This window comes from Colossoma macropomum, unplaced genomic scaffold, assembly GCF_904425465.1.
Source record: "Colossoma macropomum unplaced genomic scaffold, Colossoma_macropomum, whole genome shotgun sequence".
In the NCBI taxonomy this organism is placed as follows: domain Eukaryota; kingdom Metazoa; phylum Chordata; class Actinopteri; order Characiformes; family Serrasalmidae; genus Colossoma; species Colossoma macropomum.
The window spans coordinates 7,623,487-7,695,575 of NW_023494786.1; the positions used below are offsets into that span (position 1 = coordinate 7,623,487).

Here is a 72,089-nt window from a genome sequence, read left to right on the forward strand (position 1 = left end):
CTGATACCTCTTGTACAAACTCAAATAGATCCACATGGAAGGCATTTTCACTGTTGATCTGCTCCTGCTCAAACTGTTTGAATGTTTCTGTGCTGACCAGCGCAGGAGAGTGAAGAAAAAACCCAGCAGTTTCTCTTTTCTTACTAATAAATGTAATTGTAATGTCTAAATTTTAACACTTCGCTGTAGGCCTATTGAATCGTTTATTTTCAGTCAAAATACCTGCATTTTTTGCTATTAAAAAAAAACAAAACAAAAATGTCATTTTTATTACCAATTTCAGCTGACGGTTTTCTTTGGTTGACATTTTGGCTCAATTCCATTTACATTTTTCATTAAAATGCATTCCCAGTGTGACCAGATGAGATCTGAGTGCATGAAGGCTCTTGGTTTGGGGCACTTCAGCCTCTCATGTACTCCATGTTTCAATTCATAGGTTATACTCTGATGCATATCCACTCACATAATTGACTACAAATAATGAAAACACAGTCAGTTTACACTTATGTTAAATGTGGTCAGGATCTGTCTCTGACCACCTCTGAATGTGGTTTGAATGATTCGATTACGATGTGACCTTCGGGTGTTTACATCTGGCTTTTCAAATGAAATCCGAACGTGATCTGATCACCGAAATTGCATGTTGAGGCAAGGTGTAAACAGGCTCTTCGTCCCTTCACTGGATCTGAATAACATTCTGCTTGCATCACATTGTACACAAGGACAGACAGGGTAGGAGGTGAGTGTTTGCAATATTATACGCTACTTTATAAACACTATACACACCCAGGGACAGTTCTTTACACACAGTATTTTAATCCAGGCAGTAGTAGGCTACATCATCATGTTTAGAATCATGTTATGAACACTCAAAGTGCCTAGGTAAACTAATTTATCATCACAGCTGAAACTGGATTGAGACCAAAGAACTTCAATCTGAAGAAACAACGATTAGTTAAGTCGTGCGCTGCCACTTTTCAAGTACATTGTCAATGTTCAAGAAGTCACAAAATAGGAAAAGACATTCAATAGCGCCATCACACACAATTCAAAATGGTAAATATCACCATTTTAAGCAGTCTGCCGAGACTGAGATGTTTTATCAAAGATCCTCAAAAAAATGCAATTTAATCACAGAGCGCCACACACCATTTCAAGACCCAGCCATTAAAGACATCGATTTCCAGCAAAATGATAGATAGCACAGCCCTGCTGAAAAGAAATGAGGCATATAAAGAGAACACTTTTCTGAACATGTACATAATGTCTGAATATAACCTTGATCTATACATCTATACTGCATCATTTAATACAGTTATGAGACAAGTGGCTAATACAAATGCAAGAGTGTAAGTTTCACATTGTGCAATTTACTCAAAACTGTATATTACATTTCTTGATGTCCAGTGGATCATCCCTCACGAAAAGACCTCTGATATTTTTGCTATTTTATGGATGGCTGTCAAACCTACAAAACCATTTTCTACAGTAGAGACTGCACAAAAACTTAAAAGCCAGCCAGATGTTTCTGCTCCCCTTCAGAAGGCCAGACACAGAAAGAAAAAACAAAGACAACTTTCAGTCCATGTACATTACAGACCCATATAAATTACACCAGTAGATTTTTTCTGTTCCCCTTTCCAGTCTTCTACAAATGTTGTGAGCTTCACAGCCCAAATTCAAGAACTAAGAGGCCCAGCCATTGGTTGGCAATGAAAAAGGGAAAAAGACAGCAATAAATAAATACGAGACGACTCCCCAGGAACTTTCCCAGGTTCTCCCAGCAGCAGCGTTTGGCTGAAGATGGAGCTCAAAGCAGATCAGGCAGGATGAGGCCTGGAGGCTTGGGCTCCACGCAGTTAATCCAGAAATTAGCGCAGCTGGCGTGGTACTGGTGACCGCCGTACGTCAGCTTGAAGTTATCTGTCTCGGAGTTGAAAGCCTGCCCGCCACGTACGAGCCAGCAGAGAGGAGATAACAGAGAGAGAGAGAGAGTGTTTAGGCTGCCTAAAGACAACTTCACAATCAGAAGAAATGGCGCTTGCAACCTAGCTTGAGCTACAGTAAACTGGCAGTGAGGCAAAAAAGACATAAGACATACACATCTCCAACACCCAAAGCAGTCCACCAGCCAAGACATGCTTGGTGTCTATGGTATGCTTCTCTGCTCTTGCAGTGGAGCTATGAAGCTAAATGTAGCTAACACGTCACGGATGTTTAAGACCACCAATTAGCATAGGATCATCACATACTTACAAAAAACTGTTGTTAAGTAATGTCAATTAGACTTACTTGCTGATGTACAGGGTTGAGCGTAAACTTTGAGCAGGTAGCATTGGTTGTAGCATAAATTAAAATATGGTAAAACTGAAATAAAAGCCTAATAACAACAATTCAAGAAGTATTCATCCCAATAGGTCTAATAATTATAACATCTCAGACGAAAAAAACTAAATTGAATTGTAATGTTCATTTTGTGAAATGCTATGAAACGTGCAGTTTAAAATGTAAAGTGTAGCATTTTATTAGCACTCAAGTAGCTTTTTGGGCATCACTGAGAAAGAGGAAACCCACACCAGCAGGAGCTCACAAATACATGTATCGTTGCAATGGCAATTTTCACAACTAGATGCAAAAAGGTTTATCTAAGACGTCACCTTATCCACAGAGGACCGGTGTGGCTGCAGGTTTTCACTCAAAACAAGCTGGAGCCCATCTGATTCTCCTGATCCTGACTTGTTTAATCAATTGGTTTCAGTCTTTAAACTGCTGATCAGGTGATCTCCTGCTTTGCTGGAATGAAAACCTGCAGCCAGACCAGCCTTTCGTGGCTAAGACTGGACACGCCTGCTCTAAATGCAGCTAAGGCAGCAGGCACAGCAGGGGGTTCTTCAGCTTCCAAAACCAGAAGTCTTTAGTTTGTCTTTGGGACCAAACTAAACAAATTTTGTACTTCATGGTCTTCGGTTTACACACATTTGGATTTGTTCTATAGAGTTCGAATTACCTGATGGGCTACAACTACTATAAACACAACCGGCATTGCGGCTTGCACCACTACGCTCGAGCAGATGGCTTGGGCAGTACTGTCGCAGTGTACGCAGTTGTACAGATTTGTTTGAATTTTGTCTGTGTTTTAGCCATACTTAACAACACGACAGTGTGCATGTGTAACAATTTAGTTATGTAGCTAAATGGTGCACATAACTGGTGCACATAAGCTGCACTGCTACTTAAGCCTCAAACTAAATAGGCAAACTTTAAACCTGAAACAATTGGTTTAAAGGCAAAATTGTGTAAATTAGATTTTTCGCTGAACTATCATTTGAATCATTTACAGTACTATGGCTGGCGCACTACAAGCAGGCATCCAGGTGCGACCAATTTAGATTCAAACACTATTAAGTAAGGATTTTAATTTGGTGAAGACATCTTACTTCAGGTTAGAACACTGCCATGCATTATGAGTGGTTAATGAGGCTCAGTGCTCTGTCCTCCTGACACAGTTTGCAGGATTTATAGACTTGCGCTTTCCACCCACGGTGTCTATATATGGAGGTAGGAAATCGAGAAGCCTATGAAGTTCGCTCGATACGCTGATTCGGAGCGCTCCCTTTGAAAAGCACAGCTGCAGCACTATGCTTGCAAAAAAGGATGATAATGTGTGTGCGAGTGTGTATATGTAGCTTAGATCAAGGCTTTGCATCCCTGATGAAATAGCTGTGCTGCAGCCCGAGAGAAATGACTCATGTGTGGTGAATCATGCCCTCCCACACAGCGAGAGACTGTACACACACATGCGCATGGACCTGAATTACGCTTCATTTAGCGTTTTTTTCAACAATGATAACCAATAATAAATCCACTACACTTCCAAAGTTTGAAGTCACTTATTAACAATTGTTTTAATCAATAATAATTTGCTGGGCAATACTAATAAAATTCAGTATCCGATTATATGTAAGTCTGTATTAAAAACATTAATGAGCCCATGCTTTCTGAGGACTGCTACTCTATTCTAAAAGTTTTACAAACCTGACAAAGCTTGTTTCAACTGGCTTGTTTTGTTCTATTCTGCTTAAAATTACACCAAAAGAAACCTTCAAATGTTATCTAGACAGAAACCTAATTTCTAAAAAGAGTATTTTCAAGCACCCGACAAATGATCACTGCAGTTACAGTGCTGTTCAAAAATCAGAGACCACCCTTCATTTATTTAATTTCTAGTCAAAACATCCATTAAGTATTTTCCATACAGTATATAGTATTAAGTTAATCAATTTTCAGTATCAGGAAAAACAACTGAACTTTGACAACTAAAAAAAAACTAATTTTCCACACCTCCAAATTTCAGTCTTAAAAGTTGGTTGCATTTTTCTGCTTCTCACAATCCAAGTAATCACAAATATCTGGGTTCTTTGCTTGATTTGCAAATTTTCCTCTTTTGTGTTCATTTCCTTTTCTCAGTGAGGCTTCTTGACATCTACACAACCTTTCAGACTTATAGTGTCACAGTGGAAGGACGGACAGAAACACCTGTGGATTTTTTTTAGATCTAAAGTAAGAGTGGAGCTTGATTTTTTCCTCTTTCTCAAAGATGAAAGCTGTAAGTACTGTTTATCTGATGGGGAGAGTTTTGGGGGTCTACAAGTTTTTTTCATTTTTAGGAGTCCCGTTTCCTCTGTATATGAAGGGTGGTCTCATATTTGCAAAGTACTACAGTTTATTATCTATCAATACCACTAAAAGTAAATTCCAATTTTACTGTGTGACACTAATATCTGTTTACTCTTATAGACGCCTAGTACTGTAACTTCTACAGTCTGACTGGACTACTAAAGATACCTAAAGTTATTTTCTACATTTCATTCAATATTTTTATGAACAACAAGAAGTTACTACAATATATAAATAGTATATTGTGATTATCTATTTATAGAGATTTCTTGTGAACTTTTCTGCCTTATAATTTGATCACCACTTTTCGAAAACAAGGCATGGATGTTAGTTTCATTCTAACTTAATTCGAGATGTTATACCACCACAGGACCCAGAAGTTCCGCAGAGCTGAGCGGTCACTCTGTTCAAAAACTTACAAAAAACAACCAAGACTGCTATGCCAGTGATCCTATCTCCTTTCCTCATTCATTTGCTTTCTCGTTCACTCTGCATATTCATTCGCATTTTGCCCGTCCAGCAGCTCTGGAGTGGACATTTTCATGACAGCGTGGGATGAAAAGGCTAATTCCACGGTGGTTATCGCTGTGTCGCCATCTTCCCCTGCTCAGGCCGCTGAAGAGAGAGCAGGTGGCTGAAAAGGTCAGCTGAACTGGTTTGACCTCTGTTCGCTTTGCTAAAAGGTTAATTAACATCTCATTGCAAGCTCAAAGTGCTCCACATTTGCATAGCTGGAAGGACCATGAGAGTTAATACAGGGTTTGAAGGAGTTTAGAGTTTAGACTTTAGACTTTACAGATATCAGCTTGCCAAAGTTTTTTTAGGAATAACAGAACAAAAGCAAAATATTTACCCTTAACTTCGTGCCAGGGTCTTTTGTCAGTGCCTGGAAATAGCATAAATATGGTCAGGGTTGTCTGAACCAAAGCAAGCTAGAGGCTAGATTGCTGGGACTGTGAGCAAATAGAGCACCAAGAAGCCCAAGGTGTTAATATCAATGTGCCGTAGCCTCTAAACCTCACAGGAATGGGCAACGTATCACCAGGACAGGAGGGGAAAAATAAAAATAAAAAAATAAAAAATTGTACATAAAAAATGAGAAGAGAAAAAAAAATATCTAATTTACTCCAGATGCAGTCAATCAGCCAAGATTCTTTAGGTTTGCACTGAAGCTACCAAACTTATAACCTACCAATTAGCATTGTGCAAACTGCATGCCTAAATAATTCATCATAATAATTATACAGTGAACCTGCAGTTTGAAAGAGTGCAATTTTCACATTGCAAGAGATAGAATTTGTATTATATGCTCTATTATTCACAGCTACCTTGAGTTTAAAGTGGAGAAATTTAGCCTAATAACACAGAGCTAGTGAATGTGAACTGGCAGTCTGGCACACTACATTGTGTTCAAGCCTCAAGTCTGAAAAATGGATGTGCTCGTCATCTTGCCATTGAAAAACGGGCAAAGATTGATAGAAATAAACGCATTTAAATCGCGATCGCAATATTGGTGAGAAAAATAATGATTAGGCATTTTCCCCAAATCGTTCAGACCTACTAGCAGCCTAATCTAAATTACTTGGGCAAAAATACATGGCAAGGCTAAAAACAGCAATAACAGCCATCTTGAAGCCTCAATTTTGTCTCTGTTCTAAATGTCATACACTAGTGTTCAAAAGTTTAGAATCACTTGTCATGCTGATCTTGACAAGTTCTTGGTATCTTAATTACTATAATAACTTATAACAATGTGGATTTAAATATTACAAACTATTCTCCAAAAGGTATTTTGAGATATTTTACAAGACTTATGTGAACAAGAAGTGTATAAAATAATAAATAACATATTGCATTTACCTACATACATACATTTTTGTCAAGTTATCTGCCTTGAGATTTGATGATGAATCTGGATATTATGATTTTAAAGCTGCACTATGTCAGACTTGGGGATTTGGAGACCTCTCTTGTGGAAATGTGGAATTGCATGCAACATGCAGAAGAACATTCTGTATCATCAGCTGTGCTTCAGACCCCCACAAGCAGATGTTTGCGAGTGCCTCAAACAATATTTAAAGGGAATTCTTCTGAGAATTATCTGCTATTGTTATATCTTCATCAGTATAATATTTTCATAATGATTTTGTGTATGAGAACTAAACATCAAGCCGGACCTTCTTTTTGACTCTGTGCATGTTACATTAATGCGTAAAGATGCATGAGGTGGTCTGAAAAATGCAAAATCCGACCCAAACTCAAACTCAAAGACTTTTAAATGATTATTTCAGGCTTTACAGGGTGACTCACAGCAGCACACACACCCACCATATTTTAGCACGTTTTTTTTTTCTCATCAGTAATGCAGTGGTGCTGCTTTAATTCTCAATTTTATACAGCTCTGTCAGTCTTTTTAGAATCTTCCATAGCTCTGTTCATCCTTCTGGACATATTAAAAATGTATTTACAGCTATTTACAGTCTATTTAAGATTACTATCTCGGCATGGTTTGAGGCGAGTGTGTGATGCTTTAAGTCTGTAGTTAACACAGTGCTAACTGGTGGCCATTACTTGTTAGTTACTTTAGCATCTTAGGTCCAGTGCAATGATGGACCACATTTTGGGAGGGGAAAACCTGTTTTAATTATTTAAAAAAAAATTAACATCAACATGGATTTGCATCCTCTGTTAGGAAAATTATCTTACATTCTCAACTGCTAAAAACTAAATTGCTGGCAGTTGCCCATTCCTGATGACACATCCTGTAAAGCAGATTCAGCAGGATGATGTCGCAGAGCCTCTCCACAACCAGCAGCCAATCCTGAGCCCAAAAGAGTTGTTCCAACTGCGGTGAGCCCCTCGCCCTGTAACCCCACAAAGAGCCTCCCTCACCCACCATTCACTGCCCCCCAGCCATGCCCCCCATTCTCAGCTCATCTAATACAACAATCAACACTAATCCCATGATGCCGACTCGCCATTGGACTTCCTTCAAAAAGGGGTGTGTTTCAAACTGCTTTGATTTCATTATCATCTGAAGCGCTGCCAGTCTCATTCCCAAATATGTAATTAAAAATGGGGGAATCATTAATCAGGTGTCAGGAGCGGGCAGAAAGGACTCTATCAATCAGCAGCTGGTTGGATGCGTTCAGCTGCTCGCTTAGCACCTGGGTTTTGCGACTAGTGACGGATGGTTAGGTCGCATCTGCTCTTCATACTCCCCCCTCCACAGCTCTTGCTCATTCTGTGTGTTTCCCATACATTCACTGCAGTCTGATTGCCCTCCAAAGAACATCTAACATAGCCTAATGCACTTTAGACTATGCGTCTCCTACATTCTGGCTGGGGTGGTGTAGTAGTTATTAGGAGAAAGGATTGAGGGTGGCAGGAAGAACAGGAATGGAAGAGGATTTTTAAGAGTTTGTTTGTGTGCAAGTACGTGACGAACAGGTGGCACAGCATCTGAACTACAAGTGGTGATTGTATGAAGAGTGGTGGATGCAAAATTGTCAACCAAGCATTGCTAATGTGCTAAAAATGAAAATTAAAATGAGCATGAACAGTTAGCATGCCAAAAGCATTACCTGCCACTTACTGTAAGCAGTTAGCACTGCTCGACTGAAGCAACAGTTGATAACACTTGATAAGAACCCAGTTGCATAATATTGACATAATCATGCCATTAAGATGTCATGGCAGATGCCATATGCTGTCATGGCAGATTGTATTCAGTGATTTAACAATGTCATGTAGGTATGGGCAAGGATATCATGACAATTCTTAAATACATTCATGATATGTATCGCAATATTTCGCCTTTCTTTCCCTTCAGCACCAGACCTCTGAACTTGAGTCACTTGAGTTAGCCAGAATCGTACATGTTCTGTGTTGAGCTGTTATCAAGTTAACTAAGCTAATGCTAACCAGCTCATCCCTCCTAGTAAGTCACACTGTTTAACATTAACAAATGTTATACAGATAGTTTGACATTTATTTAATGGCTGTGCATTGCATTCACCTATAACATCACTACGATGCTCTCAGCCTCAGTAGGGAGATGTATAGGGAGACCATCTGGAGATGGTGTGAAACAAGGTAAAGCTGTTCAGAGTTATAGACAATATCCACAATATGCTCAGAAAAGCATACCGCCTGTCTTGATAAAATAAAGTTTCATGATAATGATGGAATATTGTCATACTGCCCACCTCTAGTGTAATGTCACCATTACCTTTAATTTTTGAGATTGATGCCATAATATTTGATATCACGACAGCATATGTCGCATGCAGTTTTTTGCTGTGTACTCCAGTTAGCCGTCATCAACCATTATGACACCTATCGTGACAATTACAACTGATGGTAATGCAACACTGTTATATTACTGGACATAATCTGTCATGACAGCATATGACGTCTGCCGTGACAGCTTTATGACATGGTTATGTTGAAATTATCTTGCAGGGTTCAAGTAAAATGCTTCAGCAATAATTCGGCAAAAAAACAAACAATATTCCCCTTGCTTTAAATGTGGTCAATCAGCCAAGACATGTTTAGTGTCCAAAGTAAGCTTCTTTAGTTTTGGACTGGAGCTACAAGGCTAATATAGCTAACGTAATGGAAAGCTAATATCCACCAGTCAGCATTTTGCTATACATGCCTAAATCATAGCATAAATCAAATCGTTTGTTAAATATTATTAAATAGAATTATGTGGTTTCTGAAACTGTATGACACACTGTTGTCTATAAAAAAGTACAAATGTAGAGAACCTAGCGAAACTTAGCTTATATCTGTCCGTTAATTGTTAGCCACATTAGCCTTGTGGCTAATGCAAAACTAAAGAAGCCGGCTTTAGAAGCCAAACACAGTTTTGGAAAACTGTGTACATTTGATTTTTTGGCAAATTATTGCTTTAAACTAGGCCTTAGACTAGCTGTGCCCTTTTCGCCACGAACCTTTCCAGAACATCTTTCCCACCAACCTGAGGTGCCAAAATAATGAGTCAGTATGCCGGCTGCCATCAACCCTCCCCTGTCCAGCCTTCCTAATAAAAAAAGGCATAGCCCAGCAGCCTTAAGCTGCCTGTTCGAATGACCATCAGCATGGCTAGTCAAGCTTTTTACTGTTTAATGCTATAGGCTGGGGGAGTGTGGAGGTGCAGGCAGGTGCGGATCATTTTGGCACCACAGCGTCAGCCTCACTAAAACAGCTCTGGATGGGGTTTAGAGTCAGAGATTGATGCATCATACTCTTTTAAACAGACGTCCGAAAGTGTTCTCTTCTTTCTTCTGCAAAATGCCCAAAGCCAAAGAAAACGTCAGTCATACAGCTTTTTTTGGTGTGCATATGGTGAAATGAGCTTTGTGCACTTGCTATCATGCTTCCAGGTACAGTACTGTGCAAAAAAAGATTACTCTTTATTTATGTAAGTTATTCATTTGTCAGGTGACATTTCTGAGATGATTACAGATATAAGATAATCCACTTGCATAAGGAGCAGGAAAGTCTAGAGAAAAAACTGGGGTTCAAAAAATTATTACAAGATACAGAGAAAAAGGGACTCCTAACAACCATGCAAGATCTGGTAGACCACCAAACCTGTCACCATCAGATCATCAGTGCTCCTGATCTGAAAAAATCCACAGATGTTTCTGTCCATCCTTGCTCTGTGAGAAGACAACTCAACACTATGGATGTGAACAAATGTGCAGCTGTCAAATAAGCCCTTACTGAGAAGCTCAAAACAAAGAAGCTGCTGGTGTTCTAAGAACCGTCACCGAATATGTCTTGGATTACTTGGATCAAAAGAAGCAGAAAATGTAAAACAACTTTTAAAACTAAACTTTGGTGGTATGAAAAACTGAAAGCAAGTGAAAAGAATGGAAACTGTAGTAAAAGATGATGAACACACTACATACTGAAAAACGTGATATTATATTTTAGTTGCTGAAGCTGTGGAATTTTTTTTTCCCTGACACCAAAAAATGAATAACTTACTGTCCTTAATGGCTGTTTTGGCTGGCAATAAAATAAATGAACGTTTGACTTTTGCACAGTACTGTATACAATATAACATGATGATTGAATCGATATAGGAATATATGAATACTTTATCTGGTCTGTTTATGTGACTATGTTTATGTATGGTGCGGTGCAGACCTTGCTGCGCGAGTCCACGTTGAGCAGACACACTCCACAGGCCAGCTCCTTCGCATTCTTAATGCCGTGCCTCAGGATACAAGAGGAGAAGTCCAGAGAGCTCTCATCAGGCTGGAAAAGACACGCACATACACACGCATGAATGCCTATGCTTTATGAAAAGAAATGAAAACTTTACCATGCATTCTCCTCTACACAAAGCCCCAGGTGTCACGGAAACTAAAGCTGCTCATCAGCTCCATGGCTTATGACTGCATCAGCCCTGCCGATCAATACACCTGCATGGAAAAAAGCCTCAGACTAGAAAAGGCTCAGAATAGAAAGCGACACCTTTCTCTTTTTCCACATTCGCCTTCATTATGTTCCTGAGCACTTGTGGCGTCAGGTGCTTTCTGACAGTGTGTAGAGACAGCTCCTAAGACTGCCTTCCAACTCCCACTCGCTCTCGCCCAGAGCGCTCACACACACATACGCACACACACCCCCACACGCACCTCAAATATTATCAGCTGGCATTTGAAAAGCAATATTCTCCCAGGAGCAAGCAGCAGACAGCACAAATCCATCCCTTTTTCCTGGCTCTACTCAGCACTGACCAGCAATCTGCCTTTCACAGCTTCTTTCTCTGGAGCACCAAACAGCCTCAGAGAAGACATGACCATACTAGAAAACTGTGATGAATTACACTGTTGGTAGACACCTGTTCATCCAGTGTTTCTTCCAATATCAAGGCTATTATAAGGGAGTTGGTTCCCTCTTTGCTCAGTAACAGTTTCTACTCTTCTGGGAAGGCTTTACACTAGATGTTGGAACATTGCTGTGAGAATCTGATTGGATTCAGCCACAACAGGATTAGCCAGGTCAAGTACTGATGTTGGATGATCACTTCTGGATCACTTCAGCTCATCCCAAAGGTATTTGGTGCAACAGTTCCATTGCTCCACAGCCCAATTCTGCAGGGCTTTATACCCTTGAAACTAGGCCTGTCACAATTATTACATAAACAGCTTATCACAATAATTTAAGCTGATTCCTATTATTTAAAACTGACCTCAATTATTTTCCATAAAAAACACTGAGTTCCATGTGAGGTGGGTATTAACCTTTAAATTCAAATTAAACAACATAATAAAGCAGTAAAAATTCTATACAGTAATATAAAGTCATCTTTAATTTGGCTACGAAACTGTAGTCCATCTAGTAAGATTAAGAAAAAACCAAATTGCAAATGTCACAAGAACTTTATCGTATGTAGCAACTTAGTCTTCTCTAAGCCATTTAGCCGTTTGAAATGACCCATTTTGCCTGGCATACGAGAGCTGAGACATGAAACCTGTGGTGTGAAGACATCCTAAAATGTACACTGTATCACACAGGTGGCTTTTCTTACAGGCTTTATATCTACCTGCAGCACAGAGCGTGTTCAGAACAATCTCATCTATGTCAGGTAAATAAATGTGGTACTAATGCAGGATATCACCACCCAACATATTTATAAGTTTGTTTTTTACTGGCAGTAAGTGAGTTCTTACAGTCATTGGAGGCTGTTACCGCGGTAACGCGATTAACCATCACCAGGCACAAGCCTACGTCATACAAAAACAACAAAAGCTCTAACCTCTGACTGGTGTTATAACACCTTTAGAGGGCAGCGGGGCATAGTGTTTGTTATTTGAGCTCAAGCTGTCTGTCATCAGTTTTCAGTATTGACAACACGGAAGCAAGTCGGTGCATATTTCATTTGGCCACTTACAATTAAATTATTAATCATAATTAATCGTCAGCTAAAATTTCTTGATCGTGACCTGGCCTACCTCTAGGTGATCCTTGGCATTGGGCATGGTTACATAGAGGTATCCTACTCCATGCTTTTCTAGAATTGTGCATGCTTGAACACCGGTACTAGTAATGGGTGACCCTTAAAGAAGCTGACTTTATTAATTAGAAGGGATCTGGACACTTTTTAGACATGAAATATACTTTGCACCTAATTAGAAAAAGCACACAGTAAGATGCATAAGCCAAAAGGCTGCAGTGAGGACAAAGTGTTTTGGTTGTATGACATTCTGGTGGAAAACTCACAGAGAGGTTGGCCAGAGACATGAAACCCATCAGATTGTTCCACACACGGCTGATGTCCTTCAGCAGCTCCTGCAGCTTCTCTGAACAAACGGCAGTGGCCTTGATGCCCAGCTCCACACGCCTGGCTACGCGGTACACCTCCACAACACCTAACACACATACAATGTATTATAATTTCAGCCCATAAAAACTTAAACAAGAAAGTATCAGCACTTTTATTACTTTAATACTTTGCAAATAATTTCAATGGCAATGAATATTAGAAGCATTGCCTAAAAAGGCCTTGGTTTCTTTGCTCTCCTGCACTACGCACTGCTGATGCACTCAAACAGTGGAAGCTATTCATTGTAGGCAATATTCAGTAACTCAATGCTTGATACTTCTTAACTTTGTCTAATTTAATTGCATAGTTTCTATTTATTTGTCAGTTTAACATACTAGAAAAAATAAAATAGAAAATGTGCCATAACTTTTGCACAACATAACATGTTTTATTTTTTCCAATACATGTATTAAATTGTGCATTTAATATGCCAAATGTGCTCTCTGTGGCAGATGTGTTACCTTATTTTCACTTAGAAAATCAACAAAACATATAACCAAACGTTTGCATATGACTGTACATAAAAAGTAAAATAAATGAAAATTATTTATTCATCATTTAATAAGTTATGAAGAAGAAACAAAAATATTTAATAAACAACAAAAGCAGTGATCCCTTTGAAGGTGTAGTGCTTTATATCATGCATAAGCACTCTAGAGTTGCTGTAACAGTAAATATTAACAGGTGAGATGTGTCTTGGAAAATCTATAAAATGATAAATCTCCACCGCAGGCTTATACTATAGCACTGGATGAAAAATGGCAACAAATATGAGAAGAACAAAGGTGTTGTTTCTCCAAGACATGTTGAGAAATGACAAGAGCAAAACTATTTGCTGCTTGGAGCTCATCTGATCAGAGACATCAGATTAGTCTGCTATCCTCCTCTGTGGAACACCGCTCCCAGAGGTAAACACTGTACTATCTGCCCTATTTACGCAGGGTCGTTTTAGGTTGATCAAAGAACTCAGAGTGTTTCGGTGAAGGTGCAACTTCTAGAGCTGTGTCAAATACACCAACAGGCGAGCGCTCATCTTAGCTAGCTCAGCCACTGAAACTTTTCAGCCAAACTGGGTTAGTTATGGCAGCAGGCAAATAGATGCTTTCTCACGATGGCCAATATCCAAGGAATATCTTGTACCACCAGTACAGTGTCTACATTCTTGTGTTTCTGGTCATAAACTTTTCTCTTGGTATAGTTTAATAGCCTATAAATTGTAATAATCTACACTTCCAGTTCCAAGTTTGAAATCTGTTACATCTATTGTTATATTGTTATATACTGTTATATTAATAATTTGCAATGATTATATATACACATACACATGCATATAAACACACATAAAATTAACAATAAACACAATATAGACCACTTTTCTCTAAAAAAGGTCTCAGAAGCTATTTTAAGACATTCAATATTTTAAAGGTTAACTTTTTTGTGCATTTTAAAGTCACAGGCAGTATGTTTTCTGATTAAGTTAAATTGTCTGACTTGGTGGCTATTGCCAATTTTCACTATACAATGGTCAGTGTCCAACACCATGGTGACTTTATCTGCTGGAAGAGAACTGCAAGCTCATTAAGAACAGCCCTGGGGACCTGAAGCAGGGAGAGAGCTGAAATGCCAGACAGGGATCTCAGGACCAGTTGAGCTGCAGGTAAGTATATGGATGGCAAAGTTTTGTTCGGATCAGTAAGAGGACGCTGGGAGTAGATCAGTGTGAAAAGTGGAGCGGAGTGAGCAGGGTAAGGTGTGACAGGGTGGTAATGGAGGTGGGTCTCACCCAGCAGGTACTCCATGCCCTGCGCTGACTGGATGACCTCAGTACACACGGTAGAACTGCTGATGCCATTAAGGGTGTTGTTGGCCGTGGTGATCACCTGCAGTGTGAAAAAAGAGAGAAACAATGAACAATGCTGAGAGAGAGAACAGGACTGAAAAATGTGAGAAATGAGAATGTGCATGAGAAAGAGAAAATAATAAATTATGAGAATAACACAGTACTGTGCAAAAGTCAGAGATCACTCATTAGGGAGAAAAAGCAGAAACCAAACATACAGAAAATTACACAAAAGCTTTGACAACAAAATATAAATCCTTTAGTATTTAGTGTGTCTACCCTTTGCCTTTATTACAGCTTCTATCCTTTTTGATAGACTGCAGGGATACTATTCTACACCCCCAAAGTTTAGTCTTAGAAGTGGGTTGTCTGGGGTGGTCAGTCCATTGTTCTGACAACACCAGCAGCATCTTTGTTTGATTTACAAATGTTGTTCTTTTTTTCGTCTGTTTCTTGTTCTTAGTAACGGCATCTTGACAGCTACACATCCTTTCAGAATCATAGTGTTGAGTTGTCTTCTCACAATGGAAGGAGGGAAAGAAACACCTGATTTTTTTTTAGATCTGTAGCAGGAGTGGAGCTAATTTTCTACTCTCTCAAAGATGAAATCTTTAAGTTGATGCTGTCTGAACAAAACGTCTTATCTCCAAAATAGTTATTTCGTCGGAGAAGAAAAAACATTTTTAACTTGTAACGAAAGTTAATGAAACAACATTATCTCCAAGTGATTTTAGACAATTTCTGTTGGTCCATCAATCACGAAATTGTTCTAATCTAAACGATAACTGGTGTTTTAAAATTATGCAAAAAAAAAGTAAAACATGACAAAAATGGAGGCACAAGTTTTCATGCACATTTTCACGTGACAAAATGCTGTTTATCTGATGGCAGGATGGAAAGGTAAAGCAGCAGCAGAATGCATCCAAGTAAAAGGTGGACATTTTACACACTGATAGGTTTAATATTATACTTGACATTGGAGGCTTTTGTGTAATTTTCAAATACATGTATTTTTCCTGCCTTTTTCTGAAAAATGAATTACTCGTACTTAATGGCCATTTTGACTGGAAATTTAAATAAATGAAACGGTGGGCTCTGACTTTTGCACAGTACTTTCGATTTAATGTATTACCGAGGTTTAAACAACTTCTACAAACAAAACAAACAAAAAGAAAAATGAATTTTAGCAAAAGAATTAGCAAATGAACACAGTCAAATTTATGGAAATATAAATGCAATATTAAAAAGTGTGTCTTGAAACCTATAAAAGAACCTTAAAATCAATTCTGAATGAATAAATTCTAGATCTGAAAACTGAAAGCACCACAGTGCTGACCATTATGCTTTGCGTGTAGGTGTAGTAGTACCTGAAGAGCGCTCTCCAAACACCTCTGCCATTCATATGCATAGCGTTCACTTTCCTGAGTCACAATAAGAATGAGCAGTCATGAAAGAGCGAGATAGAGAGCACACAGGAGAGAGAAAATGAAAATGCAAGTTAGAAAATCATTCAGACAATCATTATAATCTAATCTATTCCACACATATAAAAGACTGCATCTGTATGACCTGCAAGTGAGAATGAACGAGAGAGAGAGAGCGAGAACAGTCCTGACCTCCACCTCTCCTGTGAGGTCCTTGTACTTGTCGCGGATGACTGGCAGCGCCGGCTTCTCACTCAAGGTGTTGGAGCGGTCACGGAAAAGCTGCTCGGGGGCAGGAGACAGCGTGGAGCGCACAATCTCTTTCTCACCCAGACTGTGACTGCGCTTATGGGAACCTGCAAGCACATTAAACACTGCTATAATATCTTATTTTCATATGACAACACATTAAACAGATCATCAAATGACTGCAATACACAATAATAAGCACTTTGTGCCTAACAATACTGTTCTGGATCACACAGTCCTATAACTCATCCCAAAAGTATTGCATGGTGGTCTCACTCCAGAGAATACAGCTCCACTGCACCTCAGCCCAATGCTGGGGAGATTTATACCTCTCTAGCCGACGCTTGGCATTGATGACTGTAAACTTCAGCTCTTATGCAGCTGCTCCAGAGTGTCTAATTCTAATGGTAATGCTTTTCTACAGATATTATACAATATTATATTATGTGTGTGTCTGTGTCAGCAATGGGTACACACTGAAGTAGCTGAATTCACTAATTAGAAGGGGTTTTCAGATACATCATGCCAAAATAATCTACAAACCCAATTCCAAAAACTTGGGACAGTACGTGAAATGCCAATAGAAACAGAAAGCAGTGATTAGTTAACTCATGAAAGCAGTGCTTAGTTAACTTTCTATTGAAAACAATAGAAAAACACGATATTGGATGTCAACAATCTGGATGGTCCTATTTCTTTGGCCCAGAGAACAGGACATCCATTAATTCTATAAACAAAGGTTGACTCGTCACACCACAGCACGTTTCGACTGTGTATCACTTCCATTGTGCATAGTAACGTCTTAGTCTTGCATTTGTGGATGCAGTGACAGTGTTTAATGACAACATTTGCCAAAGTTTTCTGGAGCATGGTGAAAATCCACCACATGTAATCCAGGATTTTAATGCAGTGCTATCTGAGGGGTCAAAGATCATGGACAATCAGTTGTTTTTTTTTTTGTTTTTTTTGGTCTTGGTCTGAAGCCTAAATATTTTCATAATAATACGCACCGTAGAGAGCTAAAATCCTTGCAAAAGCTCTTTGAGGAACATTGTTCTTAAACAGCTGGACCATTTGCTGATGTATTGTTTGGCAAAGTGGTGAGCCTCTACCCATCCTTGCTCATAAAGGACTGAGCGAGCCTTTCACGGATGTATCTTTTACCAAGCATTACATCACCTCTTTTAAAATGTTTTCTGAATGTTTAACGATGTTTTTTAACTTAATCTGCCCCCTCCCAACTTTTTTGGAGGTATCAATGTAAGAATGGGCATATATTTACACAAAACAACGAAGTTGATTAGATAGAACATTAAATAGCATGTCTTTGTACTGATTTCGATTAAATGCAGGTCAACGTAGATTTATAAATCACTGCTTTCTGTTTTTATTTGCATTTTACATACTGTCCCAACTTTTTTGGGACTGGGTTTATAATTAAAATGTAGGGTGAAAACTGAGATTCCATAATTCATTCAATTTCCTAAAGAATCGTAACGGGTTTGAATCATTATGAGGTTAGACAGTCTCACTTCTAATGTGGAATTATTATTTTTCCGATGCACTACTTAATACAGGAGTCTGGCTGTTTATTCCATTCTATAATTGAAACTTTCAGCTCTAAAACTGTTGTTGCTAATCCATTCGGGACCAGGACAGCAACTACAAATACCTCATTTGCAACATATGATAATTATGTAGCAAACAGACGCCCCGTATGAATTATTCATCAGACTTCACACAGCAAAGTGCAGCGCAGGCACACAAACATACAAACACACTAAAATTCACACACTCATACTGGCAGAGCAGGGTGGGTGCTCCACCGGGAGGACAGAAGGACAGAGGCTTGGCTAGCACAGCGTCCACAGAGACAGGTAATCACACCCCCCAGAGAGAGACACATCAGTCTCCGGGCAGCCGTGACAGCACTAATCCATTGCATTGTGAGCCACACTCATCAGATTAACTCTCCAACAGGGAAAGGAGGAAAACTAAAACCTTTTCATTCCAACAAATTACATTCAGTGCAAGCAGGAGGAGGTGGGGGTGCATATGAAGCAAATCAGCTTTTATCACATTGAGGAAACTCTAATAAATTAGAGCAGAAAAATGAACAGGGGACAACGAAGAGCTTGTTAATGCTGCTTCGTGAATTTTGCCTGGCTGTGTTCATCTATCTCTGATGGGCTTGGCAAGCTCTTCAGTCTCCACACTGCCATCTGTTGACAGCCAGACTGACTGCAGCCATGGACCTGCTTTGTTACGGTCAGTCATTTCAGACCCATTAGGCCAACACTAACAGAGGGGGAAAAAAAAAGTGAGTCTCCATTGTTTTTTACTTTAAACGGTCAGGGAAATATTATATCAGACTACATTCACATTACAAGCCTTATTGCTCATTTCAAGCTTTTAACATTAGTGTGAACACAACGCTCTGAAATGACCTGCATGCGCACATCTCATCAGCCTCCATCGTTGGCTGCAGCTAATGGTATGTCCAAATGACAAAACAAAAACACAAATTCTGACCATTTATGATGATGAATTCCACTGATTTTGTACATTTTCTGCACAATCAATTGTAAACAAAGACACTCAGAGTGGTTTGATGTGAAATGCATTTCAATATAAGTGCATTGTAGTGAAGAAAAACGTGCTTTTATCATAAATAACACTGGAAGAACACTTCTCAACCAATTAGACTGCCTCATTAGAACTAGCTGTTGAGTACTAATTAGTAAAACCCCTGCTCAGAAAGGTTGTTTCTCTGACTGTATGTTTTCATTAAGCTCCACAGAGGCATGCAGACATTTTCACACACATTAAGGCAGCTTCAGAGGTGTGTAAAAACATCACCGCTCGCTTTCTACTGCCCCTCACACAATGTAAGTTAAAAATACACTTCAGACTTTCAGCTGACTTGGACTTCAGACTAAAATCTATTTGCTTTGAATGACCCTATAGCTTAAATATGATTATTTTATCAAAATAAATGATTCAACATTTCACTTTGTCACTAACAAAACAATCATAACACTACCAAAACTTTACTAAAGGTTTCAGTAGCGACTGTTTTGGTAGTGACAATTTTAGCTAATTTGAAGCAGAACTCAAAAACACTAGCCAGTACATGACAGTTAAGGTTTGGAACAGCCACCTCCCAATAAAAGGCGCTCTATAAATGATGATTGTGTATATATTTAGCTTATTACTATCTCAATTGATGCACTGAGATTAAAATGATCATATCAAAATTCTAAATATCTAAATGCTATGAATGGATTTTAAAAATTACATTTGCGACCAAAAGCATATCTCAACAATTAAATTATGCAGAAAATATCTCTGTAAGGTTGTAAGACCACATTTCTTTGTGTTCAAGATGTTTTTGTGTTCATACATCTCTGAAAAATCAAATCTGTGCCTCTTTTCAATGCTGCTCTGCTAAGTGAATGTAGCCTTAGTTTTCCAAAAATGGCCTTTTCGAGTGGCACAACACCTACGCACCTTGTACGGACAAATCAAATGTGGCGAGCTCGTTCTTGATCATCTCCTCACTGGACTTCACTTTGGGCTGAGCGCTGGCCTTGAGGAAGTCTGACTTGCCAAACTTGGGCTTGTCCCCCTGGAAGGCTCCAAATTCATCCGATCCCTCTGGGCCCGTTTCAGCCTGAGCAGGCGGAGAGTCTGACTTCTCTGAGACTGTGCTGGCAAAGTCGCCAAAATCATCATCATCTTCTCCAGCTGCCTGTTCTGCAGAGCTGAAGTCAGCGAAGGTGGCAAAGCCACCGTCCAGGGAAGAAGCTGCATCCTCGATGGGGAAAGTGGTGACTTTAGCCACTGTAGTGTGTGTGATGTTCTCTGAGCTTCCAAAGGAAGTCTCTTTCCTGTGGAGAACAGCTGATGAGGGCAGCGCCCCCGGAGCTCCGCCCTGAGGCTTCCTGACCTGATCGTCTTTGTCTGACCAGTCATAGCCAGCCAGGCCACTGACGGCAGAGCTTCCAAAGGGGTCGAACTTCAGGTCATCTGCATCTGTAATGAAAACAGAAAACACCTGCAGCTCACAAGCACCACACATGCTGATTTTAGGGTGATGAAGGAAGAAGTCATCATACGATTTGATGCCATCACCAAAAAATCCAAATATCTAAATAGCTTAAAAAAAGCTTGAACAGTTTACATTTCAGAATATCAACTGTTCCATGTTAAAATAATACAAAAAAAGAGAGAAAAATTGAAATAAGTGGCTTTCTTATGACCGTGATAACTTACAGATGAAAAAGTAACCACTTAATCTGAAGTAGAGTCACACTTACCATTATGCATCCAATTCAAATTTTTGATTGATCCAATGATATGTATATATATACGGTTATTCTAGGGCTATTCAGATTCAGTTAATCTAAATTTGTGTGTAGTTTTAATGACTTGAAGAGTGTTTCATGTGAAATGGTGTTTCTTTACAGTGGTGGTGACCAGAATCATAGGCTGCTATGTCTATAACTCAAATATAAGCATTTTATTTACTATTCAGTATGACCAGTGAACCTACACATATTTTCACGTTTTTATATGGAATGTTTATAATGGTAAAATAGTAACAAATCACAAAAAAAGTTTTCTTTGGGGACTATTCTGCCTTACGATACCCGACATGTACTTCTTCACCATGGTTGTATTAAAAATATATATTTAAGGCCAAAGTGTTCTCAAAACTATCATAAAACAATGGCACAGGCACAAGGCAGCAAGTTCACCAATTTGTGCAACAGTTTTCTGTGATGTAGCTTTTAAACACTTTAGATGTCTGGTTCCTTTCACCACTGCTGTGAACAATTTTGTCTCCAGTTTCTCTAGAATAGCACATTTCACATTATGCAGAGATTTTTAAAAACTAGTAGAATCCTCCATTTAATAAGCACAAGTTGTACACGCTGCATGAAAACTTTGAATTGCAATCCTTTTTAGCTGTGCTGCATTTTTCTGAGATCAAAACAACAGAGCCAAATAAACACACTACAATTAAAACCAAGGGTGTCATATTGGGTTCATTCTGGGCCACCAATCTACAGAGATAAGCGCTTCCCCTCTTCTAACACTCTAAATTCAGCTCATAAAGGCCTTTCTAATTAGCTGAGGAGCTGAATCAGGTTTATTAAATGAGGTAGAGTCACTCTGCAGTACTGTGACCTAGAAAGAATCAAGTTTGACACCTCTCATATAAGCCCTGTATACTAGGCAGGACGAGGCAACTTTATTCATACAGACACTCTTCTAGGAACTGATTTGAATTTAAAAACTTGCTTTTACAATTGTGTCAATTTCCATTTAAAATTGACCATGCTAAACAAATCTTAATAATTTGGACGCCGCCCACTCAGTGTGGTGACAACTTCACATGCCTGATCTTGAGTCAACCATATGCCAACCACAAGCCCTACTGTATTTACAGGTTTGGCTCTGTCCAACCTTTTATATTTAGAGGTTTTGCCATAATTAGTCACCGTTTGTAATACAAGATCACTTGTGAGGTCATCTAAAAATGCCCTCAAATCTGCTCCATCACCTGTCAGAGCTAAAAGGAGAAAGTAGCCTTATTCCCTTTGTATATTCTTTTTATGCATGTAGGTAGCTGCAATCAGGCCTGTGCTCAATCTTTCTGTAGAGACAGACACCAACAAAGGCAGGATGATTAAACGTGCAGTTCTCTGCTGTGCTCTTTGAAGATCCTGTAGCACATTGGTTGATTTTGCTTTCAGTCTCAATCAGAGTGATCAGAGTATTAATGTTCTTTTTGGAACATTTGCGTCAGATGTTGCTGTGGCATCTGGTTTTCACATTTCTGATGGTAAACCTCTAGGGGGTAAAACTTCCCTCAGAAGTTTTTATTGCTGATTTCCAGCATGGTCATTATTTTCCAGGAGCTGGGGGCTCAGTCATTTTATGGTATACGTGATTTACAGATGTGTATTGACTGATTAGGGTGATAACTTTCATGTAAGTTAAAGATAAAGAGGTTTTTAGCAGAGGTGATTCACTAGTTATTATTTTAGTTACACTTACACAGCCTAGACTTGGACTAAACTGCAATACAATGGTGTTTCATCATTAAAAAACCCATTTAGTCTAAGCTTAGGCTCAATCAGATTCTCAGGAACCAGCTCATAAAGACTGATAAAAAAAATACAAGAAAGCAAGAGTTCTGATTTTACCTTGTTACCATTTTTAAGTCTGTAACTTAAAAGATAATATTGTTTTTCTTTCGCCTTTCTGACGTAAAGTGGCTACAGCAGTAAGTAGCAATATTAGACACTATATATGTTTGACTCTCTCCTTATTGCATGGCTGGTGGCACAGCCTATTACGAGATCAAAATAAGATGTGTCCTTAGGTTTAACTTGGCCACGGCAGACCTTTACTTGTAGGAGCCATTTAACACTTCATATTTCCCAATAATTCAGCCGTGTTTCTTTGTAGCATTTCTGTAAAAGGACACTCCAACCAGACTCGAAAACCCCTTTTGATTAAGCAGATAGCAGGAACTTTTAAAAAACTGCCGTAGGGTAGATTTTTAGTCTCACAGGACAGATGTGATCTCGAGAACATCTGGAAACACACAATGAGAAATTTGGGGCTAAATGTAGGTGGGAACATAGACGTCTTAATAGGGATGCACCAAAACGTTGGCTGTAAGTGGTCAAAATATGTCACCAGTTTCTGACTGAAAGAGAAAAACGACCGTTTTGGCTGGGAAAAAAAAATAAACAATAAATGAAACAGGACTACAACAAAGTGGCAAAATTTCAAAGTTTCTATGAAGGACATCAGACAAGTGATTGATAATCTCTGTTCACGCTGAGTATTAAGAGGAGGTATAACGCTCAAGAGAAACAAAAGAATCAGAAGTTCCTGCTAGAACAACAACGCAATCTCTAGCCTGTTTTTGAAATGATGAAAACATTCACAAAAAAAAAACAAACAACAGTGCCAAAGGGAAAAGTGTATCTAAAAAATACATTAATAATAATAATAATAATAACAGAATTGATTGCCCTGAATGACTAGCCATTCTCTGTTGTCAAAGACGTTGGATTTCATAGCACGTACTGTAGCCTACATACAGCAATGTTTTTATAAATTTTTAAATTTTGTTAAATTTGATGTAAACTGTTTATTTATTGGAAGCTCAGTTTTGCCATTTTGAAACCAGATTTTTCAGTAATAAAGGTTATGTTGTGTATGTTTGGTATGTTTATTCAGAAGCATAAATAAAACAGAAAAAAAAAAGACTTTCGTTTTCCATTTCAGACAGAAATTTTCATTTTGGTGTGTCACTACTTATTAGGGAGGAACAAACAGGCTGAAATTTTTAAAGCAATCAAACGCTTTGTGAAGTTAGCATGGCTGAAAAGCCCCTCCCACCTTCAATACACATGATCAGAAGGGGGTTTCCTACTCTGACCAGAGTGTCTCTTTAACAAAAAAACTTTCCTTATTGTTGCTTCACGTTCACACACTTATTTTGCATAAACAGAAAAGTGGCCAGAATAGTGAAATCCTTGTGTCCCATTGTGTTTTTTGAACTCTCAGCATCTTGAACAGTATAATAAGTTGTATAGACGTTTATGTAGAATTCCCTTTAAATACTAGAAAGACGCGTATGGCCCACAGCAGTTCCCAGGTCGTGTTCAGTTCTGCCTCAACTACATTAAAAACGGCACTTTCTTTAATGTTTGTCTTAAATTCCACAAAACAAAACATCAATACTCATCCTTACACTTTGCATACATTTTCTGTTTTGTTTGACTGTTTGCACAAACAATTTGTGAAATTGACAAGGAACTCGTGCAGTGTGTTTTCACTTCTCATATTTTTCGCTAAATCTGCTTCAAGTGGCAAGAGAAAGCAAGAAGGAGAAGAAAAATCAAGACGGCACGCACTTCCGCTACACCATCATTCATATTTATTACGACAACATTGGCAGAGAGAGAAAGAGAGATAGGTCACAAAAAGGCTTGTTGTTACAAGAGGTTTTGCCAAACAAACACTTATAAAGTCTTTTTTTTGCTGTATCATTATAAGAATACAAGAGCATGCAAGAGTTGAGGGGAAAAGGAGAACAGAAGCGAGAAGGTAAAATAAAGATAATCCCAAAACCAGATGCAGAAACCCAGAATTGAGAAGGCACGTTCACAGACTAAAATATTAGTGTAGGTCAAAGACATAGTGTAGTTGTTCTAAAAAAGGAGAAAGCAACAGAGAAACAGTCATACAGAACACTTATTAAGCCAAGGAGGTGATCTGAAAAGTACAGGTTCTATGCAGTTGTTCACCCTTTGAGGACCTGAGAGCTTTAACAAGAGAGTTAATGGGGAAGAACTCTTAGAAATACTGCTGTCATTAACTCTATTATGCATTCACTGACTTAACTGCTTTTGCTCAAAGCAGACAGACCAAATTCAATCTCGCTGTGTGGCATGGTTCTAGATAACACTACAGCCAGCAGGTACTCAAAGGGTTGGTTAAAGATAAACAAAGAGGACTATCCTATCAGAGCATTCGATCGCTTGAGTGACAGGTGCAGAACAGAGATAAAAGAGACAGTATCCTTTTTCTCTCACCACCTGTTTTTGTTCCAAACTCCTATGCAAGCGTGCTCTTAGTAGGACCGCCGTGACGGGCCGGAAAAAGAGTAGGACATCGTTCCTGGTGTAATGTAGGCTAACACATTCATATCAAGCAAAAACCAAACACTTTTCATAAATACTGATTAATGAGCAATCTCACATAAATACTTAACACAATCAGGAGTATCAATCAAATCTATCTATATTGAAAATAAATAAGAGTATATATTCCTGTAATAAAAATACACTATTAAATTAGCATGTATACTTTTTGTTTGTTTTTTTTTTGTCCATAAAAACAACCTTGTTCGGTAGATAGGCCAGAAAATGGAATTCTAGCAATCGTCTACTGCTTTCTTGTCAATTTCACAAATTGAAAAGGCAGGCACAAACTGTGGCAAACAAAAAAAAGCAAAGTAAAGATGAGAGTTACACTTCAACGTGCCCTAAAAGAACCAGCTGAGGCTCTTGTATACTGCTGCATACCTGGAATAATGTCACATAAAAACGGAGGAACTGCATTTTGCGGGGGTTGGGGTGGGGGCTCTGGCCCAAAACGGCCTGGGAAAAGAGATACTGTCTCTTCGAAAGTAAGCTACACATCCAGGAGCATAGTGCAAGTGCTGGGAAATTAGAGAGTCCAAAACGTCCAGCAACATTTATGCTCCAGTTTTGAAAACATGGTAACCAGACTAGAGCCTTCTGTATTTGGAATGTGTGCAACAGCAAAACATGACCGATTTCCCAAAGACACTGACTGAGTAGCTTTGCAGCACTGGAAGTTTGAGTCCTCCTAATGGGTCTTGTGTTCTGACCATCTGATCAAGTGATCTAGAAAGGATTCTCCACTAGCAGGCTGTGACAACAGGTGATCGTTTCAACCAATTTAGCAATTTTCATGTCCAGTGCATGAAATGGGAAAGGGGAGAGGGCATGTTTGTACTTCTTCCACATCAGTGGTCAGCAAAGACGAAGGCAGACATTGTGGCCGAGTGGGAGGTTAAACCGTATATGAATGCGAGATATGGTGTAATAATAATGTAAATGCTTACGTTCTCACACAGACACAAACATGCATTGATGAGGTGACTTGCATAAATACTAGTCAATATGAGCCACAGAGGGTGAGATGCTGTGTAAATAAATGATGACTGACATAGGAGGGGCTGTCAATATGAGAGACAGACTGTTAATTCCTATTTATATTCAGGCGAGGCTGTCCACAATGCAGCTTCTTGGAGATTGAAGTATGTAAGGAGAAGAGCCCACCGGTCAGAAGTTTCTTTGCAGACACAGAATTCTCAGACCACAATATGATCACTACAATTTGGAGTTCCAACTAAGGCCAATCTCTGACAGAGTAATCAAGAACTGGAAAAAGGAATATTAGATGCACATTACTAACATTAACCTTATTACAACCTTAATAGGCTTGCAAGGACAAAGATGCCGACCTATGTGCTAGTGCAATAATATCCAAGTCTGAACCTAAAAAGCCTCACCCCGAGCCTGCTCTTAAAGCCTCAGGGAACATAAACCAATGTTTTCCTTCTAATTAGGTTTATTCTTGCTCTTGTGGACAGACCGATGTACCTGTACAAAGTATACTGTATAAAATATAAACTAGGTGGCCATAATCTAAGTAATTTAGAAGCATTTCTTTTGGTCCACTCATCAAGAAATTTTCACAGAATGTAATACTTGTTTTATTGGGCCAGCAACTAGAGATTCCTCAGTTGTTTTAATTTTCTTTCGTTTCTTTTTGAGCAACGTCGATAAGGTCCTCCTTGCCTTTGCTGTTGCGTTTAGTTCTGCTTTAGCAGTGCAGGAGGTTAGAAGTGTTGCACAGAAATAGAAATAGAAATAGAAATATCAGGACCACACCCAAACAGTTCTTAGAGCACGTTTTATCATATTTTATATCTTCGTCTTTTGTATTCAAACTTTGCTGGATGTTTAATTTGACGCTCAATTTTTCTATCATACATTTTAAATATTTTACACTGTGTTTCCTGGGATTTTAAGTATACAAATAAATCCAAACACAAAAACATTTCAGAAAATGAAAGCCAAAAATGCTTTCTGGTCTTCACAAGCAATAACCACAAGCACACACAGTTCACGGATAAACGTCACTCAGGCAAACATAATGCAAAATCTATGTGCTTTTGGTGCTGCTTTACATTAGTATTATTTGGATTTTCAGTTTTTATTCTGGAACAGTATAAAACCTACTGCAACTATTATAACGTGCTTGTGTTGTTAAAGAAACGTTGGGTCAGTGTGTCACTAATACTAAGCTCTGAATTTTTATACAGGTTCCTGACAAACCAGAGACCAGAATAGCATTCTTTTTGTTGCTTGGCCGGGCTGTCAACTTAAACAGCTGGCTCTGAAATTTCTGTAGACTGTGCAATCGCATCAATCATAGCTAATTGGCAAAATATGAGCTCAGCTATTCTGAGGGCTTAGTCATTCCATCTGTGAGCATGGTGGTGAACAAAATGCTGTACTGTTCCAACCCAAATGTGTAAAAGCTGAAATCTGGGCTACAACAGATTTCAGTCGGATGCCACAATCATGAGAGATAATAGGCCTCAAAACCTTAAACCATATTTTTTTCACAAGAACAAAGCTGGCTAAGAGGATCTAGAAGAGAAACTTAAGATCTCCATATGGACTGATCAGGGAGCTATCTTCTTTTAGTGTTTTCTACGATGGTAAAGTGCTACTGTGGTCATGAATGATTTGCTCTGTCACAACACTTCATGGACAGTGTGGGTCACGGTACCATGAAGGACAACAGAACACAGTGAATGTGAAGCTGGACATTCACTGTAGCTATTTGTGCTATAGGATATGCAAGCTTTTGTTATCTCAAAGAACTAAATGTTAGGGTCAAAACACTAAAGGTCAATGCAACAAAACCAGATTAGGCATTAGACTTCTAACATGGGAACCCCACTGACAATTCAGTCAAAGAGCGGGCTTAATCTGTGTCTAGAAACAATAAATACTGCCATGGTCAATAATACTGATACGACTTAAATAGAACCAAAGCTGAGACTTGGATAAGTAGATAAAAAAATAAATCAATCATTACTGTACAATAGTGTATGATAATAGTGTGTGTAAATAAAGGTAAATAAAGACTTTAAATGGATGGGGGTGAAAAAATGAGATGATATGAAATATGCCATGTTCTTGATAATGTTTGATATGTCACTCAGCCATTTGTCTGAAAACTCCTCTCTATCCTGCTGAAAAGCTGATTGAGGGATTGTAAGGAGGGCCGCAGAGAGGCCCAAGAGGGGTGTGTGCGCACGTGTGTGTGTGTGTGTGTGTGCGAGAGACAGAGAGAGGGTGCCGGCCTCACCACAGCAAGCGCACCAGTTCCTCACCTGCGGCGGGGGGCTGGTGGGCAGTCAGACCGGGCAGGTCCAGTGAGCTGTCGGACGTGCCATGCTTGAGGTCTCCACCCACATCGGTCAGCTTCATGTCCAGCTGCACGGACAGCGCATCCTCAGAGTCATCCTTACCCCCTGCGCTGCTGCCCCCGATTGACGGCAGGTCTAGAGACTTGACAGAGGCTGAGTCCTCTTTGGCCTGCTTGAAGGCAGCCACCTTGTCCTCCAGGCTCTTCTCGGAGGCGCCCAGCGCTGTGCAAAATTTGGATGACTGAAAGTCGGCAAAGTCGTCAGCATCGCTGCTCTTCAGGGAGGAAAATGAACCGCCGCAGGCACTTTCCTTGCCATCGTCGTAGGCCAGTCCGCCCTCCAGTGACAGCTGTTTGAAGACATCGTACTTGTCGGTGGCCGGTGCCTGCCGCGGCTGGGAGGAAGCCTCACTACGCTGCTCTCCGGACCTCCCAAACGCCATGAAATCAGCAAAGTCGTCCTGCACCGCTCCTCCAGCTCCCCTTTGACCTGAGGGGGCCACATCAGACGTGGAGGAGCCAAATAGTGCAAAGTCGCCAAAGTCATCAGTTGTCCCTGTGCTGCTGACAGGTTTGGGGCCTGCAGTAGGGAGCACCAGGGAGGGGAGCGCAGAAGATGATGATGTAGTGGAGAAAGGGCTAGCTTTAGAGTCAGCAGTGGAAGGAGCAGAAGGAGGAGTCATGGAGGAAAAGAGGTCCAAGTCAGCCATGTTCAGAGGGTTTTTGGGCTGAGTCAGAGAGACAGGAGGCTGAGACTGAGACTGTGGAAGAGATGGGCCGAAAGGAGGTGGGAAAGCAGGCTGGAACATCTTGGCCTGATCTGGAGGGTCTAGTGGAGAGATGCTGTTGGCCGTTTTAAAGTCTGTGAAGCCATCATCGGCACTGACAGACTTGAAATCGGCAAATCCTTCGCCTACAGGGAGAAAAAAAAAAACAAAAGAGAACAATTGAAGGCCGAAGCGAAACAGCATTTCATAGAGGCTACAAAAGGCCAGAGAGCTAGACTAGCACAATATGGAGCCCAGCCTAGAAGGCACCCTGTGCTCGATTTTTCTCATTTCACAATCCTACAAAGGAGAGAAACGGATTAGTTCCAGCTCTGAAGCGCACCGGATACTCCTGCTGAATTTCAAAACCGTCGAGTGCTTGGCGCGTGAAAAAGGCTCACTGTGAAGAAACACCACACACCACCGCACAACGAGAGCGAAGCAAGTCCACAGAGACTTGCATGCAAACACACACACGTAAACACTCATCACATGCACTGAGACAGAGATCCCAGAGTGGAACTGGACATTATGGCGTTTTATGTCTCACAAAGAAGAGAATCAGTCACTCCATAGCAGCGTGTAGTCTTTGCAGTGCCTGTAAGATCGTGTAGTCTCACCACACAAAGAAACAAACAAACCTTCATTCTTAACCCTTGGCAAAAGTGAGTCTTTCTAATATTGATAGAAAAACAACATCAACAGAGTGGTTCAAAGATAGATTAACTCTCAGAGGTAGGGCTGAGCGGCACCCACTGGCTTCATCCAAATATTACCGTGGTATATGGTACAGTTGAGGGGGTTGAAGGTGGGGGTGAAAAAAGCATCATAAGTGACAAAAAAGCGTTTATATTGCTTTATGGTTGTCTAGTCCTGCGTTATTTCAAAACGAAAAGAATCCTTTTACATGGTCACCAAAGAAGCGAAACACAGGGAACAAAACTCATCTATCTAATAATGGCTAAATGTTAAACAGTGCTGCTAACTAGGAGAGAAGAGCTGGTTAGCATTAGCGTAGCTAGCAGTTCAATTCTAGTTTCATTCTGGTTAAGTGAAGCACCGGCTTAAGTTTAGATGATTATGATTAAAATCTGAGGGAGTAAAGTCAAGCAACTGGCATCGAAGAGACAGAAAGGCAAAATTAAACCTATACAGTGGAGTTTGGATCTTAACATTAGCTTAGCAAGCAGGCTACAGACCCAAACAAACATCACAGTACAGGTTTGATTCTGACTAACTGGTGCTCTGCCGAAACGTTTAGAAAACAAATGTCTGAGAGAGCAAAAGTCGAGTGACCAGTGCTGGAGTGACATAAATCAGAAACTGAACCTGTTTTGTGGTGTTTAGGACTGTAGCGTTTTGATTAAGCTATCAATAGCTTACTCAGCAGGCCAAACTGTGCCACACACCACAGCACAGGCTTGGTTCCAGCAGAATATAATACCTGCTAATATAACACCTGTTTAGGGGATATCTGAGAGGGCATATCAAGTGACTGGTGTTAAAGTGAAAACCACAATTGAGTCATCACTCTTTCCACCAGCACCACCCACTGGCCAGCTCCGACTCTACCAAAGTAGTAAGCCCCTCTAAAATACAAATGGGTGGAATGTGTTTATTTGGTCATTCAGACATGGAACAGAAATGATCATTTAATCATTTTTAAATACAAGCATAATTTTTAACACCGCAGTATATTTTATTGCTGTTATACCGCCCAACCCTAACCTCAGATATAAACCACGTACAGAGAAAAAAAGAGCAGAGAGCATTCTGTTCTTGCAATTGAGAAAAAGAGGCCACTGCAACAGTTAACTTACTGGAGCTCTGAGAGTTGCTCCCATTGGATTCTGTTCTAGTGAGACAGGGACACACATATACCTGCATGAATGTGGGTAACTTTATATGGAACATGCGTCTAAAATTGAGGGATATATTCAACAAGAGCACTAGGACACAAGTTGTGTGGAATCAGATCGTACATGCCCATCATACACGTTAGTGACCAAAATCACAACCAAAGCCCCACATCATATGATAATAAAATTCGTTCGTGCCAAACATAAAGACAGGAAATTGCTTACCGACTGGCTTTCTGTCTGAAGGTTGCTCAAGTTCTCTGAACACACTGTACTTGTCTCCAAAATCTATATCAAAGACAAGTGAGCCTTCAGTCAATTAAAAAACAGCAGTGCAGTGTTGCTGTCTGCATAACATAGTGACAATCAGCAAGAGAATACACACAAGGAGGCAAGTCTTCGAACAGCAAAATGACTTCTTGTTATTGTGAAAGCATGCAGACTAATAAAGCTGACATTTAATCAGTTTGACATCCATTCGCCTTTATTAGGAACTGGATAGTGGAACTCCCACAATAATAATAATAATAATAATAATCCTGTTTTTTAGAAGCTAAAACTTCTGGTAACTAATAACTGTTTCACCATATGGCTAAAAATATAAAAACTTAGACCTCAACATCACTTAATGTGTTCGCAATTACTTGGATCGTGAGAAGCGAAAAATGCAACCAACTTCTAAGACTGAACTTTGGAGGTTTGGAAAGTCTCCTAAAAAGAATAGAAGCTGTAATAAAAGCAAAGGGTGGACACACTGAATTCAGAAACAATGAACATTATATTTAGTTTCTTAGGCTTCTGTGCAATTTTTTTTAACTTGTAACGGCTGTTTATATTGGAAATTAAATTACGGGTGGTCTCTGACGCATGCACCGCATTGTATCTACAGGATTTTGCGGAAACTAATATGTGGACCCATAATATTGGCTGCTTTTATGGGTGAATGTTGTAATGGAGCTGTACCTGAGACAGCGGGCGTTGGTTCCGTCGGCTGCTCCACTGACAGGTGTTTAAACACTGCATACTTATCAGAGGACGAGGAGGATGAAGAGCCAGATACAGGAGTCAGTATCGCAGGAACACTGCAGACAACACACAAACACACACACCACTAAGGACATGCATTCTAAAGCATTGTGTTTTACAGTTTTGAATCTTTTTTCCCCCTATTTAAGATTCTGGCCACGAGTTCCACTTGTGATGGATGATGGATGATTATGTCCATAAAATCCAAAAAGAGCCTCTTTAAAGATGAAAGCTTCACTGTGGAAACTGCAAAACCAGGTTGAGTATCACTTTAGCTTCCCAGACTCCATGACAACACAATTCACACCACTAAGCCCTTTCGAGGAAATGACGATGCGTTCTTATACTCAGTCATCCTCTATTTCGGTCTTCTTTCGAAAACACATTTCTGCTGTGCAGAAAACACCCCTGAGCTCTCACTTTACCTTCCTGCCCCACTTGCAGTTCTCTCCTCTAATTAGAGAACGACTGGAGACTCTGAAGAACTCATATGCCAATAAACAATAAAACCTTTGTTTTTACTAAAAGTAAGGAATTGTAGGAGACTGTGTCACTCAGATTAAATAGCCACCCCCTCTCCTACCCTCAGCTTGGGATAATTGCTTTTTGCTTCTCCCTCTCCCATGAGCCATGCAGTTTTGAAAAGTAATAAAATGGGACGAGCTTATCAGCTGCCCATTGAAATGGGTTCATTAGCAAAGATGGCAGGGCTTAATTGGTGTGTCTGGTGGATTATTACAAGCTATTACAAAGGCAGGCACTATTTGATGCTCCAGGAGAGCATGCCAAGACAGGGGAAACTAAGGGAACAGAAACATCACAAGAAAGTCACATAACACGACTGGATGGCATTTTATGATACTTTAGGATATAGTAGACAGCATTTTCCTTATGATGCAAATATAATGGGGAATAAGCAATCAGAGTCAGGCTAATTAATGCATGCTCGTACCTGCTCTGAGAGGAGGATGCACTAGGGAACGTTCCCACTGTCTCTCCTTGAAAATCCGTAAACGAATCATCTCCACCGCCTGCTTTCGGGGCCTCTTGAAAATCCTGGAAATCATCATCATCTGCCTTCACTCCCTGGAGTAGGTCAACAAAAAGAATACTTCACTGTTTTACAAATTTTACATAAACAAATCACAGTTGGCAGAATGCAGCATTTTTCAACCTGGTCCTTGGGGCCCGCAGGAAAGTCCACTTTTTTGCTCCCACATGATACAGTCTATATCCTAACTAGGGTTGCAACTAAAGATCATTTCTGTGACCAGTTAATAAACCCTTGCTGAATTAAATTTTTACCACCTGTGTCTCAGTTAAGTGACCTACTGACAGTGAAAATGCAATGTGTCAAACTCCTAAGTAAAAAGATATTTTCTTATAGAGCCACTACATAATTATCCAATCCCTGTTTAATATTAATGGTTTTTAAATCACTTATACTCTGTAAGGCTATAAAATTGTTCTAAACACAAAAATGCTTTTGGGAACTCTATAATGACAATTCATTTGTTTCAGCTGTGATATATAAATCCCACCTATCCATGTGTTCAAACTCAGCAGCAAACATGGCAAAGAAAAAAGCTCTCACAAAAACTAAGAGAAGAAAATTTTCATTGCATCATAAAAAACACATCCCAGACAAGATTGAAGGGTTCTTTGCATCATGAAAGAGTTCTTCAGAGTGATGGAGAACGTACTGTAGATGGTTCTGCGTAGAAGCTTTTTGAAAAGGGTTTTATAAAGAGTTCTTCTACTGTAACAAGCTTGACATCGTAACAATAGCAGAACCCTTTTGGGGGCTATATAGAACCTTTTCAAAAAGGTTCTATATAGAACCATCTACAGCATATTTTTCTTCAATCCGAAGAAGCCTTACATGATGTCCAAGGTTCTATACAGAACCATTTTCTTTCCTAAAGAACGTTATTTTTTTTAAGAGTATAGCTCACAGCTAATGAGCTTTTTTGTCATGGGACTAACTACATAGGATAAACACTCACTAAGAAGGCTATTCGTCAGTTGAAGCCTACCTTAGCACTGTGTCATGTGGCTAAATATCTTAGTCGCTGTTTACTACATTTAGGATAGTTTAATTTCTGCTGTATCCCTGAATCAACAGCTCTAGCAACTACTGGTTAAAATTAGGCGGAGTTCAGGTGTCAATGACACCAGTGAGAAGAGTTGTGTCAACTCAACTCCAGAAAACCAGAAGTTGTGCATCACTAAGTAGGGCTTCTGCAACAAGCCGGGCTTCTGCGCCCTCATGCATACAATTCAGAACCTTTAAGTCTTTAAGATGCCAGAAAAACCTGCTTCTTCAAATATCGATTGTTTATCAAAAACTAAATTTACTTATTCACTGAAAGCACTGGTAGAACATTTATGCATTTACTGGTTAACAGTTAATCATTAACATCCCTTATGTCCAAGTAAGCTAGTGCATGGTGTTACCTGGACGGGAGGGAAGTTGGTGACAAAGCTGTTTGGAGGTTGTGCCGGTGGGTTTGGAGGCATAGGCATGACGGCAGGGGCGGCAGGGGCCATCATGGGCTGCTGATGGGCCAATACGGGGGGCATGGTCATGGCCATCGCAGGCAGGTTGGGCACTGGAGGGGAGGGGAACTGACTCAGGATATCCAGACTCATCACTGGGAGCCCACTCTGAAACAACCATCCAACACAGGAGTTACTATAGCTTCTCAGGCTAAATCATATTCTGCTGGCACCAACACCTAATACAAAGGGGTGAACAAACTCTTTCAATCAGCAGCTCTAAACAAGGACAAAAAAATGGACTAAATGAGTTTTAATCATCAACTGAATGGAGGCTGGATGAGGGTTTGTGGGCAAAAAAGTACTGAGAGTCATTAAAACAAGCCTTGAAGCATGAGCATGAATCTGAAGTGCTACTTTAGCATATAACGCAGAAAGTGTGAGTTTTGCTGATAAATCTTTGATTTAATGCTTTGTCACATAAGCCCACTCCTTCTCAGCTTACATGCAAGCAAAATGTACTGCCTAACTTTGATTAGCAAGTACTAAGTAAAAAGCAAAGCTGTCAGATAGTAGCCCCCCCAACTTTTACCGAGAGGCAGAATAAGATGTTTTCCTAAATTAGTCATTGAAGTCAGCTTCCATTTTTCGCAGCCATCACTGGTAGCTCAACCCCCCCAACCCCCCTCATCACACACCTCCACTGTCATCATTCTGCTAAGCTGGTGCAGAAGGCACAGCTCCCTAAAGAGGAAAATTTCCATCACAAAAAGCTTCTTATTGTGTGTGCTCTAGCAGCAGCAGCACACGGAACTGATGGCTTTGCCTGCTCCCAGGGGTGCAGCTGCCGGGTTTGGGTTTGGGGAGATAAGACGGCTCTCGTCAGCGCTGTTCACCTGGGCTATTGCTGCACTCGCTGCACGACTCAGCATTATCTCACACCCCCTATCTGCACAGCGACACACACACGGCTCACAGCCTGCCGCCACAGTCTGAGACAGGTCAAAAAACTCTCATATTGACATCAATACATGCTGGGCATGTCATAAAACATTAATTATGCAGACAAGACTGCCTCTGGCAAGTGCACAGCAGGGTATAACCCTTCTGCAATATAGGTTTTAGAAGAATAAAATATGAGACTCTGACCAAATCTCATAATTAAGGATGGAAACACTATAGCCAGCACCTTTCAGAAAATATAAAGGCAGCACTGAAGATGTTCACCATTTTTAAAAACCTTCCCATGCTGTAAATGGTGTTCTCATTACTGATCTTAGTCCCTAGAGGTCTTTTATTTACTTATTATTGCATGACAACTACTGACCTCATCACACCTAGGCAATCGCTGCATCTTTCAGAGTATTGCATCATCGTTCACAGCTCGAGTCACACGTGAGTTGCATGATGACTGACTTGACCTTAAATGACTCAGACTCAAGACCTTTCCTTTCCAGCCTTACTCGTTATTTTTCCTGTCAGTTCTTCTACGGTCATGTGCAGTCATTACTGCAATGCCATTTTCCTGCAGTTCTCAATGATACGGTCAAGTTTGATTCAGAGTCTTTCATTACAGAAAACCCTTTCTGCAGAAAGACAGAACTGACTTGCTTCATGCAGTAAAAACAGCGTTTAAAGTAAAGAGGCTAAACAACTGGAAACAATTGGCTATCATCCAATTTGAATAGCAAGTAACTCACGGCTATTATAGCTGAAATTGATAGCTAATCTAACTGAAGTCTGAACAAGTTACAGATCACATTCCTTTAAAACTTATTAAATCATCAGCTGGTTTAGCTAGCTAGCATAATAGTTATATGAAATACCACACTAATCAACCAGTTTAAGTTGTTTTGCCTTTTTCCTTTAAACACTACATTTACTACATGAAGCGCTTCAGTTCTATCCCTTAAAGTTTTTCTGTATTAAAAGGCTTCTTATTTGAAGCAGAGTTTTTAGTAGGGGTTAAATTTGTACAATGCAATTCCTGCACTTAATTAACCAGACTAGACAAAAATTTTCTACTAAAGGCTTGACTCGCGTGCCAGAGCCTTGGGACTCGACTCACACTCGCACCTCAGCACTCGCACCTCAGAGACTCAACATGAAAATCTTTGCTGCTCAGTATATATTATCCAATAGACATCTGTGACTCTATATAGTCTACATAGTCTATGTTGACAGGAAAATGGAAACAAAACCGACAAGAGCCTTGTGGAATGTGCTGGATGGGGACTGAGGCATCAGCAACAAACTTCTTAGCCTATGCACCGCTTGGGAGGGTCCCTAGAGTTTTAACATGCTGACTTATTTGTCATGTAATGGGAGTGAACTGGGCCAAAATGTAGGACACTGTTTGGCCTAAAACACATGTTTCCATACTCACTGCACTAAGGACAGGTTTGTCTATGGAATACCCCACAGTTACCTGTGCCACTCCAATCAAGGCCAGTACAGTGTACAGCTCTTCCTTGGTCAGTTTGCCTGGCGTTGTGCGATTGGCTGAGGCCCAGATCTGACCTAGAGCTTCTCTGGGAAGTCCTGATGACATCAGGATGGGGTAGAGTTTGGCTGTGTCAATGCCTGCTGGAGTCATGGTGAACTCCAGGACCTTCTTGAACATGTCTGCACAAAACAAAAAACATAGTCCATAACATATTTCCAGCAAAGAAAGAGGCACATCACACAGGTACTTTGGTCCATTTCTATCGGACAGTGTCAAAAACCACATAAGCAAGTCTACTTGAGATTACTAAGCAACTCAACATGGCCTGAAGAAAGTGTTATATAGTGATAATTCAGGAATGTAGTTTGCTTCCATGATGCTGATTGCACTACTTCCATTATTGGAGCTACATTAGCATTACTCTGAATACTAAACACACCTAGGCTGTTGACTTCAATTGGGTTAAGAGAGAAAACCTTTAGCCAAACCTTTGCTTTAAGCATGTATACAGTAAATGTCCTGAGATGCCAATTACCTGGAATGAGAGAGTCATTGTAGAGCCAAGCTGGCACCATAGGCTGCATTTCTTGTTGGGGGAAGACACCAACACCTGCTTGGGAAAAGAGAGTGGCAGCAATGAGTCATGGCAGAAGGATCTTAAGCTATGCATGCTAAATCTAGCATGTCCCCCTGATGTCTACACCACACTCAGCTACAGCAGTTCTTCACACCTGCTGTGCGGAGAGGCTGGTGCAGATGTTCCACTGCAATACTGCTGCATTACATTTCTCATTACTTCAGCAAAGCTGTTCTCAGAATCAGCCAGTTAGCAGTTGTAAAGGAAGATTAGCCTTAGGAATAAGAGCATTACATGCTCAGATAGCTTTAAGTAAATAGCTTGTCCTGCACTGAACCTTCAAGTTTCTTTTGTGTAGGAAAACATGGTGCCTTCAGTGAAAGTGCTAGTGCCCTAGATCTAATTCTCACAATCTTCTGATAGATTTCTAACAACAGTTATTGGGTTTATCTCACAGATCTCTTCTCTGTGTATGTGAATGCATCTGTTTAATGTTTAAACTTATTTATTTAATCATAATTCCCATAACTCTATTCTTTTATTTCAATTTTCCAGTGTCAGCCAGAAGAGGGTGTGTTCCTTTCGTGGGCCTTGGTTCCACTCAGCTTCTTCTATATGTTCTCAGACAGTTTTCTTTGCTACAGTCACCCTAGGCTTGCTCATTAAGTACTCAGACCTGGATTTCTATACACCTGCCTTGTGACAACTGTTGAATACAAAGATATCTGAATTGCAGTGAAAGTAAATGAGCCTAATTAAATATAATCACAAGAAAGCACTTGTTATCCCACCACTTGAGATACATCAAAATCAAGCAAACTTCATTTTGAACCAGCATGGAAGAAACCCTGAAATCAGTAATTCTTAAATCAGTAATCATTCTTCATATTAGTTCATGAGAAAAGCAAGAAATCTGAGATTGACATGTCAGATCAAAGCTCAATCCCCAGCATGCAGGAGAAGGCCCAACAAAAAGGGTTACAGCAAGTAAAGGCAGAGGCAGAGGCAGAGCACGCAGTGAGTCAGCAGGTAAAACTTCAACGGATCTCCAGAGACACGGCCCATCTCCCACGCTGTCAGCAGAGTGGCTGTCGGGCCTCTCTAATGAGGAGCGGCTCGGGGGAGGAATGAGAAATACTCCCAGCGCTAGCGAAAGGAAAAAGACGAGGTCGTTCCTCAGAGTCTGAGACAACCTGGAGTCATTACCTTCAGGACACTTCACCGCGCCTCTCTACTGGCACACACTACACGACAAAAAAGATGTGGTCTGTTTCCTGAATGTTCTAGCAAAGTTCTGATATCATCTTTTCAGGACTGAATGGCTGAATTTCTTGATGATCTTTCACATTCTTGTGCTTATGCATGGTGGATAGCTTTGTCTACATTCAGGGAATATTCTCTCTGAATCAGGCAATCTGTGGCGTCCCATTTTCCACAGGTTAATCCTCCAGGTCTGCATAAAACAGTTGCAATCCTCCAAGTCTAAGCACTCGGATTTGGTTAGTAGGAAAAAATAAAGTGCTGTGTATAATCAAATCATATTCATGCACTGCTGATTCTGAATAATACCAAAACATATTTTTTGCAAAGAAAATCGGATTTTAAAACTTACAGCAGCACTTCATGATTAGTACAGAAAGAAAGAGTGAGTGCAGCTGCAAGCTGAGTGGGGGCTAATACTGTAGAGCTGTAAGGACAGACGAGGGGAACGTGAACAACTTCTCCTCTCACCACTGGCACAAGATGCTTGTTGAGGTGAGGCTTCTGCCACTGGTGGGGGTTTGGAAGCAGACTGAGGCTCGGAAGTCATCTCCACGGTGAAAGCAGCACTGAGGTCATCGGGGGAGTGGGCCCAGTTGCGGGCTCTTGAGCTGCTGTGGAACTGAACTGACACCTGGGCTTTGGGTGTCAGCTCAGACAGGGCCTGCCGAGGCCTAAAGTTAACCTGGGCTCTCTTATCAGCTGTTAAATCGTATGATGAAAAGAGCTTCTCTTCCAGAGATGGGCCTGAAGAGGAGGGCAAGGAACCGCTACAGTTATAGCTCTGCTCTAGTGTATTATTTTATTTTAACAAGTTTAACAATTTTATAATTTCAATCCAATCCAAGTTTTGCCTTGAAATGACCTACATGTGCACATTCTAATCACATAAGTCATGTAAATAAATGATGCCATGAACAACATCAAACAAACAAACTAGCAGAACAGGCCAAAGATATTTTGCTCTGAACAACTGTTCATTAGTAGAGCGAAATGAAGCCGAAAGGTCAGATGCAATGTGCTTACTGGCACTAACTACAAATTAGGCATTGCTGCCACATTAACACTGAATGATGGTGCAAGCACATTTGGGGAGGAAAAAAAAAAAAAACAAAAACATAAAACAACACGACTTCAGATTTGACTGCTCTTATTAAGGTCGCATGGTCTTAAATTGGATATGTATCTGATCTAGGACCACATATCAAAGCAGAACAGAGTCTGGTCTAAGTTGAAAAGATCAGATCTGTTTCGCATTAACACAAAAAATCAGATTTGTGCCACTTCAACATTGTAAAAATTTGAGATATCTGATTTCAAATTGTGTGTGAGTATGATGAGCGACGTAGTTTGCACAGAACTAATTACTGGGGTTTCTATTTCTCGTTAGCTACAACAGCCTCCTAGATCCAGTGCAAAACTAAAGAAGCAAAGACTGGACACCAAACACAGTGTAAATTTGATTTTTCACTGAATCATTCCTTTAAACTTAGCAAACCGTACTGTTACTCAAGCTACAGTGCTTACATCTCGAGAATGCATCCACGATGTAGACGAAGACAACTCCTACAGCATCATTTAATTAGCATGGTACAGATGAGAAACAAGCAACCCACAAATCTATAAAGGTTTCCTGCTGTCAGGCAGAGCTGTTGTGACTGTGGCACACATGGTGAGCTCTAGCAGGAGACAAACGTCTCTGTAAGCATGTTATCTCCCTGTCAGCCTCTGGAGCACAAACAGGGGAGCAGAGCTTCAGACGCCAGCACACTGGGATGCACTGAGATGCACTGAGACGCACTGAGACGCACTGAGACGCAGGCTGCCTGCTGTCAGGCACCCCTCAGCCCTACTCACACTAACCACCTTATCAGGGGGGTGACAGAGGCTTCAGCAGGCCCAACTCAGACAGGACAAAAACGCATACGGTGCTGTGTCTGTTGATAAAGTGTCATCGCTAACTTGCAGCCACGAAACCTATCTATGATGTGTGATAACTCATTAAAGCACACAGCGTGGTGTCTGTGGACCAGCTTTTTCTCATATATCTGAGGATCAAGCACTGTATACTACCAACTAACACACAATATGATTGTGAGAATGTGTGTTATGATTCGATATATAACACTGCATCGTGATGCAATGGGATCATAATGGTTAAAGCTCAAACCAGCTTCACAAGCATTTCATTCCCAGCCATTAAGGCACTTGGTTAAACTATATTAATGGGTACGAATAAGGGCACATGGATGGCAAAAGGACTAAATTTCTGGAAAAATTATTTTTAGACAACCGTTAGCCCTAGTATGAATTAGAGGTCTGTTGATAACAAATACTATTGGTGTATTACGATTCAACCAATGTAAAAAAGCCAGTATATTTCAGCATGACATTTTCTGTTGGTCAACTTGAGCCTTGACAAAGTGCAGCATGTCTGCAATAATCCATCTGTGCATGCAAAAGGGTTTGAGTCGGGATTCAAATTTAGCAGTACAAGACAGGCCTGGGCTGGCCAGGTCAAAGTCAGGGGTACGTGATGGGTTCGTGACAGGTTTGGGCTTCAGGCTTCAATATCACACCTGGGCAGACCTCTCACTCTTAAGGGTCTTTAGTAAAGAGAATGGTTCCACATAGAACCATGAACACTCCATTTTGCATACTTGGTGCACCATGCTTTATATGGTGAAATGGTTCTTTAGATTGAAATAAAACTGTGCTGGATGTGTGTCTATATGGGACCTTTTTGAAAACAATGCTATATAGCACCAAAAATGTTTCTGCTACTGTTATAATGTCAAGCATGTAACAAGAAGAACCATTTTGGTGCTATGTAGAACCATTTTCAAAAAGGTTCTACATAGAATCATTCACAGAACACTGTATTTCAATCTGAAGAACCATTTCACCATGATTTTAAGCATGCAAAACAGTTCTTTGAGTGTTCATGGTTCTATACACGGTGCTATGAAAAAGTATTTGCCCTTCCCAATTCCTTCTATTTTTGCATATTTGTCACACACTAATGTTTCAGATCATCAAACAACGTTAACATTAGACAAAGACAACCCAAGCAAACACAAAATGCTCTCTTTTGAATTGATTATTTCATTTCTTAAGGGAAAAATGCTGTTCATGTGAAAAAGTAATTGCCCCCTTAGCTATTAAATCAAACAGTAAAATTCAACTGACTACTGGGTTCAATTTCACTTGTGACAACCAGGCATGATTACTGCCAGACCTGTTGAATCTAAACATCACTTAAACGTACTAAAGAGATTCAAATACATATGTGAAACAAAGTCACTGAAATAGACCAGTCTGGAAAGGGTTACAAAGCCATTGCTAAGGCTCTGCAAACCACAGCCAGGAGAGCCATTATCCACAAATGGAGAAAACTCCGAACCATAAACCTTCCCAGGAGTGACTGGCCAGGAGTTCACAAAAGAACCCAGACTAACATCTAAAGAACTGCAGGCTTCACTTGCCTCAGTTGAGGTTAATGTACATTATTCATAATAAAAAGACGCTGGGCAGAAATGGCATCAGAGGGAGAATGATGCAAACCACCGCTGACCAAAAAGAACACAAAGGCTCGTCTTGCATTTGCCAAAAAACATCTGGATGACCCCCACGACTTCTGGCATAATATTCTGCAGACTGATGAGTGAAGGTGGGGCTTTTTGGAAGACACTTCACGTTACATCTTGCACTCCACCATAAGAACACCATACCAACAGGCAAGCATGGTGGTGGTAGTGTGATGCTCTAGGGCTGCTTTGCTTCTGCAGGACCTGGACGAATTGTCATTACTGATGGAACCATGAATTCTGTTCTCTATCAGAAAATCGTGAAGGACAATGTCCACCTATCAGCGTGTGACCGTAGTAATTCGAAGCACATAAGCAAGTCCACCTCTGAATGGCTCAAAAGAAACAAAATTAAGATTTTGGAGCAGCCAAGTCAACATCTTGACTTGAATCCCATTGAGATGCTGTAGCAAGACCTTAAACGGATAGTTCATGCTTGAAAATCCTCCAATGTAGCCAAATTAAAACAATTCTGCAAAGGAGAGTGGGCCAAAATTCCTCCACAATGATGTAAAAGACTCATCACAAATTATCAACAACGTCTGATTGCAGTTGTCACTGCCAAGGGTGGCATAATCAATTATTAGGTTTACTCTTTCACAAGTGCTCTAGTTTTCGAATAAATCTTTATTTTCAATAAATGGAATGATCATTTAAAAGCTGAATTTGGGCTTACTCATGTTGTCTTTCTCTTGAATTAAAATTAGTTGGATGATCTGAAACATTTAAATATGACAAATTAGCAAAAACAGAAGAAATCGAAAAAGCAAATATTTTTTCACAGCACTGTAGAACCACTGCCTGACTACAGAACCATCTTTTTTGGTAAGAACATGAATATCAGTGCAAAGGTGCATGAAAACAGCATCGTGATTCTCACAGTATGGGCACAGCTACAGCCATAACTGAAGCATCAATCATGTTCCAAACACACAACAGGCACATTACTAGTACATATGAGTGATGGAGAAAGAACAAAAAAAACAGACAGACAGTGAGAGAGGAGTTACCTTGGAATGTAGATTGGGAGCTGGAGATGACAGAAGAGTGTAGGGGGGCAGTGGAGGGGGGCAGAGAGGCAGTGAGGGAGTGAGGGACAGGGCCAGAGGAGGTGGGGCCCACCTTTAAGGGTGAAATACTGACAGCTGAGGAAGAGGAAGATGACGGGAGGGAAGAAGGGGGAAAAGAGAGGGTGGGGCCATCAATAGGCCCCTGCATAAAGTCACTAAACTCATCATCATCCTCTGCAAAAGCAGGGGGGAGTGACTGAGGGGGGACAGAGGAGTGAGATGGCGATGAGTCTGCAAAAACAAAAAAGAAAATAATGACAAAGGCACAACACACCAACATGAGTTACTGTGGCTGTGATGGAATGACATGAACTACAGCATCAAACAGAGAAAAACTGACTGTTATTCTCCAGATATACATATATGGCATGCAAATTCTTACCAGATATACACCGACCTGCCACTTCATTACATACATCTTGTTTTCACACTCATTGTGCATTTTACCAGCCCCACTTACCATAGAGGTGCATTTTGTAGTTCTATAATTACAGACTATAGTCCATCTGTTTCTGTGCATACTTTATTGGCCCCCTTTTACCCTGTTCTGTAATAGTCAGGACACCCACAGGACCACCACAGAGCAGGAAAAGACACAGCAGTGCTGCTGGAGTTTTTAAATACCTCAGTGTCACTGCTGGACTGAGAATAGTCCACCAACCTACAGTCTGTAATTGTAGAACTACAAAGTGCTCCTGTAAGGTAAGCCGAGTTGAAAAAACAAACAAATAGTGCATAACAAGGAGGTGTACTTAATGAAGTGGCTGGTCGGTGTACGTGCCACAGCATACAGTGAGTTTTAAATAGTGAAGCATGGGAATGGGAGCACAAAGGCAAGTGACAATAAAATAAAAGGCGTTATAGAATTTGCTGTTTTCTATGGATAAACAATAAGAGTTCAATGTACTGGAGTGACAGTGTGGGAGCCAGGGGGGATAGAAAATACAAGAGAAGAGAAAATCCAGTGTCTGAAACACATAAAGAACATCCTAATATGGCCAAGAACGTCTCTTCAACATGCTTGTTGTTGTGCACAGGAACACTGCGCTGTGAGAAGCAACAGACAGTGTAAATAGTGTGACAGACATTGACCTCTATGTCCCAGACTGTGTGTGTGTCTGTGAGTCTTATTTAACTAATGATGACAGCAGTGCTGTGGCATTGCTACTGTCATACAAAACTATTCACAAAGGTGTACGCTGGCTATTTTTGACAACATGGATAGCAAAAGATGACAGGAGAGATGACACAGAGGGTAAGCCAGGAGCGTACCTGGTTTCTTAGACTGTGAAGATGGAGTGGGATGCATCTTGGCATCTCTGCTGAACCCATCCAAGTTCCCTTTGATGGCTTCTAATGCATCGTCCCGACTCTTCTCCCCAGTCTGAGCAGACAGAAGAGGCTTGTAAAGGTTTGATCAGAAAGGTAATAATTAAAAGGCCTCATTTCCTACTTTTTGTGTTTTTTAAAACGTCAATTTTCTTAATCCTTTAAAATTAAACAGGCTGTTTTGTTACCATGCGTGTAGGACTGAGATATGTAAGCGATCTCTGTCTTGATTAGCTGTCAAGTATTGTGCCTTGTTTAAAGAGCAGTCTAGGTTGAAACTACAACTTCGGATAAACTGCAGCAGACCGAACTGGTGGGTATGCAAATGTGTGGGTTTTCATGGTACCACAAAAGGAGTTAAATTAAAATTAGCTGTTTTTGCAGCTTAGTTTCTACATATGGACCATGTGAACGGTACATTTTGTTAACATACAATATCACACTCATTTAAAAAAAAAATAATAATTAAAATGAGTTTTTCCACAATAAAGGAATGAGAGCAGGGGGTATGATAAATGGATAAACTGATCTGAATTTAAAACAAAATAGATTATTTCACATTATAACAGTAAAGAACGTGCTTATTATTTAGCTGAAACAAAATCCTCAGGCTATCAGGAATTTTTAAATTTTGAATGAAATTTGAGATGTCATGATGAACTGAACCATTTCCTAAACAATCATAATCCCATTGAATTGTGGTGTCAGACTTCTCCAGGAAGTTGGATGTAACAGTAGAAGGGATTTAAAAGCTCACTTTCGGTTTGACGCTGCTCAGGAGACGCAGTTTCTGCTTCTGCTCCTCGAACTGCCTCCTTTTTCTGTCTTCCTCGAGCATCCGTTGCTGCTGCTCCAACCGCTTTCTGCAAACACACAAACGCAATGAGAGAGAAGCACAGATATGCACTCTATCCCTGCAGTGCAATAGCAAAGACACTCACTGGTGCTCCTCTGCCATCTGTTTCTGCAGGTCAGCAGGGTACTGTGGTCCTGGGGCCCTCATGCCCATAAACTGAGGCTGACCCATGAACTGCATGCCTGGAGCCTGCATTCCCATGGCCATCCCACCCTGCACACAGAGGCAAAGCAGGGAGCACTGGAATTAAGTTAATCACTAAACTGCAATAACTATTAATCTGCACCTGACAAAAAAATACATAAAAAATCAAAGCATGAAAAAAAAACTGGCAGACATCAGCATGTTCATACTGTGTGAAATCAAGTTGCCCCTCTGATACAGTGATTGGAAGGCTAATGGAAAATAATGCTAGGTTTATAGGTGTGATGAAGCAATCACGGTCATAAGCAGAGCTTGATCGATATTATTGGCTGACCTTCATCCATGTCCTTACATACTGTATTGAAATGAACTCCACCAATATTGACAATTGGCAGATGTGTTGATTATTTATTTATTACCTAAAAGCAAACCTGATGTTTGAAGCTGCATTATGTAAGATATGGGAATTTGGAGACCTCTCTCACAGAAATATGTAACTGTATGCAACGTGCGGAATAACATTTTGTAACATTGGTTGTGCTTCGGACCCCTCCCTCGAGTGGATGAAACTGATGATTGTAAGTGTTGAAAGAGAATGGAGTCAAAACTTGAAGGACGTGTCTTCTGAGGATGCAAGTCATCACATTGTCATCATACCTTCATTAGTACAATGTTAATTTAGCATTTGAGACCTAAACATTGAGACCTTTTTTTAAGCTGTACATGTGACAATACGTAAGACATGGGCAGAAAAACTCCTCTGACTTTTACATTTTTTTTTTTTTTTCGGAGTGACCTGCAGCATCAGACACACACCATATTTTCGGATGACTCAGTCATGGTGCTTCTTAAAATTTGAACAAAAACATCTTACACAGCGCAGCTTCAAGTATACCTTACATAAACAACAGCCATCACTGGAAACTGGAAATAAACTCTTTGTTCTCAAGGTAACCACCATGTTAGGCAACTATAAAATTGACACTTGGCAGATACATATGGTTGTATGTGAAAGTTTGGGCACCCTGGACAAATTACATGTTTTATTGATTTTCCAAGTGAAAATATGTTAACATATCCTCTACAGAGAACACACTTCTGCACATTTTAATGCACAATTACTATTGTTTTGCTTAATTTAAGACACTGGGCTTTTTTAATATGTTAAACTCAGCAAACAAATAGAAATTGTGCACTAAAATGTTGTTACCATATTTAAGTTTGTTTACTGTAGAGGATGTGATCATTAGCACTTAGCAAAATTAACAAAGCATGTAATTTGACTGGGTGTGTTTAAACTTTTGCATATGACCGTGATTGTTCTAAATAAGCTAAGCTCCGTTATAAAATTACTGATATAAAAAGCTAGTTAAGGCACACACAAATACTGCATTAGAGGTTTATCAAGGCATATGATTATTATACTTCTTCAAGAGACAATGGACAATATAAACACTTTGGATCAGTTAAATGTTGTACTGGATAATTAAAACTCTGACATTAATATTGTCTTTATAAGCCGACCTGCATGGGCATGGCACCGGGAGGCATCTGCGCTCCGAAATTCATTCCCATCATACCCTGCATGTTGGGCTGCATGACGGGGACCATGGGGAAGCCTTGCTGCTGCTGCTGCATGGACATCATTCCTGTCAGCCAAAACAATTACACAACAGGCAGGATAATGGCAATCTTAATTTGTCTGATGGTGTTCTATTCAAATCATAAACAAAAACGAGGTCATAATATTCAACTTTTAATATGTTTATCTGGTGTAGGAGTAAAAACAGCGGAGGCCGACACTGTGACAAAAAGCACTCCTACACAACATCCACACACTCTCAACACAGATTTGATTAACCTCATAGAACCTGTCCTACAACAGCTGATAATCACATCTAATCACAATGAGAAAACATCAGTGTAAACAGTGTCCACTGATCTTACAAAAACACACAAGGAAATTCATAGAAAAATAAGCTTATGCAGATGTCAGTCAAGCCTCAGTTACACGTATGGTCAAAGTGGTGACCTTATCAGAGCCCAATGCAAAGCTATCTCTCAAAATAATGCAATATACATATGAGCAAAAGACAGCGAGAATGAGAACTACTAAGATACAGAAGCCTTGCTGGATTTTTATGTAGGATACAGCAATGGTCTGATTTTTAGCCTGTGAAGTTCTCTGAGCTAATTTTAGCAACAAGACTTGTCAGGATGGAAAATCATCAATTAGTATCTAACCCCATGCTAGAGAAGAAAATGATTTGCTTACAGAATACAGTTCTAACACAATGTCAAAAAGCATATTCACAGAAATTACCATTATTACATAACTGTGACTAATTGAGCTGGTTGCAATTCTTTTAGCTGTCTGCAATTATCTTCCACATTTGTTAGCGTTCACAAGCATATGTTTACAGTGCAGGGCATTTTTATTTGTTGGATTGAGGCAAAAACACACAAATAAAAGGGAGTAGAAAACACATTTATTGAGACATATCATGGGTCTTACAAAATCAATAAAAAGTCTAACTTCTGACTGCTGCTGCAACACCTTTACAAGCCAGCACTGAGTAATGCTTGTTTCTGTTTATTTGAGCTCAAGCTATGTATGTTGTCAGCTGGGAGCTACCAAGTATTGACCGCTAGGTATCAAGACAGCTAACCTCCTACCCTGGCCACTTTAGGCTTCTACTTGGTGGTTGAATAAAATGAGGACAAAAAAGACAATTCAACTGTTAATCACAATTATTTATATTATTTATATGGCAATTAATTGTATTAATTGTCTGCTAAAATTTGACAAAGCCTACACAGAGAGACAAACTGGCCAGTATAAAGAAGCATCCACCAAGATATCAACTTCTTACCTTGTGGTGGTCCAAGTCCCCCTCCAACAGGGTACATAAAACTATAAAGACAAGACAGACAAAATTAGTGTACAGGTTAGTGCATGACTTCACACCTCCATCACACTTTGCTACATTATAATACAAACATCTTATGTTCCCTCAAGACTCTCTTCATTCAGAAGATGAAAGTAACATCTAATTAGAGTCAAATTATCAATTCAACAAAGAGAAAGTGATCAAATAACACACTGTTCAAAACACCACAACACTCCTCACAAAATAACTCAGCAGCAAGCAGGCCATCATCCTGCCAAAACACCCCCTGATCACAGTCAGCTTATTTTTTCAAAGTCTCAACTCTAGGAAGCAAAGATCAGCAGAAACGTTTCTGCAAACGACAGAAATGCCCTTTGTGTGAAAGGTTTGGACTGAATCTTACCTATATTTCATTTCGGACAAAATATAGGTCTACGTGGTAAATTATATTTGTCTGTGATCAAAATCAATTCTTGATTAGCCCAAATAAGTAAATGGAATCAAAGCCAACATATTTATGGCTCAGGCAAAACTGTTACTCCAATGAGCAGTGCATATAAACATACCACAGGAAAGGACATCCAAAGAGGTGTGAGATTTGTACTTTTCAAAAGTAGCACCATGATAACTGTGCCAAGAGCCTACAACTGCTAACTGGCAAGTCTGGTAATAGCCTACAACAGACCTAATGAAACACATGACAGAAATAATGTAAGGAAAGTAGGACTGTATGAGAAGTGGCATTGCTTTTCTAGGCCCAGAGATGCTCTTCTTTCATCATTACCACACAAAGTGAAACAAACAGCAGCAAGAAAACAGCAGTAACTGTTTTCAGTGAGTGTCCCGCAGCTTTGACATGTCTAGAACCATGCTTTTGTCAGAAATTCAAAGGCTAAACTAGTAGCAGACCAGATGATATCCATACAGGCCTGCACAAGTCTACAGTTTACAGTTTTACTCAGGCAAAATAAGTAGAGAAAAAAAGCCCTGGTTTGGTGTCGTATCATATTTGAAGTACTGTCTAAAGCAAAGATGAGCAGGGCCCTTTAGCGTTAAGTTCATCCTAACTGGTACAGAGAGTATCAAGTGTCATGCCTGCTCTACCATTTAAGAATAATATTTGCGCTAAGATGCTTTTGGGAAACCCAGCCCAGTACCGTTCTCTGTGACCTACCTTTCACCAACCCTGACCTCCTGTTGGGCTGCTTTCCCTGATGATCTGAAGTGGCCTGATCCTGGACAATCACAATGATTGACTCAAAAACTGCACTGTATAGAAGTGATGCTGTAATTGTATTTAACAGTGAATAGCACTTCATACTTTCCACTAACAAAAAAGAGCAGAGTAAATGGGACAAATTTCAGCAGCAGGTCAGCCATGCAATTGTGCTCAAGAAAGTTTTAAGCAATTTGGTCCTGTCTGGATTCACATCTCTCTCTTGCTTCCACCACACTGTCTGTGAGTGGTATTAGAATGTGTTCCTTTCTGAGTAAACTACAGCTCTCTGGCAGACCGTTACACAGCCGCTACCCCCAAGCAGCTCCACCATACATCTGTCCACCCTCAGATTTATGGCTTTATAGAGCGCTCTCTGAGCCTGTATCACTACAGAGGAACATAACATTGGATTAAGCCCGCAGATTAACACTGAAAGAAATCTGCTGTGACGTCGGGGGCAGGGGAGGCCCTGTGTCTTCACTAATTTAAAAACGTCAACACACGAAAGTCAACCTTCACCTCTCAGCTGTAAAACAAATACTCAGCTGGCTCGCTTAAACACTTACACTGTAATAGCTTTATATGTCACCGTGGCCAAAAATGGATTTAGAGTTGTATTTGAGAAACTTGGAAATGTAAGTATTGGGCCACTGACCACCAACTTGTGGTTTCCATAAAACAGCTGAAAAAACATATCCAGATTATAAAAATGTTTTTACTGGTTCAACTTGCATTAATTAATGCTATATTGTTTGAGGAATCAACAGATCTAGCTTTAAATAACATTAAATATATTTTTTAAAAATCACAGCTTTTCATGGCTTAAATCAGTGACATTATACAGGAGGAGGACAGTGTGCAGTGGTTGTAAAATAAATAGGAAACCTTATAAAGCTCAACATTGAGCCTGTTCACAAAGAAAGTCATGGCCTTCAATATAGAGCCAATCGACTTGTTGGTAAGGCACAAAAAACATCACTCTCACAAGTGAAGCTGACATTCTACAATATAAATAAAGATAACACCATTACGCTAGTAGTACAGAACTTGTTGTGCTGCCTGCCATAGTTGCCTAACAAGAGATTTAATTACATTTTAGCAGAATGGCTAACGAGAAATAATAACAGATTAAAACATAACTTTTAGAAGCATTAAACTCTATAGACGTCTGGTTCCTATCACTACTGCCGTGAACAATTCTGACTCGGTAAATTGCTCTAGAACAGCATATTTCACACCAAACCACCCTGAATGATTTTGTGTGCATATTAATGATTTAATTTGGGAGAAATTTAGAGAAATCAGCAGAATTCCCTTTTAAGGACAAGTTACAGTTAGCAATTCAGCAGCTGAATTTTGTTTAGTGATAATCAACAGTTTCCTTTTTGTCTCCATGAATCACTCATGGAGGAAGGCTTGCCGAGCGGTCCACCGATGCTCCTGCCAGGAGACACGCTCTGGCTAATAGCCAGCAAGCTGGGTTTGGTCTCACTTGATTAATTCAGCCATGGCCTGCTTGCTAAGGCTGATTTCTCTTCCTGGCCTGCAATGTGTCACAACCTGTCAGATTCAACTTCCAACCTGCATCACCTGCCACAAGAGCACCAGCTGGCCTGCTGCCGCACTGCCTCTAGAACATTATCCCTCCTCAGGGACCACAAAGCACACTAGAAATACTGCAAGGCAATGGTAAGGAACTGTTCTTTGACATCAGTAAGGTACAGACATTTCTGCGCATTATAAAACACTAGTGTACAGGAATGCAGCTAGCTTGGCTCTAAAGAAAAAAGAATATATTAAAGAAAGACATCAGCCCAGATATTTCTCACCATTCATAGAAAATTACACTCTTGAAGACCTAATACACTATGTTCTACTCAAAACTAAACTCTACAGGAGGATAGGTATGTATCAGCAGGATTTACCTGCAATAGGCCAGTACTGATACAAGAATGGACATTCATATGACAAAATTTGTAAAACACTGGCAGATTTGATACTGGATGGCACTAGACAAACATTAACCCCTTAAAACTCAAGGCTTATTACATTCTAACACTTATTACGCAGTAACGATGCAAACAAGCCAAGTTATCCTTAAGTCCTAGCAGATCTTGCCATTTTTTTAAGGGGCTAAAATTATTTTTTTAAGTGGACATGTTTTTAAATAACCTATAATAAATTTTATGAACCATAAATAACTTCATGCAGTCAGGAAAAAATGACTTCATCCACCTTGTTAAATTACTGTACCTTTGCAATCAGGACACGTTTTCATAATCATAGTGACCAAAAACCCTTGACAGCAACCGTTTGTAATGCTATGTTTCCAGATGAAAAAAATCTGTGGCAGTGAATATAAATACAGATTGGACCTATAAATTTGCTGAACAACTTCTTGTGCTGCGGACTGCACAACCGGACGAAAACATTCTTGAGCACCATCGTCATCCGGTTTCACCACCTGTATCAGAATTACCTTGAGCTTTGGTGTGTGGAGCCAGACATTCATTATTTAAGCCATTCACCAAAGGCCAAAGTACTGCAGCTAAATAAATGATGAGACTGGACTATTCTGAAAGATACAGACCTTGGTCTACTCAACATTAACAAATTCAGCATGCGCAAATAGTACTCCGGTCTCAGCATCTGAATATTAACATGCCCACAGTGGTACAAATGCTGACTAATGAAGACAATAACAACGTATAGGTCTGGACTTGGGGGTCGTAATTCAAGTCAAAATGACTCTTCACATGCCGTTCAGAGGTGTGTGTTCGTATGTACTGGAAGGCACATGCATGTCCCACTGCAAACATCTGACCAACCCAAACTGAAGGCACTGGCCAACAAAAGCCTTCGCCTCTTTATGCACGAAAAAGAAATATATCAACCAGAAAACGATGACACTGGGCACACACATCCAGGTACATTCAGGTAGACTGAAATTTCAGATTAGCTTTAACTTAGGCTGCTATATGCTGTTTGAGGGTTTAAAGCGGCTACAGTCACGTTACAGTCCAGCCCGGCCTTTTCCAGACCCTCACCGGCCAGAGAGAATGGGAGCTTCCAGCTGCACGTCCCGAACGATTACCACAGTTAGAGCACTCATATATAATATTATGTAGTATGTAGCTAACGTTACAGTCCTGGCTATTGGAGTAATGAATGAGAGGCTAGCTGGCTTCCTATTCGCCAGCTTCTTGTTCGAATTTTCCCGTTATACCTTAAATAGTGCAGCAGTTAACTACCCTATTTAAGGCGGAACGGGAAAATTCGAACAAGAAGCTGGGAATAGGAAGCTGACTTCAGCTTCGTCAGCCTCCGTGAGAAAATCTACAAATTCACCGTTAATGTTTTTCGACAAGCGTGCTAAAAGCATAAAGTAGGGCTAAGACTTTAAAATACACCCAAACGTAAATACAGTGATAAACAGTGGTTCGTTCGAGCTAAAGCAGAACAATGTGTTTGTACGTTAGCCTGTTAGCTAGAGAGGGAACGTTAGCAGCGCTGAACGGTGAACTGACAGACGGCTAAAGCAGCTAACGGGCTAGCCAGCGAGCACAGACCGAGCTACAGAGAAAAAAGTGAGTGTCTGACCACAACACGAGTAAACAACCCCGCGCTTTGGTGGGTACGTACTTCAACAGTGGAAATGTACGCGAAACATAAACCAATAAAACACAAATGTATGTAAATGGAAGGTTTTCTGTACCTGCCACCTCCCCCTGATCCGGGCCGGAGCGCCATCTTACACAGCTCTATGGAGTGACATCATCCGTGCAAACTTCCGGTGTCACCTGTGGATGATTTTTTTTTTCATTTTGTTTGTTTGTTTGTGTGTTTTTTTGACCATCACGTCTTTAGTTGGGTGTTGGGTGTGTGTGTGTGTGTGGCGGTATTTTCTGCTAGAGCAAAATTTCTCAATATCGCCAGGTAACTAAAGCCTAGATAACTAAAGTCAGTACAATAAAAAAAGAACTGAGGGGCATTTGGACATTGGACAATCCTTAGCTTTGAGCTTAGGTTATCTGGCTAACTCAGAAAGCCTGCTCTGAAAAAGATAACTACATTAATCAACAGCACTCACAGTCTTTTCGAGAAGAAGAACAGTCTTGGCGCCCTTTTGTTATAAAGAATGTTAGGCAGGGAATCACACAGCATTTTTAAATCTATGATGAATAGACGTTTGGTTTAGTTAAGGTAATTCTGGCTTTGTGCGAATTGATTTTTTCCCAGCATGGCCTTTTGAAGCATAGATATTTATATTTCAGAAAAACGGAATTGGTTTTTGTTTCTATCAAATAACTTAGCACAATTAGCTCAGTCAAAACTTTCAGCTACAAAGAGAAATGTTTAAGTAATTCAATTTGCACAGTGACAGATATAATTTTCTCTTTTTCAACAAGTTTAAAGGACCTGTGCAGCCTAAAACTAGCATTTACTATTTGTCATGTGGTGCAGTATTGTGTAGCGCAGCACTGTAGGGTGACCATTGCCTTATCAGTTTGACAGAATTTAAGATTTTGTGTTCACTACAATACCCAGCATGCATTACGCCACCACTGAGGATCCGCCCCGTAATGATAAAGAAATCCTGACTGTTAGCGTAGCCACTGGTGTAGAGGCTATTAATAGACGTGATTCTTTTTAGGAATTGGCTAGCAACCATTAAAAAATCAAGCAGGCCGCCATTTCTGCTGAAAAAAAAATATAAAACCATTAGGTTTTTGTTCCTGCTGGTCACTGGTATTTTGTGTTTTCCTGATGGTCTGATATCTCAGTGTAAATGATCTAATTTTGATGGTTTCCTAACGGGATCTAAAGGTGTTCTACAGGAAATTAGCGGTCTCTCTTGGTAACCATTAAGCCAACTCCCAATAGAAAGCAAAACTATCAGGTTTTAATCCTAATAGTTCTAATGGTGTTTATTCAGCAGGGATCAGTTATCCACCCTAAAGCGCTTTCAGTTTTTCCTCCAACCTTTAGATTACACCACCAGTGTTCCCAGTCTTCAAACCAGTAAATCTCACTCTACAGACTACAGAGGAACCGCAGGAGGAGGCGAGTTGGCGTGATTACAACAGTCTTTGCAATAAATAAAATTTTAAATTTAAAATCATCAGTTTATTTAAATAGATAAACTGATGAATAATGACGGTCTTTCTCTTCATATCCACGTCTTGTTTTAACACGGTCTTAGTAAATATGTGAACGGGACAGAAGGAGGTATTTTGTTTCAGCACTTTCACTATTGAAGAATCTTCGATTCTGAAATCAAAGCATCACTTCTTCCAACTCGCGCCCTTCTCCAGTATTAACACGAGATGGCGCCATTATGCTGCAACAAAGCTGCTCAACGTCTCACAGCACAGACCAGTCAGCTCAGCAGCGCCCTCTCCTGTACTGCGGTTTCGCGGGGAAATTAGAGTCACTCATTTCCATGTACTTCGGTTACAATTTGATAGATTTGTACTTTCTGAGTGTTTTCGAATGTTATTAGCCTGTTGTTACACATTTAGTACGGAACTCAGTTCCTATGTGGTCATTCACATTCAGTGAATCCCCTTTTTTGTGTTTAAGTCCAGTTTGTTCTGTTGGTGACGGCACTTGGAGAGCTGAAAGTTTTCAGTTCTGATAGAGGCTAACAACCCTCAGCTCTGAAAGATGCTGGATGTACTAAGAAGTTACTGCAGTTCTATATCTCTGTACTTTTTTAAAACCTGACTTATTTCACACCTGCTAAGGTTGTTTTTAGCTACTTGTTAGCTACTTTTACTTCAGCTTGAGCCATTTGGCCTATTTAACTGAAGTAAGAAGACTTTTACTCAAGGATGCCTTTGGGCTCCTCCACTTACAATGAATTGGTTTGTATTAAACAGTTATTAGAGTGGGGAAACACTATGCTGTACAAAGGTACTTTAGGGTTCTGATTTTTATGTTTTTTAGACATTAAACTATTATACAGTGCCCTATTGATAGTAATTATTAGGGATGCAAAATAGGAGTCGGCCAAGAGTGGAATCGGCAGATGTTTGCTCAAAACACAAAATCGGCAACCGGCCAATTTATTACTTTTATTTTGGTAGATCTCTGTTGCTTCAAAGCCTGTGAGTGCACTCATGCTGTATTGGAATGTTGCTGCTACGCCTGTACCACAATATTATAGCATAATTATTTTATGCTAAGTAGCCAGTTGCCTCTTACTTATTTGATTGATGTTATTTAAATAGGCACCTGATTTAAAATGGAACATTTTTAAATGACAGTTTGGCACAATAAAGCGAATAATGTTGTCTACATTGCAGGTTTGGCTAATAGACAGCGATGGAAATGTGCTAGTAGCTCACACAATTGGGAGCTTCAGATAAAAAAAAAAAAATCTGCCAATTTGGCTGTAAACGAACTAAGAAATGGGCCATAAAATTTATAATCAGTGCATCCCTAGTGCCGATCACTTTTTCTTTCACCCAGTGATTTGCACCTAAAGCACTGATTGAGAATGTATTTAAATGTGATGCTAAAGTTTTTAGATACAGGCTAACTTAACAAGCAATAACAAGCGATTCTGTGTGTTCATCCTGAAGAGTGACTTTAGTGGGCAAGCAAAGAATTTAGCAGTGGAGTTAAAAACTACCCACAAAATACAAATAAATTATTCAGTTTTTCTGTAGGGACACAAAAGAGTCCCAAAAGTATAAAAAATAAAAAAAAGAAAGCCTTCATGGCAGTGGCACTTAAAAAGGAGTCAGAACTACCACCCATAGGCAGCCTCTAAAGGAGTAAATCTTAAAGCTGTCTTTGTTTCAGTGGTATATGCCATATTTAAGCCAAGTTCCGTCAGATATTTGTTTGATGCTTTTTATGAACCTTCTGGCTGTTGCATAGTAAAAAAAAGTTTATTTGCCACTGTAAGGAAATCTGAGCCAGTAAGTTTCTCTACAATGAGCCATTTGACATTAAACCACTCTGACTTTGTTTACATTGCAGCCACTGAAATATGCAAAAATATTGAAAAATCAGTGGAATTCCCCTTTAAAACAAAACCCCTCAAAAAAACTTGTTCCTGTAATGAATCAACCAGGACATGTTTGGCATCCACAGTTTTCTTCTTTAGTTTTGTGCTGGTACTAGAAAGTGTATGTAGCTAACATATAATGGTAATGGACAGAAAGGCAGAGTAAATTCAGGCTTCAGGATGGCTGCTAATTGGTTTGGTATAAGCTACCATTAGCAGGCAAATAGTGCAACAACTCATGAAAATTTCTCAACATAAAATAGCCAAACCTGGGGATTTCATAATCTACAGTGCATAATATCACTAAAAGATTCTTAAAATCCAGAGAAATCTCTGTATGCAAGGGACAAGGCCAAAAACAATATTGGGTGGCTGTGATCTTCGGCCCTCAGGTGGCACTGCATTAAAGACAGACATAATTCTGTAGAGAAAATCACTGCATGGGCTCAGGAACACTTCAGAAAACCACTGTCTCTAAACACAGTTCATTGCTGCATCCACAAATGCAAGTTTAAACTTTAAAACACAAAGAAGAAACCATATATAAACAGGATCCAGAAATGCTGCCACCTTCTCTGGGCCCGAGCTCACTTAAGACAGACTGAGGCGAAGTTGAAAAGTGCCCTGTGGTCCGACAAATCAAAATTTAAAATTCTTTTTTGGAAATTATGAACACTCTGTCCTCCAAGTTAAAAAGGAGAGGGACAATCCAGCTTATTATCAGTGCACAGTTTAAATGTCAACATCCGTGATGGTATGGGGGTGCACTAGGGTCCATCCAGACAACATCTTTTTCAGGCAAGGCCTTGCTCATCTCAGCAAGACAATGTCAAAGCACAATCTGCACATATTACAACACCTACTGATAAAATTTGGCTCATTATGAAATGTAAAATAAGACAAAGGAGACCCCAAACTGTTAAGCAGCTGAAACCCTAAATAAAGGAAGAATGGGAAAACATTTCACTTTCAAAACTGAAGCAGTTGGTCACCTCAGTTCACAAATGCTTAGTGTTGTTAAAAGAAGAGGTGATGCAACACAGTGGTAAACATGACCCTGTCCCAACTTTTTGAAACATGTTGTTGGCATCAAATTCAAAATGGGCATATATTTTAAAAAAACAATAACATTTCTCAGTTTCAACATTTGATATATTGTCTTTGTACTATTTTCAATTAAATAATTTGCACATGATTGCATTGTGGTTTTAGAGTACCAACTTTTTTGTAATATACCAATACCAGCTACTCCTAATACATATTTTGACTCCTTAAAGACCTTTTACAGTGACATACAGAGGAAAAATGTACATAGGACAAAACATCAGCTTTGGAACCATTTTGTTAAGCACAGGGCGTAATGGTGGCGCTTTTCCAAAATCTCATTCATTTTTGCCATAGAGAGATCCAGGTATCTAACATAGGCATGACGCTGACTAGAAAAAGATGATGTCAGGGTCTACAGACTGTATTTGGTGTAAGGGGAGGATTTTCTTTGCTACAAAACTATCATTTTAGACGTGACAGAAATGTGAACAATCTTGGTGAATACCAGCATCAAACAAAATGGAGGAAGGCAATGAGTTGAGAAAGTTGACCCACCAGGCTAGACTGACATTTCACTTGTTCCAAAGGCCATTCAATTGTCTGAATGGGGTACCTTACATAACTATTAGGATGTGACGGGAGGGTCGTGAAGGATGCCCTTACCCTACTGGGAGCGGTGGGTTTAGCTTGAGGCCAGTTGCATCAGGCTCATCCGCTTGAAGGCCCAGAGCCGGTGTGAATGCAGTGAGGCTCCAGCGGTGGCTGTGTGAACCAGGTGAACATTAACCCACCTCCTTCACACAGCATCCCACCAATCACCATAAATCACCACAGTCTTCAGCTGCGCTCCACAACAGCATCAGCATGCTGACTGCTATCTGTCACAGGCCTTTTCTACTGTATGATCAGTCTCCCAGCTGAAAGGAGCAGAAAAGGCCCAATACATTCACCCCCACCCCGCCAACACTCCCCCATTTCCACACAATGGCCAAAAAGAAGCATTCTCATTCTGCACTTCTATGGTGTTGCTTAGAGATTTGCAGATGAAGCCACCAAAGAGTTTCTCAATGGATACATTTCTTCACTGAGTTTGAGAGGTCACCAAAAATAAATATACTGGTCCACAGCTTTTACTCATTTTACACTTTTATTACTTTAACATTGACTTCAGCACTTAAATAGGCAAACGCTCACATCTGAGTGATTAATGCTGACATTTTTATTCTCCTATTATAGTCCTAATTTCATTCATGTCCCTAACAGCTGTAAGGCTTTTGACCGGACAACTCATTTATGGTCCGTCATGCTTTTTTAACACTGTGCTCACTGTCTTACAAATTTATGGACTGATGAACACACTGACACTGTCATCACACTTTAGGACCCAGAATTCGATGGAGCACATCAGCTTAGAAGTGAGATGACGTGCATACATTGAAACTGTGGACCTTATAGTTATGTACACAACAGTTCAAACCTTTGGAATCAGTGTTTTTAGTGACATGAAACCAGTTTGGCTCTATGTTTAAAGTGTTTCCTATACGACGCTACAATGTACAAGGTTTCAAATAGTCAGCAGGAAGCTGTAAAAAATCAAGCAGATGTCTAGAATGAAAAATAAACCCTTAGATGTTTCAAAAATAACTAAGAAAGTTTGTACCATCTTGATAAAATGATAACAAATGTGAAGTTAATCTCAAATCTCAAGGCTGATCAGTTGAGAATAATCTTAAAATGACTGTAAATAGGTAACTGCAGCTCATTATTTTAATTAATCACTTTCCGTTGTTCTTATTGATCCCACAATACTGAATAAAACAACAAATCATTGGGGAAATGCTGCTCAAATGACACATTTTGCTGATTTTCTAAGTGGAAATAAGTGAACACATTGTCTACAGAGAACACATTTCTGCACATTTAAATACACAGTTACTGTTTATTTGCTGAATTAAACATATTGGAAGAAAAATAAAACATGAAAAATGTGGCCTGTGAAAAAGTTATGGCACATTTTGTGTTGTATGTTTGATCTTTTTCCAATATGTTAAACTCAGCAAGTAAATAGAAATTGTGCACTAAAAATAGCATAAAAATGCCAAAATGAAGTGTGTTCACTTATTTTCACTTAGAAAATGTGTATTTTGACCAGAGGTGTTCAAACGTTTGCAAAAGACTGTTGTTTAAAATCATGTGGGCAGTAAGTGTATTTTTGCTTGCAAAACAGAATGCGACGTTAGATAAAATGAAAACAAAGATTTTAGTCTATAAAAAGGGGTGAAAGTTACATAGATTTGTTGAAATCTGTCAGCTGATCACTTGAGTTAACAGAGTTTTAACAAAGATTTACCAGCATCTGTGATTCATCATCCATAGGAGCATTCAGTGAGAATAACTGAGTTGTAATTACACCTCACAGAATGACCTTTGTTATGATTCATCACAATAAATTCACCATCCCAAAAGACAATTTTAATGAAAATACAATAAACTGTGCAGTCCTAAGAGATGTCGGTCTGTATGAATGACCACTAAACAGTACTATACAGTGGAGATGTACAGTCGTATGCAAGTTTGGGTGCCCCTGGTCAAAAGACAGTGAAAATAAATTAACACATCCTCTGAAATTTGCACTATAATTTGCAGAAGTTTGTTCTCTGTATAAAATTGTTAATGTATTTTCACAACATAACATGTACTTTTGTATTTGTTACTCTTACGAACGCATATAATCTGATTCCCAAAGGTCAAACTGTCATACTTCACTGTACATTTTAAACGCTGCTACTTCAAAGCTGGTTCTAATCTCAATTTTAACCAGCGTCACCAATTAGCCATGGCAGAGTGTGCCCCTCTGACCTCTGACCCCTGCTGAGCTCGCCTGCCCATTACCCCTTTGGGGCTCAGCTGGAGTTGATGTAGTGCCCATTCTCTTCAGGCTCCTAAACACGCAGCCGCATTCGCCCCTAAACTTCCATTTTCTGTTCCTTTGTCTCTCGCTTCTGTTCTCGGTGTGTCCAGCTTGATCCTTGTGTTGACCTCTGTGTCCTCTGTGGAAGTGGAAACTCATCGCTCTCCTGCTGTGCCTGCTCGTCCATATACACATACGGCTGTATGCAAAAGTTTGAACATCACATGTTTGGTTGATTAAAAAAATAGTGAACATGTCCTCTACAGAGAACACACTTAAATAGGACATTTTATGCTAATTTTAGTGCACTACTTAAAGGGAAACTCCACGGACTTTTCAAAATTTCTGTATAATTCTGCTTTTGGAATGTAAACAAGGTCATTCAGAGTGGTTTGATGTGAATTGCTTCATTGTAGAAAAACCTATTGATTTCTTCACAGTGGTAGTGATAGGAACCAGGGGTTGCCATGTCTACAACACAAATATAGCTATTTTATTTACTATTCAAAACCACCAGTGAACCTACACGTGTCATCTGAGGTTGTTTTTTATGCAATGTTGATGATGGTAAAATGATGATCAATCTGATGTCTCACACAACAGACAGTGTATTCATGATCATTTCATGTAATAACTTTCTGTAGGGAGCTTTAAGAGGTGGATGTCTGGTTCCTATCACAATCACTGTGAACAATTCTGACTCCGTGAGTTTCTCTAGAACACCAAATCACTCTGAATGACTTTTTTGACTTGTTGACCATTTAATTCTGCATAAACTTTGAAAAATTGGTGGAGTTCCCCTTTAAGTTTACCATATTGGAAAAAAATATATATATAATATGAACACTTTTTCACAGTAGCCATAAAATGCCATTTCTGGCCGTTACGGAGGTCACTCAGTTTCTTCACTGTGTATTGTTTTCTTCAGTAATGTTGAAAGAGTATGGAATATATTTTGATGAAAATGTGTATGATTTACAAAACCAGAAACCGGATTTTCATCTTCATACGTGAGCAAGTATGTCAGCATTTATAAAAGTCGTATTTATTTTTATATTCAGACGCTGCAGCTGTGCTGTCCTCAGCCTTTCCCTTTCACCCCTCATTGCTCAATAACAGGTCAACACAGAGAGTATTTTCATACGCAGGCTGCCAGCATTATATTATCACCAGAATACAGTGAACCACACAGGCCTGCTGTAATTTCACAACCTGTTCTATTCAAAAACAAGATTTTAAACATGATCTGGCAAACGCTGTACGAAGAATGACTAATAATGGCAGTTTCACTAGCCGACAACATCTCAAAAGTTTTTAAACTTGATGCTTTTTCCAAACCATTCCTGTAATGTGAACCCATTAAAGTCCACTGGTTTTCCAACATTTCTGCATTATGTTCTGTAATGAGGTGTTAACAGTCAGTCAGAGTGGTTTGGTGTGATGCGCTGCCGAGTCAGATTTGTTCATAGTGGTGGTGATAGGAACCAGATGTCCGAAGAGTTTAATGCTTCCAAATGCTACGTCACAGAAAATTAGTACAGGAAATGGTTGTGAATACACTGCCTGATGTCTGAGACACTGCTTTGTGATTGTTTTGAGATGATTTGAATACATTTTTCTAAGACATTCATGGTTGAGAGCTACATGCAAGGTGTTGTATGTAATAATAATGCCCAAAGTAACTCTTTGTTTTGGGGTTTAATACTGTTTTACCATTATCAGCATCATACAGTCACACGCAAAACAGCCCCAGTCAAATGATATGTTTTATTGATTTTCTAAGTGGAAACACATCCTCTACAGGGAACATACTTCTTCTAAACCGCTTATCCTTCTGGGTTGCAGGGGAGCTGGAGCCTATCCCAGCAGTCATTGGGTGGAAGGCAGGATACACCCTGGACAGGTCACCAGTCCATCGCAGGGCATTAGTAGTAGTAGTAATTTATTTTATTTTATTTTTTTTACAATATGTTAAATTGAACAAATAAAGAGTAATTGTGTATTAAAATGTGCAGAACTTTGTTCTCTATAGAGGTTGTGTTCACTTAGAACCTTTGCTCACGACTGTAATAATATAGCAGGCATGTGTAGGTTCTCTGGTTGTCAGTAAGTTTTTCAATGGACCATTTCAAATGAAGAAGCACTGAAAGGCTTTCTCAACAATTAAATAATGCAGAAATTTGGAAAAATGGGTGGAATTCCCCTCTAAAACCTGAAAAAGCCCTTATGTGGGTCCACTCCTCAACTTCATAAGTATTCATAGGTATTAGTAAGCACCAAATAATTTATAGGCACTGAGTATAGAATTATGTATAGAATTAGACATTTCCAAGGCAATATTTCTCAGACTGAACTCACACAATGACTTTAACAGTGTGGCCTGTATTGTTAACTCACCACTACTAAAAGGATGCTAATAATCTCTCTCTCTCTCTCTCTCTCTCTCTCTCTCTCTCTCTCTCTCTCTCTCTCTCTCTCTCGCCCCTCTGCTCCGAGGCTCTGTTCTATTCAGAAAGCAGCCATAAAAAGAGCAGCAGTAAGATCTTTAGTGGCTCCCTGGGAGCAGTATCAAAGGCCTCATTGATAACCAAACAGGGAGGCATCATTGGGTTACAAGTGTATACTCAGCAGGACATTCTCTTTCATAGTTATGCGTGGCGGTCTTTAGGGCGCATTGATCCGAGGACAAAAAAAAGGCCCAATCACAGTGTTTTAGTAGGTGCTATCACATTAGAGCTCCAGTGACACCAAACGAACTCGTATTTGATTTGCTCATTAACAGCATTAAGTAAATCCTCGGCTAATTAGTCAAATACTCAGTATCTTTCTTTAACGTGGAAGGGAGAAAAACGTACGATGCGTGTCTCTCTATGTAGAAAGGGTTCTAACAGAATAATTCTGCAGACGTTTATTTATAAATCAATGAGTCTTCACCAAGACGTAGTCATTTAAAACATTTCCTTTGGAAGACTAATAGAGAGCATCATTATAATAATGAATCTGACTTTAACTATCACAGCAATCATAGGAGTGACTGACAAGAACTTGCAAATCTGCTAGCTTATTTAGCTGGTTTCACTAACGTATCTGAGGTGTCTAGTCTGATCAGTCTGATCATACATGATAAAGAACGTTATTATAAAATATCTACTGAGAATATGTTGTGTTAATCCTCAGCTTATGTCACTATTTCACACTTTTGTGTGAAAGAAGAAGGAGAGAGGGGGGTGGAAATCATTTACCCCTCTTACTCATTCTCAGTAAATGAGGGAAATTCTTCACTGTGCTATACTGGAGAATATGAGGAAGGTTCTGGAAAATGTAAAGCCTTAAAAGGCTAAAGGTCCTTTACTATTCTGGAATGTCTGGCTTATATAATTATCTTAATGTGCCTTTGATGAGATCAGGCTGTGGTTTGTTCCCTTTCTGTCTTTCTTTCTTCTTAATTATTATTAATTATTGATATTATTATTAATGAATTATTTTCTATTCTCATGTGACAGGGCTGTGTGTTGTATTGTATTGTTTTGTTTTGTTGTGCTGTATTTCTACTATTTGGTTGTAAAAGCTAATTTAGGGTACTAGATATTTTATATCTAAATGTTTCTTTATATGTAAGAATGTGAAAATCCAAACCCTAATAAACAAAACCGAGAACAAAAGAGAAATGTTTGCACATCTCCCTCCTAAGTGAATCAAATAAGTGAGTTGCATGAAGCGTTGTTACTATGGAGATGGTGAGCATTAAAGGGGAATTCCACCAATGTTTCAAAATTTCTGAATAGTTCAGTTCTTGAGATGTAAACATAGTAATTCAGGGTGGTTTGATGTGAAATGGTTCATTATAGAGACTCTGATTTCCTTACAGTGGTGGTGATAGGAACCAGGGTCATGATGTCTACAACACAAAAATAGCTATTTTATTTATTACTCAAAACCACCAAAACATGGTAAAACAGTCATAATTCTGAAATAATAATTTTTCTGTGGGGACTATTTTGCCTTACAACACCCTGCATGTACCCCTCCACTATGATTGGATTAAAATAAACAGATTAAAATACATTTTAAGCCAAATCTCATCACAAAACTATCATAAAACAGTGTCTGAACCATCAGGCTGAGTATTCATCACAATTTCATGTAATAACTTTCTGTAAGACGTCTGGTTCCTATCAAGAATTCTATAACCAATTCTGACTCAGCAAGTTTCTCTAGAATGGAGCATTTCACACCAATCCACTCTGAATGACTTTGTTCACATCTCAACCATTTAATTAGGTAGAATTTTAGAAAAATCAGTGGAGTTTCCCTTTATATACATCATTTGCAATTTAAAAAAAAAAATATTGTAACTTTTTTCTCTGTGGAGGTCGTTGTTGTCATCCTTCTGTCCTGAAGTTGGAAAAATTGTAATAAATTTAGGAAAAATCCGAGACATTTGATGTAACGTTATTTATATGGGTTTAAAAGCACAGCAGTATGGTTTCATTGGTTAACTGACTTAGCTCTAAGCATCTTTTCAGGGTCTTTGCTCAATGACAACTTTACTTAAGATGCTTGCTGTAATGCTTTCCACTGAGTATTTGTGAATACAAACAGGCCTAAAAAAGAGACTCTTAAAAATCAATTTCCAAATGTAACGTCAACAACCTCTTCATCCAAAGAGGGCCTGGCACACTCAAATCCATGTGGTAGTTCAGTTAATTATTAATTCACAGATTAACAGGAAGCCAGGAGATTCAGACATGAGTCTTATGAGAACATCTGTGAGCCTCAACCAAAGACCATCCTGCATGAGAAGCGCATCAACATTTTGCCACCCAAGAGCTGATGAGTGTTTCTGCAGCCAAACCCAGATGGACCCCCACGCAAGCATCATCATCTCTGTGTGGTCTGGGCACGACTGTGGATGTGTTCCTTTACGTCCAGGCCATCTTCCACGTTTGGTGGTTATGAGGGGAATTTCAGCAAGTGTTGTTCTAGACCAGTAGGAGAGCAGTATAAGGGAGTTGACCGACACTAGCCTCACTCTAATGCACAAGCTCTATGTTTGGGCAAACATATTTAGAATATTCAGCATTTTTTCCCCAAAAAAGGACCCGAAGCCTCAGCAAACACAGAGCAGAAGAAGAGCACATGCACTTAAGAAGTTAAAAGACGATCTCTTATCATGTCGTAATGCAATGAAACCTTGTCAGGAGTCATAAAAGCTTCGCCTTGCTGCCAAGCCTGCTTGTTCCGAGGGTTACGTGCATTGTGGTACACATTGTACTGCCCAGGCAGAAACACTCATCAGCAAACACCAACCCACACTCAGCCCCAGACAATGTGATGCATCGTGTAACGCTGGGCCCTCAGAGCAGCAGATAAGTTGGACAAACAATGCTTGTCAGGGCTAGGAGGTGTTGGGAAGGGGCACTAGTTCAATAGTCTCACATTCCTCGCACTCTTGTCGGAAAGAAAGCACTATAAGATTGCGAAACGCATCAAGAGCTTGCGAAAGGCAATAAGGCTTATTGCAGTCATGAGCGAAGCTGGAATAAAATTGGAGGAACAACACAAAGTGCTGATAATATCTTGTTACGCTGACCGAGCCGTGGCTGCTGTGAGTTTGTGCAAAGCTGACAAACCTTCACACATTTTCCACTGACATGTGAGGGAAAACATGAATGACAACAAAAGGACCACTGTTACCAATCTTGGGAAGAGCCTTTACTTGAAACATCAGCTTTTTTTCTCACAGTATAAATAATGATTTTTCATTGATTTTCATTTTATACAAAAATAATACAAGGAGGGAATCACATGGTTTTGGGTTGAGTGGCGCTGTAACCAAAACGGCAGTAGGTATATGTTCAGTAAATGCATCAAAAATACGTTTAGTGACCTTTTAATAGTAAGTATGGGATGCACAAAAAGGGCTGGACAGCAGGTGGGAGCTAAGAGAAGAAATGGCAACAGATATAACCTGACTAGATACTTAATCTCTTTTTCTCTATTTAAAGAATCCACATATCACTTTTTCATGAATGACTGTGAAAGAAATGCGAATAGTTTGAATTTACAGGTTATTACTGACTGCTTTGTGTTACTTCAGAGTTGGATAAGTGGCTAATACTGTTTCTCCAGGCTGAGACATCTAACCTTAACCCTCACGTTTATCAGCCTACACACTAATACAGCAAGAGACTCTTAATAAACTGCCATAATATCAAAAAGCACGGTGTGGTATATGGTTTTATGGGATCGTCCTCAGATATGATAATATGGGGAACTGATGGAGTAACAAGCAGAACAAACAAAGCGAGGACGCTTTGCTGTGAAGTTCTGTTCTTCCCTTTCTAGTCAATGGATGGCCTGGTTAAACTTCTTAAAAATGGCTTTTCGAGGGGTTCTTTAGTGAAGGCAATAGTTCTATCTCGAAACCGTGAACACTCAAGAATTATTTGAATGCTTGAATATTCTTTGCCTGGTTAAATGGTTCTTTTCTGATTCTTTAAAGAACCTTTTTGAAAATGGTCTCATCTAGCACTAAAAAGGCTTCTGCTACACTAAAAAGATGCCTCTTCAAGGGTTCTTTAGTGAGGACAATGGTTCTATGAAGAACCATGAACACTCAAATTGTAAGCTTAAAAGGTTCTTTCCATGGAGAAATGGTTCTTCAGATTGATGGAGAATGCATTGTAAAAAATGGTTCTATATAGCACTAAAAAGGGGTTACATAACAATAGCAGAACCATTTTTGGTGCTATATAGAACAATTTTCAAAAAGGTTCAATATAGAAGTATGTACAGCACATTCTCCATCAATGTGAAGAACCATTTCACCATGCAAAGAACCACAAATGTATTGTTCAACTGTCTATATAAAACCACTGTCTTTACTAAAGAACCCTTAAAGAACTATCTTTTTAAAAACTGTACTGTCACAAGTCAAAGAACCCTTTTTGGTACTATGTAAACCATTTTTTCTAAGTGTATGGTTTGCTTTTGGACGTGGGCTGATCCCCCTGTTTCTTTGTGCTTTCCGCTACATTGCATAGTCCTTCCTGTTCTAAAGATTGTCATCTCTAAATCACAGTTTATATGTTGAAAAAGACAAAAAAAAAACAGCAAACATTGATGATACAGACCTTGAATATGTACATCTTTCAAAGAAATGGCATAATAGTTATTTGTATTTACATCTGTACAGAACAGTGACTGCTCATACTAACCACTCACAATGGAAGACTCGCTATGATGTATGTGCAGCCCACAGTGTTCAATTCAAAGGAGTTGCAGGAGTTAATTTAACACCAGCACTTTGACTATGTGTGGAATGGCAAAGGGCAGTAATGACTAACCAATACTTCTAGAACAAAATACATTGATTGTCGTTTAATGGACAATTTGATTAGGCAATGTCCATGTTTAGGTGAGCTCATTAATGAAAGATGCTTCTTTGGATATGAACGGTTGTGTAAGGCAGAGGTTTCGTTCCGCTATGTCCAGAGCAAGGCTGATTAAAACCAAAGGAACCAAAGGCTTCCTCTGGACCATTAGGTAGGTGTGGATCCTTCTGTTGTGCACCTCTACTCCACACATGTCTCCATTTGTTCCTCAAAGGTGGATCATCCATGCAGAACAATGTTCATGAATCTCTGCATTTATGTCTCTCAAACAAAGAAGCAAAACACTGTTACAGAAGGCTTGGTCAGAGATTTCATGTTCCACTGTTGATCAACTGAAAGAGAGCGTCCAGATAATCCTCCCATCCCTCTACCGTGAAAAAAGACCAAGCCATAGCGTCCATTCTCGCTGTCAAGCTTGCTCTCCTCCAATACGGGTCCTGCTTTATTGACTGTCTCTTCGTCCAGGACCCTGGTTGCCAGTTATTAGCGGCCGGTTAAAGTTGCCACAGATACAGGGGGGGAGAGGGAAATGCACTCCTGTTGCTAGGCATCGAGGATGTCAGGTGGACGTGATCACCAGGCTTGCAGAGGACACTGCTGACAAAGAAGGGGAGGAAACGAAAAAAGAGGAAATGGTCAGACCTTATAATATCACACCTTACCATGTCAACAAAACAAAAACAGTGATGTAAAGCTGTGCATGAGAAAGCACAGAATTTCCTCAGCGGCCAGAGTTAACAGTAAAGTTATCAGGGCCCAGAAAGCCGCACCACACCTGACCAAATACATTCCTCATCTTTCTTCCGCCTCCTTTTTCCACTGAAACAGCCTTTACGGGATTGTTTGCCGTTTCTGTTTCTCCCTTTCGCTGTAAGGGCGGAGGCACGTGACCCCATCGTGACCTGCTGGCTGGCAAACAGCCTCACCTGGGTCACCTGATAAAGGTGCAGGCCAGCTGCCGGGGGCCAGACACATTAGATGCAAGTTGTGGAGGGGGGGGGGCGTATTTAGTATGTGAGGGGAAAAAAACAGGGCAAACAAGAGGGCAGTAAAGCCAGGTAAGCCAGAGTGTGTTCATAATATCCCCCCAGAAAGCCCATTGCCACTTCTTGCACCACCCAGTCCAAATACAGGCCACTGATAAGGGTCAGGAAGACCTGAAAGTGCCCTCTCAGCAGACTGAGGAATCGCATCTCCTAGACATGCTCAAAAGAACTATACTGAACATTCCTCATAAAGTGAAATTAAGGATTTCCAGAAATCTAATACATGTCTGCAAATATATATATAGTCATATGAAACATCAATTTCACTGTTGAAGTGACAATTAGTACACCCTCTACAGAGAACACAGTTCAGCACATTTTAATGCACAACTACTGTTTATTTGCTGAATTAAACACATTGCAAAAAATAAAACCTGTGTAAAAATAATGCATGTGGCGTGTGCAAAAGTTTTGACACATTTTATATTTTATGTTTATTTTTTTCAATATGTTAAACCCAGCAAATAAACAGAAATTAAGCAGTAATATTAGCAGGAATATATTCCCTGTAGAGGATGTGTATTTGAACTTATTTTTTCAACAAAACATGTAATTGGACCAGGAACAGTCATTTTTTAGCATATGACTGTATTTTAAAAATTAAGTATCATAAAAATCTAGGACTTTTTTTTATTTAAACCTGGGAATAAACAACATAATATTTTTGAATTTTGAGAAAAAGAAAAAGTAAAAGTGAATAGGATTCGTCACTATTTCTTGGTCATTACTCAAATTTGAGTAAATGGGCTCATGAAAGCCTTTATACAAAGGGTCAGATTTTTTTAAGTCTTATTCCTTCCATTGTAGCGTGTGATCAGACGATTCTCAGGTGGATTTGATTCACTCATCAGAGGATTTTGCACAAACTTGTGGAGTCCATGCCAGCTTGACTGCACACTGTCATTACAACAAAAGTTCTGAAATCTTCTGAAAGATACTTTTTAATTCAATTGTTATGCTGAAAATGCTAATATAATATGTAATTAAAAACACACACATACATGCACACATATATAAACATATATATTTAGGTATTTAGGTATGTGGAATTCAAATTACATTTATTATGCCTGAATATGGTTGTGTGTTATTGCTTCACCCTGAGTATTATGTGCATTTGGCTTTTTGGGCTTTATGTGAAAGGTCATGTGGGAGGTGACTCTCAGCAGTCAGAGAGTGCGCTCTGACATTAACGCCAAATCACGTCAGCTCACCGGCTAGTGGCCAGCGTGGGAAATTGAGCGTGTGAAAGCAGTTGAGTGCGGACTGCATTTCAGGCTAGAGCGCTCACTGAGGGTGGGGAGAAGTCGGAAGAGGCGTAATTAGTGAGTGTGCGCGCATACACACCACACACACCACACACACACCTTACCACCGTTCCACAGCAGGGAAACCAGCGGCACACAAGAGCTTTGATTAAGAGTGAGGGTCATTTCCTGGTCTGAGACACTGAGGGCTGGGTCAGAGAGAGAAGGAGAAGGCAGAGAGAGAAATAGAGAGGGCTGTAGGGACAGAGAAAGAGAGACAGAGGAAAGGAGTAAGGAAGGGAAGGGGTACGAATAAAGCGAGAGAGTGAGAAGAAGAGAGTGACTGAAGGAAAGTGAAAGTGACAGAGACGGAGAGAGAGAGATTTAGGGATAGATGGAGAGAGAGAGAGGGAGAGAAAGTGCGAAAGAATAGAGTGACTGAAAGGAGGAGAGAGAGGAAGCTTCATTTATCAAGTTGTGGCTGAGAGCACGGGTGAGTGATCAGTTAGGTCGTTCAAAGGAAATAGGCATTCTGAGGAGTATCGCTACGCCCTTCGCTCCACTGATTGAGATGTGCAGCAACCATGACCAAACCAAAGGCAGCAAACGGCCCCTTTTGTACAGATTCCTGACTTTACCAATGCTGCTCACATTAGAAAACTTTATAACTTCATTTTTTTGATGCTTCATATACTGCTCCACATAGTGGAGGCTTACTCTGACCGCTGAGGACATTTAGGACATTTAATATTTTTAGGATTTGGCCAGGTGAGATCAAGAAAGACCCCGTTTTGAGAATCACCACAGTACAGAGCTGTTAAGTGACTATATTTAAACAGTATTTACCCAGGAGAGACCCCCCAGTTGCACCATCTTGTTTACAGGACCATCCTATTATGACAGGGATTAAAGAAATTACCAAAATGACACAATTCATGGGACTAGCTAGTCTCATCTATAGCCTAGCGTTAGTATAGTGCTCATTGTGGACATCTGTTAGGGACATATCCTTCAGTGAGAATCAAGGTGTGGTGCATATTAGGGTAGCGTGGCCAACAATGAGAACATAGAATTAATACTTGTTAAAATGATTTTCAGCATCCCCCAAGCAAACGCACTGAGAAAAGTAATGAATTAAATGGACCATTTCCACATAAATAAAACATATTTCATCAACAGCGTTTGCCAAAATTAAGTAACCTTAAGGACGAAATTACATTAGTGAGTATATTTTATTTATGTGGAAATGTACATTTGAATTAAAGTTAATTCAATTCAGTGCTTTTTCAG

At 39.8% G+C, this 72,089-nt stretch overlaps 2 protein-coding genes across 7 annotated transcripts in view; both read right to left on the reverse strand.

The window, feature by feature from the left end:
* Nucleotides 1-793: 793 nt before the first annotated feature.
* Nucleotides 794-53,898, reverse strand: synrg (synergin, gamma). 6 transcript variants are annotated; one of them, XM_036559338.1, is made up of 24 exons: nt 53,849-53,898; nt 48,897-48,937; nt 47,548-47,672; nt 45,965-46,092; nt 45,781-45,886; nt 44,967-45,078; nt 43,635-43,925; nt 39,509-39,784; nt 37,736-37,813; nt 37,183-37,379; nt 34,713-34,922; nt 33,208-33,341; nt 32,193-32,311; nt 31,455-31,517; nt 28,569-29,516; nt 20,048-20,572; nt 16,481-16,644; nt 16,232-16,285; nt 14,808-14,904; nt 12,922-13,070; nt 10,840-10,950; nt 9,930-9,968; nt 5,531-5,563; nt 794-1,942 (listed from the first exon to the last, which is right to left on the reverse strand). In XM_036559338.1, exons 1-24 carry the CDS (start codon nt 53,881-53,883, stop codon nt 1,811-1,813), a joined length of 4,167 nt encoding a protein of 1,388 aa, XP_036415231.1. In that variant the 5' UTR covers nt 53,884-53,898; the 3' UTR covers nt 794-1,810. The 6 variants fall into 6 exon arrangements, with proteins under 6 accessions (XP_036415231.1, XP_036415256.1, XP_036415264.1 ...); XM_036559346.1 differs by having other exon boundaries at nt 1,811-1,942; nt 37,736-37,810; XM_036559363.1 differs by lacking the exon at nt 39,509-39,784 and having other exon boundaries at nt 37,736-37,810.
* Nucleotides 53,899-66,802: 12,904 nt separating this feature from the next.
* Nucleotides 66,803-72,089, reverse strand: part of hnf1ba (HNF1 homeobox Ba) — an 18,857-nt gene continuing 13,570 nt past the window's right edge. The window contains 1 exon segment of the mRNA XM_036559394.1: nt 66,803-69,100. Within this exon segment, the coding sequence (XP_036415287.1) occupies nt 69,080-69,100 (21 nt within the window). The 3' untranslated portion in view covers nt 66,803-69,079.

What these genes read in the sequence shown, in the direction of transcription:
- synrg (XM_036559338.1), bottom strand. Translation starts at nt 53,883, where the DNA reads ATGGCGCTCCGGCCCGGATCAGGGGGAGGTGGCAG. An exon ending in TTCAGACAGAAAGCCAGTCG is followed by an intron (nt 29,517 to 31,454) that starts GTAAGCAATTTC and finishes TTCTCCCTGTAG; the next exon opens with GCGAAGGATTTGCCGATTTC. An exon ending in ACCTCACAGGAGAGGTGGAG is followed by an intron (nt 16,286 to 16,480) that starts GTCAGGACTGTT and finishes ATTGTGACTCAG; the next exon opens with GAAAGTGAACGCTATGCATA.